At 43.6% G+C, this 71,867-nt stretch overlaps 1 protein-coding gene across 1 annotated transcript; it reads left to right on the forward strand.

Moving 5' to 3' along the window:
* Positions 1–298: 298 nt before the first annotated feature.
* GPR50 (G protein-coupled receptor 50) lies at positions 299–44,103 on the forward strand. Its single transcript, XM_054388558.1, has 2 exons — positions 299–473; positions 43,218–44,103. Exons 1-2 carry the CDS (start codon positions 299–301, stop codon positions 44,081–44,083), a joined length of 1,041 nt encoding a protein of 346 aa, XP_054244533.1. The 3' UTR covers positions 44,084–44,103.
* The last annotated feature ends 27,764 nt before the right edge of the window (positions 44,104–71,867 follow it).

The following is a 71,867-nucleotide window of genomic DNA, read 5'->3' on the forward strand; positions in this document are numbered from 1 at the left end:
CGCCCCGGCACCTGCGCTCCGCCGCTGTCCGCGCCCTGCCCCGTTGCTCCCCGTCACGGCCGCGCGGTGGCGCCATCGGCCCGGCGAGCGCTACGGGTGCCCCGGTACCGGGCAGCCCCCCCTGCCCCGCCCCGGGCAGGGCGGTGGCACGGCGGGGAGGGGGCGGTGTGCCCCTGCCCCCCCACCCCTACACGCCCGGGACGGGTGCCAAGGCGTGCTCCTCCCCGCGGCGCGGCGGCGGCCTGGGGGGTGCCGTCGGGGCGGGAGAAGGAGGGGAGGGGCCCCGGCGGTAGCGCGCATGGAGCGACCGGGGAGCAACGGGAGCTGCCCGGGCTGCCAGCTGGAGGGGGGTCCCTCGGCGCGGGCCGCGACCGCCCTAGCAACCGTGCTCATCTTCACCATCGTGGTGGATGTGCTGGGCAACGCGCTGGTCATCCTCTCGGTGCTGAGGAACAAGAAGCTCCGCAACGCCGGTGAGAGCGGGGCGGGAGCGGGGGGCGGGTGCGGGGGGCGGCGCGGCCTCGCTGCCAACTTGCCGGCGGCGGGCGGAGCGGCCCCGCACCGCGCCCGGGGCACGGCTGTCCCCGGCCCCGCACGGCAGCGCTCCCCGGTCGCGGTGGGGCGGGGGGTCGGCGGGCAGCAGTGGCTGACAGGACCGCAGCCCCCCGCCGTGTCACCGGAGCGGTATCGGGCGTCTCGGGAGCGCCGGGAGCCGCGTTGCCCCGGGTGAAGGGGTGACGAGCTGCCGATGAGCCAGCGGAGCACCTGCTCGTCTCTTCTCTCCGGTGACCCGAGTTACCGCCGGGGTTCCCGCCTTGCTGTTTGTCCCGTACCGCCGCATCTCTTCTCCAACTCCTTGGAACTTCTGTCTCCCAGAGGCAGCTGCAAATCGAGGAGCCAGAACTCACGTCGCGACTCAGGTAAAACCCGCGTTCCTTCAGTCAGGAGCTGGGAAAGCGAGGAAAAGCGAGCGCGGGTAAGGAAAACTTCAAGGGCCGGTCAGGTGCAGAGGAAGACTGCTCATGTGTTTAAGACCAACCTAAAAGAGACGCTGAAAACTTGCTTTTATGTCTCAGTCTTGCATACATTTTCTAATTTTCATCGTAAAGCTTCTGTGCTTTTGATGACTGACTCAAAGCAGAGTGAAGAATTGAAGATTTTCCATGTTTTTATTTGTTTGTTTTGGTTGGTTTGTTTGTTTTTTATGGGTGATTTTAAAGTGTGTTTTGGAGCTTCATGTTTTGCCCTCCCTAAGGAATTGATCTAGGAAGACTGTTAGGTTGATATTGATACTAATAATTTGTTAAGAAGGCTGTATTTCTTCAGGGCATATATTCCCCCCACCCCCCACCCCCCCCAAATCTTGTTATTTTAGCCAAGAAATAGCATTGGATATAAATTTCAGCAATGAGGTAGCACTGGCTATAAATATCTCTGTAAGGAGTTTCAAGTAGTCCAAGTAGTGCTGCTTGAAACACACCATAGAATATGTTTTGCTAAGGACGACACTACTGTCTGCTTTTACAGTGGAAGACATAAAATGATCTTTAGTTTTATAGCTTGTTAAATGGTTTTAATGAAATATCTCCACTGGTTATAATGCGTAGACACAGCTGTAAGCATTTTGGAGGTGCCGGTCTCTGTCTCTCAGTCTTCTGTGAATATGGAGTAACTCATCAGAGTTTGGTAAAAGTAGCAGGTGGGTAAGACTGATGGGACCATTTCCACCCCCCTGGAGTCTTTATTGTTTGATTGATTTATTAATGATAGCATACAAACAGCCATTTGCTTGGGCAGATGCTGGATAACATGATCCCCACCAGAAAGTTGCTCTCTAACTAGTATATTAAATGTGGCCCATTGTATCCACAATCCATGAATGTGCTGCATTGGGCTTATGGGAATTTTAACACAGCTGGGACTGGTGTTTCTCAATCTTTTCAGCTTTGCTTTAAAATGTGAGTGCTGTAAGGCTTGTGATCAGTGCTTCTGGGAATGAAAAATACAGTTGCTCTTCTCTTCTTACCAAGATAACTAGTGGTTTATGTTATCTGACTGGGTTGGGCAGTAAGGAGACTCGAAACTACTTAGCTGCTTTTATCACCATTCAAATTGTTGATCACTTGACCTCATTTCATGTCTTGACTGCCTCTGCTGTGAGGTGAGTTCAAGTTCCTCTGAAAGTCAGAAAGAACAACTTTCCCTTGAAGTGACTGTGAAAGTATTTCCCAAATCGTAATCCCCGTCAGCAGCCCATTTTCTGCTCTACATACAAGCTATTGGGATGTATGAGTAGAATCAACACAAGCGAAATCTTTGTTTAGCTCCCTGATTTGAGGGGAGGTGGCTCTCACTGCACACAGAACTGGAGCATAACTAATGGGGAATTCAGTGTTACATGCTTTAAGGTGGTGGTGAGTGTTGAGAGATCTGCCCTGCTTTGCTGACCTGAGCATCATTCTTCCTTCAGTCAACAGCCTAAACTGAGAATGCCTTAGAGAAGTCACTAGAGAGATTCAGCAGCAGGAAAGCAAAGTAGACTGATGGTGATGGTCTGAAGCTCAACTAGGTTAACCAGCATCTCACTGTTGTCCTCTTAGTTTGCTGAAAAGATCATGTGTTTAGGATGCTTGGACAGTGTCTTGCATCTGTCCATGGGATATAAGCAGACTGTCTGTTTCTGTGGAGAGAGAACAACTCAGGGGTCTCAGCTTGGTTCATGTTCCTGTTAACATGTGAGCAACACTATGACCAAAGGGGCTCAGCTGGAGTGCAGCAGCAGATTGAAGTCCTTTTGACAGAGTTTTTCTGCTCATGTTCAAACCTACACTAATCTAGACCAATACATGGACACCTGTTATGAACGTGTCAGCTCTTGCCAAATCCTGGAAGTGCCAAGCCCTGTGTTTCTGGAGGAAGATCACAGAGATACTAACAAGAGCTGAGCTGGAAGATTGTCCAGCTGGAGCTAAAATTTTATTGCCAAGATTAGCTGAATTCAGGCTGGGAGGTGAAATTGGCACTGCTTCAGTAGCTGTGGTGGGTGATCACTCTTGTGGGGATGGGGCTTCGGTCCGTCCCTCAGCAGTACTTGACAAGTGTTGTTATCAAGCAGGATCTCACAAGGGGTCCTCTCACCAGCGTGGTCAGTTGTCTGGAGAGTATCAACAGTTTCCTGTAGATGAATGATCAGGGGGAGATAGGTGATGTCTGTGGACAGAGGAAGTCTGGATTCACTGACATGTCCATAGTGGATTATTCAGCTAGTCATTCTGGAGAACTGCTAACATTAAGCTTTCCTGCAGTAATGTCCAGCTACCTGGACACTTGGAGCTGCTTGTATGGTCTGAGAGCTTTAAACAAAGCTTTGGACTTTGGTCATATATTCACAGTGCAGGACATTTAGATGGTTGAAGGGGAAAGGTATGAGAAATAACTCTGCTCTAACAGGAGAGATGTCTGTATGTCTATATGGGAGGCAGGTGACAAGTGGTGAATTTTGTGTCAGCTGAAAACCTTCAGAAACCTGGCCACCTGCTGTCCCTGCACTGGTAGAGTTTAAAAGCAAAACACCTGACCTCAAAAACTTTCCCAGATAAATCACTCCACTACTCTTTCCCTCTGGGAAAATGGAATGTGCCTTGGGTGGGTGTTGGGCTGTATCCTGTGTTGTTATTGGAAGGTGCTCTGGGTGCTGAGCACAAATTAGGACCAATGGAGGAAATATGAATGAGCCATGTGCTACATGGCACATGCAGAAGCATGACCAGTTGAAGGGTGTGGGCATGGCTGAGTCTACAGCTTTTTGTTTGTGGTGCCTGCTAGCTTTACAGGTGTGAACATCCATGCTAAACCCAGCAGGTGTTTTTCAATAACCTAGCCTGCTCTTGGGCAGAAGGTCTGGAAATACCCTCCTCTAGCTCTCCTAAAGCTGCTGCAAACCTGGGTGTGCAGCCAAAACATGCATTCCCCGAGAGCCCCTGTCTCACTGGTGCTGCCTGGAGCTTCCCCTGCTGAGAGCAATTTCTACCACCTTGTGGGCCCTTTTTCTTTGTGGGGGAGCTGAAACCTCTGTGGGGGCAGGTGGCATGGGTATAACTCTAATGAGGTCACTGGGCTCAACTGCCTTTTAATCCTCTGGGTATACACTATACAGCGGTGTTTGCGTAGCGCTGGGGATTTTGGTCATAGACTGTCACACTGGCCAAAGGCAAGTGTCACACACCAGTCTGCACACATTATGTCAACACAGTTACCTTTGTCAGCTGAATGTGTACTCTTAGAAGTAAAAGTAGATCAGTTTGACAAGCCCTTGGACCAGAAAAGCGTGTTGACTACCGCTAATTGTGTTTCCAGCTCCGAATATTGGCTGCTCCTCTGCTGGGGACCACAGGCAGGGTTACCAGCCTGCACTTCCCAGGTCAGGCTGTTTGCCCTCTGAAAATATTGGCACAATGCAAAGTTTTTGTTTGCTTGAATGGAGTTTTTTTATTTATTGTTCCAAGACCTTTGGAACTTCCTGGCTGGCCTGAGACAAGTTTCTGTCAATTATTTTTTTTATTTTTTTTTTAAAGTGAATGTTAGGGATTTTCTGAGCTCCTTCATACACTCTGACAGGCAGGTTTTCTAGGTACAGATGCGAAAAATGTTTGGCAGACAGTGTTGGGTACTTCCCAGCTTAATTCCCAGAGGATTCTCTTATAGCTGAGATATGTCATCCTTGTCTGCAAAGATAAAGAGTAATGCTTATAGTTTCTACATCATCTGTGTCAGGCTAATTTCACTGTACTTTATCAAGCCTATTGTATTGATACTGTTGCTTTATTTCCTGGTATGCTTTATTGCTGTTAGTTTTTTTTTTTTAATATATCTATCTCTCTTTTAGCTTTCTTTATAAAATACTGATTTCCAGCTACTAATTTTATAGTGGATTTTCTGTTTGTTACATATTTTATTTATTTTTTAAAAAATGGTTCTTGTCTTAAAATTGTTGTTTTAAACCAAATAAACTTTTTTTTTTAGTATAGTATTGCTTTTTCTAGGAGGTGAAAAGAAGGGCTCTACTAAACCATCTTTAAATATCTCCCGATCAGCATTGTCATATTTGCTTATATTTAGGTGTTTTCTCTCAGTTATTTTTGTGCCTGTTTCTAGTTTTGGGAAACTGACCTTTTAGAGATGTTGTGTTGGATCATTTTCTGATTCCTTATCTCAAATGCAGTTGAGGGCTGAGAGTGGTTTTCTTCCAGCTACTGCAGGATTTCCTCATCCTAGAAAGCTATCTATTATATGTAGGTGTGGTGAGATTATTTATTTTTAATTTTTTTTTTTTAGCACCTCAAAGCCTCCAGCATCTGCCACAAGCCTGAAATTACATCTTTTCTTTCTGTACATTGCGGGTAGATGCTTCAGGAGCTGCTCATCTGTTCTGCTGATTCATTTGTCTGTAGCAAACTCCTACCAGTGCTTCTGATGTACTCAGTCTCTGACCATGTCAGGGACACTGCAACGTGTTTTGGCCTTCTGTGGACTCTGAGGGAAATGTGCAGTTTGCTGATGAAACAGGTTGAAGGTTGCTGGGACTCTAGAGGACCCTAGAGCTGCACGTGCTTCCTCTTTCCCTGGGTCCTCTAATGTGGAAGGGTGACACCTGGCACCACCTTGCTCTTCAACAGAGATGGGTGCCTGTGACACCAAATGGGTGAGCTGCTGACAGGTGATTTCACTGTTCCTTCTCTGCTGTTGGTGGGGAAATAATCCATGGTAGTGTTTGCTTTTAGCTTTATTATTGACTCACTCGGTTGGGTGGTGATGAATTTGCCATATCAAGTTGACTGCCAGTGATGTTCCTTGTGCCATCAGCCATGGGAATGTTAACTGCAGAAACAGGGCTGCTCCAGAGAAGACAGGCTTGGCGTGGTGATTCCATGGGCTGTATGGTTGGTGCAGAGGAGCTGCTGGAAGTAGTCTGTTGTGTGAGCAGCAGGGATGTACCCGAGTGCACACAGAACGCTTCAGGAGCAGTGAAACAAGCATGCTGGTGAAGATGTGTCCTTCTCTCCCTGCATCCCTGTTCTGCAGCTCCTTGCCCCTGCAGCTCTGCAGGTGGGTGCTAAAGGGAAGATGCTGGCTGCAGGAGGTGGGAGAAGTGGGAGGTACAGCAGGATAAAATCTTTGAGAAAATTAACTTGCATAAAGGTAAAGCATGAGCTTTAAGTGTAATAGCAGTGTGAAGAACAGTCTTAACCTGTTTTTACCTGGAAGGTAATTTGCATAGTGACACACAGGACAATGGTGCCTTGCTTGGTCCGTGTCACAGCTGCAGGGCTAAGCTGATTTGCAGAGGTCTCAGAGTGCATCACCTTTGTGTTGGGAGTTCAGGTTGATTTCCCACCCAGACCCTTATGCATCTTTCCTTCCAGCAGTGCTGTGCTGGATGACTCCTGGGCTGTGGAGAGAAGGAGAGAGATGCTGTCCTGCTCGGAGCAGTGTTTGCAGCCCAGTGCTGTGCTGATCCCATGCTGTGCTCCGGGAGCTCCAGAGGAAGCGGCAGCTCACTCAGGCATGAGCAGCTCAGAAGTTTATTTGCAATGCTTTAGAAATATTTCTATATTGGTCCTCTGTACAGCTCCATAGGGCATCCCAAGGGTATTCCATCCCGTCAACTGTGTGAGGTCAAAGCCTCCAATTTTTGGTTTTGTTTTGATTTGGTTTTGCTAAGTTTTTCAGGAAAAGCTCCCTCCTTATGCTTCACGTAGATGGGACTATTTTTAGGAGTGCTGAATCTCAGGAGCCCCTGCATGAAACTTTGCACAACTTCCAGCTGAAATCTCTGCTCCCTGTTGTGGTTAGACCCTATCCAGCAGCTGAGCACCACACAGCCACTTTCTCAGTCTCCCTTGTAGGATGGGAAGGAAGCACTCAGTGAGAAAACTCATGGGTTAAGGCAAAGGACATACACACAAGCAAAACAGAACAAGGAATTAATTTATCACATGACAGCAGACACATTCATCCATTCCCAAGAAAGCAGGGCTCCATCACACATAACAGTGACAAACAACATCACTCTGAACACCCCCTGCTTTCTTCTTCGTCCTCCAGCTTTACATCGCTGACCTAGACATCATGTGGTATGATGGACAGGCTGATGGAGCTGGAGTTGTTCAGCCTGGAGATGAGAAGGCTCCAGGGAGACCTAATAGCAGCCTTCCAGTACCTGAAGTGGTCTACAAGAAGGCTGGAGAGGTACTGTGTGCAATGGCCTGTGGTGATAGGATGAGGGGCAATTGTTTGAAATTAGAGAAGATTTAGATTGGATGTTAGGACCAAGTTCTTTACTATGAAGGTGGTGGAATGCTGGAACAAATTGCCCAGGGAGGTAGTTGAGGCCCCATCCCTGGAGATATTCAAGGTCAGGCTCAACAAGGCTCTGAGGAACCTGATCTGGTGGAGGATGCCCCTGCTCACCACAGGGAGGTTGGACTGGATGACCTTTGGAGGTCCCTTCCAAGCCAAACCATTCTATGATTCTATGGATACCCCTTTGGTCAGTTGGGATCAGCTGTCCCAGATGTGTCCCCTCCCAACTCCTTGTGCACCCCTAGCCTACTCACTGGAGGGTGGAGTGAGGAGTAGAAGGGGCCTTAACTGTGTGTAAGTGCTGCTCAGCAGTTACTGAAACATCCCTGTATTACCAACACTGTTTCCAGCACAAGTCCAAAGCATACCTTCACACCAGCTACTATGGAGAAAATTAACTCTATCCCAATCAAAACCAGCACAGCATCCCTCTCCTACACACTGGTTTTCAGGACAACCCCTGTGTAGAGTAGGACTTGAACACTGCGCTGTAAGCTGTGGATGTCCAGTTAGGGAATGGAGTTAAAGTACTCTCAGTTACTCAGTAAGTCTGGAGTGCTCAGCATGCACTTCAGCTGTACCAGTGGTTTCAGAGGCAGATGGTTTGTGGTCAAGCTGGTGATTATATGATAAATGTATGATTTGAGTGAAATGAGTCAGGTTTCCACTAGGAACAGTAATTCTGGTGATTCTGAACTGAGGAATAATTGTCTTTGCAAAGTGTTTCACAAAAGTTTTGTTATGTGTGGGTGCAGGTTACAGTTACTCTCAAATCAGTTGGAAAAAAAACCTCTCTTTCAGTCAGGAAGATGTCTGTCTTGTATCACACAAAATAACCTCCTGGCTCCCCAGGAGGGCTACCCTATGGACCTCACAACAAAAGTTAGCAAGCTAGGTTCATCCTGGTGCTGAGCTCCTTTTCTCTCTTTGATTCCATCCAACCTCTTTGCCCTTCTTGCCTAGTGAAGGCTTTTGTTTTTTTCCCTTTCAGCCTCAAAGAGCATTACTGCCCTAGGACTTGATGTTCCTGAAAGATTTGGAGAGCCAGGCGCTACCTTGGATAATAGCAAGTAATTAATTGCCTTGCAGACAGTCCTTTGACACATGCTGGAACACATTTTGGGAAGAGGGAAGGTGGGTGCACATGCTCAAAGTAGTTGTTCCCTGTGTGATTTGTGGAGTGGTTAATTAAAAGGCTTACAAAGACAACTATCGTGATGGCCTGTAAATAAAATGGAAGTTAATTCAGAGGGGTTTTGTGTGTGTGTACTCTTTTTTTTTTTTCTTTTCATTGTGTTTTTGTTTGCTTTTCTTTCTCTGTGCAGGATGTTTAATCCCTTCCAAGTCCCTTCCACAGCAGAGAAGAGGGTCAGAAGAGGACAGGACTGTCCTTTGGGCTGGTTGGCAAGGAGAAGGTTGTGCCACAGTTCTGGGACGCTCCTGTTACCAACAGCCCCAGTCTGATGGGACTGATTTTTGTGGAAGATATAGAACGAGACCTGTGGCATAGCTTTCTTATGTTTAACTATCCTCATTCCTGAAAGCTGGAATGAGGACCTGTGAGTCCCTGTCTTCTGAGACCATCCCCTTTATGTCTTCAGACCTTGCTTTGTTTGACAATCCCCAGTGTCTTCCTCAGGTGTGATACTGATAAACACTGCAATAGCTGCTGAGGACTGAGGTCCAGCAGCCCAGGGTCTGACCTGTTCTGAATTCATGCTTGTCCTTGGACATAGATGCAACACTCGTGAACCTGGGATTGTTCCTGGGTGAATTTCAGGCACAAGTGAGTTTGACTCTGGAGCTGCTGGGGAATGAGTGTGTCACAGCTGTGGATCCTGGGCCAGCATGAAAGGATCCAGATGGAGATGGCTTCAGCAAAGCTTGGAGCAGGAGGCTGTGAAGCACAAGGTGAGGGCTGAGGGTAATAAGTAGGAATGCTGATGGAGAGATGAGAATCTGACCACAGGAGGAGTGGTAGCAGGATGTGCCAGCCACAGCCAGAGTGAACAAAAGCAGGCAGTAGGATGCTCAGAATAACTGAGCTATGCCTCTTCCCTATCCTGAGGAGAAAGGTAGTGAGAACTGGCAAATCTCCCTGTTGCAGACATTCTTGTTTGATGGTAAAGGTATATGAGCTCAAGAGACCCTGATGTCTGGCCCCATAGGTGTTGAGCAGGCACAAAGTCTGCAGTTCCCATTGGCTTTACAAGCCGTAGGTTAAATTGAGTCTAACTTATTTCCTCTTAACTCCTGTCCCTGTGTCTGGACTTCACATCTGTTGAACAAGGTGACTAGCTTACTTTCCTACAAGCTGTGAGGTGAGAAGAGCCTATTGATTTAGGTGGCCATGGCAGCTTAAGCCAGCCCTGGGACTTGCATACAAATATAGCATAGGAGGGTTTGTGTAGTGGGTAGTAGGCAGAGAAAAAAAGCACTAAAAGACTGGGGTCCTAGGGCATGGGAATGGGTTTGGTCTCCGGTTTTAGGGTGGAACTGCTGGAGACCAGGAAGTGATGATCTGTATTCAGGGCTGGTCCTTCTGTTCCTACCAAATCCAACTAATTATGCTCCTGCTTGTGACTGCCAGTTTCAATGGCAAGAGTCGTCCAAATCCTGCTGTCCTCCCACTTCTCCACTGGCCATGAGTCCCATCTGCAGGCTGCTGAAATACTCTTTCCTGACCTTTTTAGTGTTGTGCATTTGTCTTCCCCATGTAGTAATTAACAGTCAGCTTTGAGGCTTCCTTTGGCCAGTGGAGAGTCCCTGGCTTGGGAGAAAGCAGCATCACACCAACATTGGCAGGAGGGAGCGAAGCTTGTCCATGCAGTGGGAGAGAGAAGAGCTGATGGGAGCTCTGGTCTGAGGCACACTGATGAGGAGGAAGAGTTTGGGGCCATTAGAAGAGGCATGTGGGGCTCTCATTCATGTCCCTGAGGGAACATTGAGGCAGGGATGGCAGGACAGTGCCACTTCTTCCATGTTGCTGTTGGTTTCCAAGTAAAACCTTGTGTTGTTCTTGGCTGGGTCTTAGGAAAATGGCTTATACCATATTCAAAATACCCTTAGATTTAATAATATTGCAAAAATAACTTCAATGTATTTATTTCAGAACCTTGTGCTACTCCATGGAAATGTTTTATCTGCTAGAGTTGCCAAGCATGTACTCCAATGTTCATGCAAATAATTTCTCTTAAGTAGAAAGGGAGAACAATAGCCTGTGTTGGTAACTCTGGCCCTGTGCTGTCTGAGAACAATGGCTCTGCATTCTACCTTTCACTGTCTGCAGGTTTTCACCAAAGTTTCCTGGGTCCTATCTCTGTGTTGACATTGCTAGAGAGGCACCTTGGGGAGTGGCTGGGTAGACTTCCTCTATGACTAAGCCTTTTTCAAGTCATTCTGTTCTTTGGTCTCTGTGCCTACAAAGACTGTTCTTCAGTCTCTGCATGCCGAGGTCCTCCTGGCTCGTCCTTTACTTTGATATGCTCTAGAATTCTTTGGAAGTTGCCTCAGTTCTGGAGAAGCTGGGAAGGCAGCAGAGGCCTCTTGACGCTGGTGTCAAACCCCAGCCCCTGCAATTGATTCCCCTGACAAATTCTACAGCACAGCCTTGCGATGCCTCCAGGTCGAGCGTGCAGCTTTTCTGTGTGGTTGGCTAAGAGGTCAGAGCTGAAATTCAGGAAGAGTCTGGTCAATGCTGCTGTGAGGACATGCACATAAGGTGTGTTAACTTTATCTCAAGGACAGTAAACACCCTTTCCAGTTCCTGGTATGGAGATGAAAAGGAAGGCATAACAACATAAAATACCCCTGGAACAGGCTTCCAATAAGTAGCATTCAGAGTTGGCAAAATTTATATTCCTACGTTTCCCTCACATTCTCCATTGTCCTCTCCCCTCTTCCACTCTTCTGACTCCCAGTGAAGAACAGGTCACACACTAACAGTTTTGTTAATATCTGACTGAAAATCTGTCTCTTCTGAAATTTGCACCATGTTACAAATGGCTAGGATGATCTCAGCCTCTTGATAAACAGAGCAGTAGTAAAGATGAACATCAGTTAAAAATCTGTCCTCTGCTTTCCATTACCACTTCTGCCTGGTTACTTTCTGCCCTTATATTGGTACCATCTCTGGATGTTTCAGTGCTCTGCTTCGCAGGGAGAAATTAAGCTAGAATGAAGTCTACTGCTCCCTTTCATACAGAAGTAGATGTTGTCAAGTCAGGGAGTTACAAATGAAGACTAGAAATGGAAGAAACCTTTTCTACCATACTTAAGTGTGAGTCAGTGGCAAGTTCTGTCTTTGTCTTAAACAAGTCTTTCTACTAATGAAAACTAATTAGGCAAAACTAATTGTACTAAGCTTAAAGCTTGCTGACAAAAGCCTCAAAGAGTAGGTGTAGTTGATAGGTATCCAATTATCAGCTGTTGCAGCATGAATTGCAAGCTATGCCTCTCCCCTGTTTGTCCATGGGAGTTTCTGTAGGGCAGGCGGAGGTGTGGTGAGAGGGCTTGCAGAAAAAGGCATGTGTGATATGAGAAGGAAGGACTTGCTCAGTGGAAGGGCTGCCAGGCTAATCTCTTCCTACAAGCAGGCATCCTGCCTGTTGAGAGGTGTCATGGACAGCAGTTAGAGCAAAGAGGAGCAGCATGAGCCACAACTGTGTGCTGTTCTAGACAAGACACAAGCCTGTAGCTCCCACAGGTGATCTTGCACTTCCTGCTGCGAAGCATCTGAGTGCCCAGGGTGCAGAGTAGTGCCTTGCTGCACATGCCAGCTCTGCCCTAGCACAGCACCTTGTGTTTTAAGTATTTGACAAGTCCAGCCTGTTGCAAGGTGCCTTCTTTCGGGGCACTTCTCGCCCAGGTTAGGAGTGGGCTGAACATCCAGGCATATGCAGTGGTCTTCTGGTCCTTCAGAGATGCACCAGCTTTACCCTCACAGGGAAACAGAGAACTTATTCATCAAGGTACTCATGTTGCTCCTGACAGGTGCTCACCAGGCAGTTCTTAATGAGCCAGGGACTTCACAGGGCCATGCTTTCAGGAGGACAGCTGCAGTGAGCAAAACATTCCTGACCTGGTCTAGATTAGCTCTGAAAGATTGGGTGATGTTCTCTGCCATCACCTACCTAAGTCATTCTAAAAGGCAAGTCGGGATAGAGGAGCTGGGAACTGACTTGGGTGAAGACCTGGGCGAGAAAACTAAGGTTTCCTATGCAAGGCAATGAGGGAGTAAAACTGACTTTTCCTGCCTAATTAGGACAACTGACTAATTAGCTAACGAGAGAAGCCTTCCCAGCATGGATGTACCATCGGAAGCCATTAATTAAAAGGCTTGCTAAATCCCAGGCTAGACAAAGCCTTTGAGATAAGTATGTGAGCAAGAAATAACCACTTGATGACCATCAGCATTGTGTCCCTTAGCAGACAAACAGCCTTCTCTATGGAGTCTTTAAAGTAATAAATTTGCTTTGGAATAAATTATACAGACGTGGAAGTAGAGCAGTGAGCAAGCATCAAGCAGGGCTCACAAGGAGCTAGACTGTTTCACTGTTCCTGTGGCAGCATCTGTTCCTCCTTACTGGCACTTTGACTGCAGTTTGCTCATTCGTTATTTGTTTGGGTTTGTGGGGTTGGTGTTTTGTTTTTTTTTTTTTTTTTGACAAATTTCTCCCAGGAGAGGCTGGGTTTCTATTGATTGATCATTTGCTTTCCAAAACCAGTTGCTGTTGCTGGGCTGTTCACATTGCTTTGATGAGCCAGTCTTTCACAGTTTTTTCCTTACCTTTCAAAGTGATTGTTTTGCCCATTTGCAAATGGGGAAAGATACCCACTCTTCCTCCCACGTGGAATGAAGACAAATGATCAAACTCTCAAACTTTTTTTCCTGGAATGTGATCCTGGTTTAAAATCAACCCTCCTATTTCCCTCTCCCTGTTTTTAAAAGAATTTCAGTTCCTAGCAATCAACAATACTGTACTATGAAGAGGTGGCTCATGGCAAATTATGATCTCCTTTTCCAGCATCTGTGGGCAGAGGCCTTTCCTGTGAGGGTGCTGTGGTGTGCCACCACTGTCCTGCTTCCCACAGAGGTGGCATGAGTGTGTTAGGCCTCTGCTCTCACTGATTTATGGCAGATGCTACTTTGTAATGGACCCCACCTTGGCTTAATATACACCTGGGACGTGAGCATGCATCCCTGTATATCTGTGCATACATCTCACTGGTGAGGCTTGCTTTTGAGGTTTGAATGGTTTGCATTCACAGAAAATCAAAATTGGCAGAGAGGTGCATGGCATGAAGGTAGTTTTGGTGTTAGGGGGAGAGTGCTAGTGCTGCAGAGCTGCTGTGCACAGTTGTCCTCTACTTGTTTCCATAAGGCTGTAGGGCTTGAGTGATACCCCTATATCTGTATCTTGCTTTCTGCAAAAGTGATAAGTTGTTGGGCCAAGCCCTTTCCCACAAGCTGTCCTTAGTTATGGTAAAATCCTTCCCAAACTGGGGCTGAAGGGTTTTGCATGTCAGTGAAGAGGAACTGTTGAGCAGCCCTTTGTCTGGCTTATTTTTCTGTCATGGGCATCTAAGACAAGTTCATTTTGAAACAGCAAGCTGGCTGGTTATTCAGCACTGTCACCCAGGGAAAGCTCTTCTTTGTTAAAGAAGAGACAGAGAAGCCAATTCCTGCAAGATACTATCTTTATTCATGTCCTTCCACACACCCTTGCTTCTCTAATTCTGCTGAGACTGCTCTTTCACCAGGGGAACAAGGAGGTGAGGGGAAAGGTGCTGTGTCTGGAGCATCTAAATACATTTGGTCGCTGGCTGCAGGATGAGGATGCCAGCATGGAGTGCCTGGCAATGTGTTGCAAATTTATCTTTAGAAACCCTTTTTGTTCTGATGGGACTGTTTGAACTCTTGGACTTTCCTCAAAGCAGGGTTATCAGTGTGTGCTGAATCCTGTTTAAAGTAATTGGGTGGGATTCAAATTGGCAGCCCACTGAACACTGTAAGTAACTGGTGGCACAGCTGTATTTGTTGTGGCATCCTGGCTGCAATGCTGCTAGCAGAGCATAAAATGTGTTCCCTTTGCATTTGAGGAACAGATGGCTTCCTGTGGGTCTTGAGCATTGGCATTTTAATTCTAACAATTCTAATACTAATGCAGTTAGAGTGAGTGCTTGTTGCAGGGTAGGTCTGTCTGTGCTGTATCACTTGCACTGGTCTTGCAGAGAGGAGATGGTCCCAGTCATGTGTGCTGCTAGAGACTGCCCATGGAGGCTGGAGTGCTACCGTGCTGGAGCACTGATCGTGAGCTGTCAAACCAACAGGGACTGCAGAGCTTGGCACAGAGCTGTCAGGAACAAAAGCTGACACATGCAATTTGTGTGATGTCCATGTATAGGGTGTAGAGTGCCTGTCCTGTTCTCCTGCTGCATTGGATATTCCTGGGAGGGTAGGAAAGTTGGGGGAAAACAGAGTAGACTCGGGAGAAAATGGCTCTGTCACTCCTGGGCATCCTGGAGCTCAAAATACTTGAATGTCTCTGCTGTAATGAGAAAACAGGTACTTTGCAATCATGCTAAGAAGATACAACGCAAAAGACTTCTCATTTGTCACTTTTTGTCCTTCTGACTGGTGCTGACTTTAAAGCAGGTAAGGTATCTGCTGGGGTGGCCTTGAAGAGGCACAGAAATAACAACAGGGGAAACTCGAGTGGAAGTTCCATACCAAACTGGTAAAAGGACAACCTGAGGCTGAAATGTCATTCACTTGCAAAACAGACAAAAGTAACTTTTGCTTGAACACAGCCCCTTTTTTATACCTCTGCTTTGATCTTTGTGGCTATGTGACTGTCAAAAATGGTTTTCAGTTTCTTGTTGTGGAGGGTTTGAGTAGTTAGAAAGCTCTCGTGCTGGCTTTCTGGGGAGCTGGGAGTAAATCCCAATCCTATTGATATTCTTGCCACAGAACAGGGCCCAGCAACTGTTATTCTTATCCTTCACACTTGGGAAAGTAAGACAGAAGATGTGATTTCTTCAGCATGGCGATGAGCTGTGGACTGTAACAGGAGCATCCTTTCCCGGGGACTGCTGCTATGTGAATACATTTCAGGACCATTATGAGCTGCTTGCTTTGAGTCAAGAATACTTAGTGCTGTGGTACCTGGAAGAAGCTAAGATGTGTTTGTATCCATGCCATCATCAGGGTTACTTTGTTTCTGTCAGAAATATCTAGTTTGCATTTTAAGAGATGCATCAGGGATAACACTTCTTCCTCTTGAGTACTCTTGGTGGTAGAATGAGAGACCTACAGATCAGCTGCCTGTGGAGTTAGAGTTTCTCCAGCATTTTAGTAGTTTCTCTGTCTTACTTCTTCTCCCACCTTTTAAAATTATTTTAGTTTGAAGTGCTTTTCCAAGCTGTGGAAAGCTACTGACACTCAAACTCTCCACCTCCACTACAAAGAACACAATTTTTCTGCATTCTCTGTCAGCAAGTGTTCTACAGTTTGTTGTTCTAGTAACACTGATAGCTTCAAATATTTATGGATTGCCTAAATACATTAACTCTATGGATTCAGAATGTCCATGTCTGATATTGCACCAGACCTGTTCCTCATGCCTCTTGTATTTCCCCATCTTCCTCACAATCATACTGTATGAATTCCTTCAGTGATTAATCTCTGCCTAGAATTATGTTTGGAGTGTCTTGATAAGTAAGAAGATAGCTAAAAGTCAAAGCAGAACAAGATGATCTCATGGAATTTGAAAGTTCTGCAAAATGGTACCTAATGAGATCAAGCACCTCTGTTTCAAAAGCTGTTCCATCCCTTTCCCTTCTCTCAGTAAATGATCTGCATTCAAACAGTTTAGGTGAGCAACAAACACCTATATATAAGCAGCAAAGAGACAGAAATAGAGCAAGATGAGTTAAAAATGATTTTGTGAAGCAGCTTGGAGCCTTCTAACTTAAGATCTGTGTTCTGAATCATTGTGCAGAAAATAACCCTTTGTCCATGTGAATGGATTCAGATAGGCTTTAAAAGGAGAGAGTGACATGGAATCTGGTGCTTGGGTTTGCCTTGTGATGAGGATGCTGTCTTTGGGGTCATCTCTACTGCCATCTTCATAGTCCCCCCTGTTCCCACGATGATCACTTGGAAGTGGGCCAAGACAGTTTCACATGATGTAAAGCAACTGAGCAGGATTTCATGGCATGGAAAATATTTACTCTCTTCTGTCAGTCTTCTCCTTCCTTCTCCTTAATCTCTGAATATCTCTGTGCATAATCTTGCCTATAATTATAACCACATTGGAACCAAGAATATGGTGCCTAGTAATTACTTAATTACTATTTATTTGTTCATGTTCATATGTCTTTCATTCACTTTATGTTAAAAAATAGGAGTCTTATTTGCCATTGTTTGAAATCAAGAATTCAGTGGGCCCTCAAAAAACACATACAAACCCAACCCTTTATCTCTCGAGGGGGGGAAAGCAATCCCAATCACAACCCATGTCTAAGGCTTCCCAAGTACTCAAGCAAAGTAGTCATTGTCTTTAAGGAATGAAGCTCACAGCTTTTTTTACTGAGAACTACACAACCTTTTCAGGTAGTTGTGGAAAGGAGAGATCTGGGGGTGACAGGGGTGGGCTGGGGGTGTCCAATTTGCAGCCCAGCTCTGGGACATCTCCTTTGTGAAACTGCACCTGGGGAGATTTAAGTGGCTGGAAAGATGTAGCATGAGAGACTTGCACTGTGTCTTTCCCCTTCTCCTTTTGCTCACCCCATGTGCTCAGGCTGTGGGCAGGGGGCTGTCTCTGGCCTGCCAGAAAGCAGCCTGTATGCTGAGCTCCTGTGTTGCTGGGCCTGGACACTGATTTACCAGCACAAGTGACTCGCATACTTCACCATCTTACCCGAAGTTGCAACTTTCATTTAAAAAGCAAATTATTTATCAGTGACTCTGCCAGCCTGAGGAAGTTGAAGTTGTATGAGCAGCTTCTTTAAAGGCTAAAAGGGCTTAAGAGGGATGCATGGTTTACATTGACATCTGAGTGAGTGGAGCCTTCGAAGTCAGCTTGTGCTGGCAAAGCCAATGAAGAGGTTTGAGCTGAACAATAGGCTTTTTGCATGCTAATTGATATCCAGATGTTTTCTTGAAGTATGCTGGTTAAAGAAAAAAAAAAATCAAACTCATTGAATCACAGAATGGTTTAGCTTGGAAGGGACCTTAAAGATCATCTAGTTCCAAAGCCCCTGCTGTGGGCTGGAGCACCTTTCATTTAGACCAAGTTGCTCAAATCCTCATCCAGCCTGGCTCTGAACACTTCCAGGGGCAGGGCATCTAAAATTTCTCTAGGCAACAAGTTCCAGTGCCTCAACACCTTCACAGTATAAAAGTTCCTTACATCTGATCTACTCTCATTCAATTAATTACCCATAGCCCTGTCACTTTTGGTAAGGTCCCACCAGAGTGGAGCAGAGGGGCAGAACCACCTTCCTCAACCTACTGGCTAGGCTGCTTTTGATGCAGCCCAGGATGCAGTTAGCCTTTTGGGCTGCAAATGCACACTGCTAGATTGTGCTGATCTCATCAATCAAAATGTCTGCTTCTATAGGGTACCTATATACCATCCCATCTCACAGCAATTTACAATTCAATTTTTGATTTAGATTCTAGTTTTTCACACCATTCAGAAAACTTCCCTGAACAAGGAGCAGCAAAGACTGTGGAAAGCTGAGCACTTGTTGACTTTAGTGGCCCAGACCTCTACAATCTTATTCCTCATCAAATTTGCAAAGTAAGATAAATTGAGGGTAGCATTTTGTGTAAACACATTGATGCAAACCATTGTCTTCAGGGCTGCACAGAGCAGACTGTAAATCAGGCAGTGTCTTTTAACTTACAAGTAGCTTAATCCCCTTCTCCAAGTAGATAAAAGGAGTATAATAAGGAGCAGGTATTACTCATGCCAACTTTGCATGTACTTGGCTTTTAGGAATGTTTCCTTTTCCAAAGAGCCAAATAAGAACTGCCATCCTGAAGGTGTTGACTGATTAAGAAACAGCAATATGGAAATATTAGAAGGAACAGCATGTGGTCCTTCATAAAGGGCTGTAGCAACTGTGGAGAAGAAAACAAACGGACTTGGTTCCTGGGGATATCTTTTAAAACTGAGACATGAAGTAACCTGAGAGGAACTGGTTTTCCAGCTGGATGCATCATCAGTCTGGTTTTGCTCAGCATCTAACACCTTCAAACCAAAGCTTTGGAAGAATTTAAATAAGAAAAGTATGCTGTAATTACACGGTGGTTGAAAAAGTGTATCATTTCTTGTTAGAAGTGTATCTGGGTGAATTGTAAAGGGTTTTTTTCTCCTTTTCTATGACTAGCTTTCTTTAAGACCTGCTTTGCAACATAGCCAAGCCTTTTTTTACTTTGGAAAGTGGAGGAAGTACAGGAGGTTAATTGGCAAGGCTGGAGGTACTTTATTAACCACCACCACAGGGGAAGCCTGATTCTGATTGATTTGCAGAAATGTCACAATTTGGCAGTGCTGACTGGCAGATTTCAAACAACTGGATATTAGGATGGGTCTAACTGCAAAGCTTTGTTCAAGTGTGAACTTCAGCTGTGACCTCTCTTGGGATCCTGATGCACACATGTAAATGCTAAGAGTTTAGAAGAAACTCATAGCTACCGATCACTGTAGGTAATATTTTAATTCATATATCTGTTCTAAACAGAACATTTCCAAAAGCTTCTGCCTAAATTTAAATGGACTGTTTATAGCAACCAGCCAGTAATACAATATGCTGAGTAAAATGTGCTGAGCATATGAAACAAGCAGGGCTATTAAGCCATGAATAAATCATTGGTTCAAATCAACTTGCACTAACGATAGTGCTCATTTAAAGAAAATGCACCATGCAATTCAAACTATTTCAGAATTAATAATAATAATTACAGTCTTAATCACCAGGAGGCAATGTTTCTTTCCCTTACAGCTGAAGAAACCTTAGTAATGCAGGATTGATAATTCTCTGGATGTAAGCCTCTAATTTCTCCACAGCAATCACATCTGACACATGCTGTTATATGGGATTGTTCCCCTCTGCTGAATGGGGAAAGGCAAAGAAAGATTACAAATTTGGCCTTGTGTATTGTTTCAGGAAATGAATGGCTTTGACTCTTAGTTTCCCTTCTGTGGGGAACTGCCATGTCCAGATTTGAGGGCTGTTGTTTGGTACTGGAAAAAAATAAGTCAAAACTAGCTACGGACTGAAGAAGGTTGATTTCAGCTTGTCAACACACTTTGTTACTGCTGAAACATGACAACATGTAAATGTGAATATAAAGTAAAATGGAAGGTTTGCATACAGTTAAACGAAGATGAAGTAAGCTGAAGCACATTTACGTATCAAGCCAATTCATTAGTTATTTGCTACTGAAAACTGTCTAAATATCGACACATTTCCCATGCAGATTTTGGATTTTGGTACAGCCGCATTTTCTTTACTTGACAGAGAACACTGCTTTTGAATATGTGTGTTCCTAACAGCTCTGCACACTTGGGAAGAGGACCTGAGCCTTTGGGTATTCAGCCCCAACCTCTGCCTGGAGGGTTGCAGCTCCTCCAGCCTTTAGGCAGTGGTGCTTTGGAGATGTAAAGCTCATGTGTGGAGGAGCAACTGGCTAGGTTTTGGCAGGAAACACAGAAGTGGCCTTTTTACTCATATAATGTCTTGTGCAATGAATCATTCTATGAATTGTGGAGGCTCTACTTTGGACAGAAAGTACATCTCACCTGGGTGACCAGGTTGTCCTCAAGTACAGGTGCCTTCTTCCACCACGTGTGCTATTTGTCACCTGTGGGAGCCCCATGCCTGGTCACCCAGACAGCATGGTTATGGTTTTCTTAGAGATTGCTCAACTAGCAGGGAAGTTAGGCTTAAATGATGCAGGCTTACCTTGGAGGAGAATTGTAAATATCTGTCAGATTTGCATGCATGCATTTTCTGTAAATACATCCTGAATCTGCCTACTGCTCAGGCATGGGCTCCTGTAGCATCAGCTTGTGCCAGGTACATCATCTTCCCTCCTCACCTAGCCTCAGGCACTGTTTTCTGGAATATTTTCTTCTAGAGTTAGGTAGTGTAAGTGAAAGCTTTCTGTGCCAACTGTCTTGTAAGACTTATAGATTCACTGTAGTAGTGTTTAAAAATGAACTTTCTTATTTAAAAAGCTGCTATGTCTTATTAATGTTATATATAGCTGTGGTGTGCTTGGCTGTGTGTCAGGAAAGAGCTCTCTCTTAAAGCACATTATTTCCCTGCTGCCCAATTGTGCATTTTCTTGAACTTTTCTGTAAGGCACTTTTTGGCAGCTGTTGGCAATGGGGCATGGCACACTTGGTTTTCCTTGTCTTTTACAGAAAAATACAAGAAATCACCAAGGGAGTGGGATAGGACTGGCAAGGGCACGAATCCCTAGGCTGTTGGGATGTAGATTTGTGGGTCTCATAATGGGTCTCATGTTTACAAACATTTTTCTACTTTTCCTGGTGAGAAGCAGGAGTCCAATTCTGTTCTCTGTAAGATAAGGACCATTTTTGCTCTCAACATGGATGATATTTCAAAATTTCCACATCCTTTCAGTGCCTCAACAATCTCTCACGAAGATAAAAGTGTTTATTGCTAGTTTTTTTCCTGATGAGGTTGTGTAGTGTCCTCCATTAAGGCCGCTGTGACTGTATCTCAGGGAAATGAGTGTAAATAGGTAATCATTTGCATGGTTTCGTGTGCCAGTTGAAATTGCATATCTTGTGAGATACGGAGCTGTAGACATTTGTGGCCTCTAACCTGGACTTTGTCTAATATCGGTAAACTCTCGATTCTATTTTCCCCTCTGCTAGAGTTTGGAAGTATTCTTGGATGATTTGTGATGAACATTAATCATAATTATAGGCATGTCATTTTCTAATCTTTTGAATTTGTGTCCTCTCAATGTTTGTATGACTGTTGCAGCAGCTGCAGATATTGATGTAAGCACAAGACCACATCCATGGAAAGAAATCTGTAAATGATCAGAAGACTGATGCACAGTGAAGTAGGGATTTCTTCTCCATCACTTTAACTAATATCAACAGAGCTGGTACCTTCCCAATGCATTTTCGGTTTTCTTCATAATACAGAGAAGAGCCAGCTTTAGCTTCCTTTTAAACAAAACTCTGTACATGGATAATAATCTCATTAAACCCCAACATCATCCTTTCAAACCATTTGCACGTTGCAGGAGAATACGAAAGTGAGGGAGGGCAAATATTTAGAGAAGGAAAAAGGTAGTCTCATAGCCTGAAGCTATGGTACAGACACATCACCCATGAATGTGTCATAGGATGCACTGTGATGAGGTAAGGCACAAAAAATCTTTCTCATCGTGTGCCCAAAGGCACTGGACCTGACGCTTCCAAGAAGCAGCAAACTTGGGTTTGTTCTCCAAGGGCTGGTTCCCACGCCACAGCCAGCACGCTCCCCTGGCTCAAGGCTGCTTGTTGTCAACAGAGCATTTTTGTTTCCAGCTTTGCCTATGGGGAAATAGAGTAACATGTTGTAAGACCTGCTACTTCTCCTTCTAGAGGTCACACTGCTTCAGTGAGAACTGGCTTTGGCTTCCTATAACACAGAGGTCTGAGGGAAAAACCATCTGTGAGTCCTAGCTTAAATGGATAATGACAAGCACAGATGTGCCTTGCCCTAATGTTTGTGGGGCAGAGCTGAGCCTTCTGCTGCTGCTGCCACGAGTCTTGCATTGTTCCTTGAAAGTGGAACGCAAGCTGCACTTTTTGGGTCCCTAGAGGGACCATGCAGTGCCCTGACTCCTCTGACTTCCCCAACATTCCATCTGCCTTTATTCTCTTCTTCACTCACAACCTGTCTCCTGCTTCTGCTCTTCCTTCAGCCCATTCCTATCTGAAAACAACAGGGAGAGAAATGAGAGGGGGTATTGTTTTCCTTCTTCCACTCTGCAGTCTGCAGCTATCCCAGAAGGCTGGGAGCACCATGCTCCTGCTGCTGCATCCATCACAGAATGAATGTGAGGGTAGCTTCTGAATTTTAAATGAACTAGCAGCATTTCTAAGCATCGTTCTGCACGTCTTACTCTCACTTCTGATTTTTCTCTATTCATTGGATGCCGCCTCGTGTAAGAGAGGGAATTGTCCTACTGGCTGTACAGCAGGAAGGCAGTACAGGAGGGGGCACATTACTCATCAGTTCCAATTGCTTTAATCTGTGATACCAGCCTTTGCAACCACATCTGTGAGTACTGCATGAAAGTAGGAAATCTACTCAGTTGTTTTGCTGCAGGTGCACAGCGCATCCTAGCAGTAGTATTTTCCTCAGGCCTTTTCTCACTTAAAACCATTATGTCATCTTCTTGTTATTTTTGAACACATTTCTTCCTGCCCTACTTCATCTCCCCAAAATGAAAAAGTTAAAAAACAGCATTAAATGTTTTACAGATAGTTGCTTATTTTTATGGTTTCCTGCAGGCAGAGCTCAAAGGTTCAGAGGAAGGATGCACCAAACTGCAGTTTTGCCTGAGAGGGCTTCCTTCTTGATGGAGCATTCTGGCTCCAGCCAATTCTTTAGCCAAATTTTCTTTCCCAGCCTTCCTTTCAGAATATGATCAGTTAATATTGGAAGAAAACATAGCCTTCTAGTTCTGTTCTTAGTCTTAGATTTCTCCTTTGTTGGCTTTCCAACCCATGAGACTTTGGAAATGTTGAGATGCGAGTGTTGATGTGTTTCCTTTCAGAGAGTGGACAGTGGCAGGACTGCACATCCTCAAATGAGTGCAAATGGTAATGGTTTAGAGTAGAAACCCTTGTTGGTGAAAAAATGAAGCCATCCATTTCCAAGATCAGTTTTGCAATATCCAATTCTTTTGTGTTATGATGAATAAAAGAGTGCTTTTGACATCTTCAGAAAAGAAAGTTTCCATGTAGAACTCTCTTGCAAAAAAAGCTCCGCTTCACTTTAGCAAGACAATAAAAGAGCTTGAAATCACAGTGAAAACTTCTGCTCCTGTTTTGTTGATTCAGAATTTCTTCTTGGCTGATGCACTGGAAGCAACACTTTCTGAAGTACTGAAGAACACATTGTGTAGTAGCAGGAGCCAAAAGCCCTTGTTCCAGACAAAAGGTTGTTTGTACAACCTGTGTGCCAGAGTGTGCTGAGCAGCTAGAAAGTGTGTGACAAAAGAGCAGTGAGAATCTGGGTGTGATGCTGTGCCAGGCCTCCCATTTTCAGGATTTCAAAATCACAAAGTTAATCTCTCTCTTTTTTTTTTTTCCTTCCCTTTTTTTTTTTTTCCCCTTTCCTTTTCATCCTGGATGGAATAACACAGATCCAGATCCAGCAAGCAGTCTGCCTTCAGTGACCTGATAAATTGTTCTTAATTTTCTGGAATAGGTTAATCTCATTTAGGTAAGGGAAGGCAAAAAGAGCAGGCTTTTCAGGGCACTGCCTGGTATGAAGATTAAGTCAGCATCAAATGCATTAGTGAACCCATTTATCTATGTTGACTAACACCATTTCAGCATCTTTGTCTTTCATCTTTTTTCCTTGGGTGGCAATTTAGCTGCTGTATTGCAACATTACATGGTGGTTGCTCTGCTTAAAACTAGGTTGAATGCCCTTGTAATGGTTTTTAAGCAGATTTAGTTTAATTTTATTTCTTTCATGGCAAGTTTTTCTTCTTCTCTGGGCCATTTCTTTGAAAACTCATGGGGTTTCATTTCTGGGAATATGTGATCCTAATCATTGTAGGTTACTGCAGAACATGCCTGCAACAAAGAAATTGCCTCTCTTAATTGCACTTTTATATGTACCCATTATTATTCAGTGTTAAGTTGAACTTCCTTTCAGGAGATCCATTTCTGGTCTCTGTGGTGGGCGTGCTTGTAGTTGTCTCACTAGTCTTTGTTTTCCTTGTTTTAGTTTCCTACTGGTTGGAACCTCTTTGGTGTTAGTTGAAGTCTAACCCCTAACAGAGACTTTTTTTTTTTCACCTTTGGGATATTTATAGCATGTCTGTCTTCTGTGGATTCTTTAATTCCTTGGTCTTGGATTTTGCAAGTTCTAGCAAGAAACACATATGCCAACTATTATCCCTGCTTTTGTTAGTCTTGCTGAAGTGGTTGGGATTTCAGGGAAAAGTCTTAGTTTAGAGGAGCCTTCTGCTAGTAACTCCTTGCTCACAACAAAATACTCAGTTTTCCTCTTCTAGGCTGAGATGAGTTAGTTTAACTTGAAGCCAGCAGCAACGTCTCAAAAGTGTTGTGATGTTACCCTCATATTTTCTTTAGCATGGTTTGTACAGAAGATGAATTAAACATTGAGCAACAAAATGAAGCCTTTTTTTCCCCGTAGGTTGGTTCTGTGTTATGTGAGTTATGAACTTGACTGAAGCTCACCCCAGTCTATGGTTTTGTAATACCAGAATTACCTGGTTTCCTGGAAAATTTGAGGCCACCCTGTATGTTTTTTAATAAGTGTGATCACTCACAATGCCCCTGCTCTGCTGAGGGCCAGTTGCCCTTTTGTTGAAGATTTTTTTTTCAAGTGAATCATCCAATCTTCTACAAAATGTGAATGAAATAATCCTTCAGGGACAAAAATTGCTGAGGAAAGGCAAGCAGTATGATCAGACAGACTTAATTTCTCCAGGAAACTGGGGTCAAAACCAGAGATGAGCAGGACTGATATTCTGAGGTTTATACAGAAGAGGGAAGCAGGTATTCACCTTCAGCTGTTGTTGGTAGGTGGCTTTACTGTGAAAGCCATCTTCATATGTTGGGAATATTTGTGATTTATCATTTATGTAGTAATGATACAGCAGCAGCTTCATGTCTACCTCAAAATATGGCCTTTTGGGACACAGTTAGGGTTGGTTGTGTGAAGATTCAGGATGGTTTAGCTCCTTGAGCCCATGAGAACAGCTGTTGGTGTCTGCAGTCTCCAAGGCACACATTTTTGTTCTGGATGTTTTACTGTCTCCCAGGAGGAAGGGTGACAGCTCTCTTTGATGCAATTCTATAATTACTGGAACTGACTTGCTGGAAGCTGACATTGTTCTAAATGCTGCCATTATCCTAAAGCAGCCTCTGCATATGCTTCAGCCCATGCCTGTCTTTCAGGCAGCCTGAGAGACATGTAGCATTAACCATACCAATGATTTGCTGTACCTTGTCTTCCACAATTACCAGACCATCTGAGGATTGTGCAGAAAGTGCAGACAAAGAAACCCAAATCATAAAGTGTATGAGGACACATTTTGTTCTTTTGATGAAAATGTCATTGTTTGCTCTTAGTACTTCTATATCCTTCACATGCTCCCTTCCTGAGTACATGTTGCAGTCATAGAGCAACATGCAGCACAGCTGCTGCTAGTTTTAGCTGCTTCAGTCTTCTTGGCTATTATGTAGTGCTATTATTATAGCCAGGATTACACAGGCCATGCTGTTGTATACAGACAACAAAGTTGTTTTTTTTTTTTTTCCTGGCACATAAGCAGTGTTCAGTTCTGGAAGCCAAGAGGTATGTGTGAGCATTTTGTTAAGTGAGACTCACTAGAGATGACCTTAGCTCCTGAGGCCATCATCTCTGGGAACAAGGAGTTGGTTTTATGCTCCAGTTACAAAGAGAGAATTCTCTGCAGGCTGTGTGTGACCACTTCTGTTCCAAACCAGGCATAAATTAAACAAACAACACTCATAGTTTACCCATGAGCCACATCACTGCTTTCTCAGATGTTGACCTGCAAGGCCACAGGCAGCTTCTGCCTTGTGCCAGAAGGACAACAGTGTGTTTGTTCTCATGCAGTGTGATTTACAACAGACCCTTCCAATTATCCCCTGGAAATCAACTGGTGAGGTTTCTCTGGAAGAGACCTTCAGGTGCTTTGCAAACTGGCACAGGCTGCCAAGCATGGAAGCCCTGATGATCCAGGAATGGACCATGACTGTATTCAATTGCATCCAGCTTGGAGCATGACAGATTTCCAAGTCAAGCAGAAGCTGCAGAAAAACTGCTGGATGGAACAGTCCAAGTTAGGAGTCAGTCAAGGGCTCTTCTGATTCTGACTGCTACTGTTGTAAATCCCCAATGACTGTTGACCCATCTAGCTCTGTCACAGCACCTCTAGCAGCAAAATGTGCTTCTGGACCGTGGTGGGACAAAGACTCCATCTGGTTGTGTGAGAAGAGTGCTGCCTACTGAGTTTACAGTTGCATGTGCTGCAGTTCAGCATTTGTCATCTAAACTCCTCCCAGTCTGGGGAACTGAGGGGAATTCCAGGACAGGTAAATAGGACTGTGATTGTGGCTGGTTTTATCCTACTTTGCTTGTTACTGCGTTTTGCAGGCTCCTTAGCCTGCTCTGCACTGGGCTGTTCAGAATGAAGTGTTTGATTTGGGAGAACAGACCAAGAGCCCGGGGGTTAGCATGGCAGAAATATTTTGATTTCTGTTTATATTCTGCTTTCCACTGAACAACAGCCTTGTACTTTTAAGCATCAGGCAATGTAAGGAAGGCAGGTCTTCTGCTGGCAGAGCAGGAGGCTGAAACCTGCAGAAGCAGCAGTTTGCTCAAGGCTACACAGCAATTAACTGGGAAAGTTCTTGCTTGAAACAAGAATGGGTCTCTTGTTTGTCCTTACAGTCAGTGCTCCAATGTAAGACTAACTCTGACTGAATGCAGAATTATGGAGGGCAGTCACCTCCTGCCCTCTAAAGAAATACAGAACAAACCCCATCAGCCCTGCACTGTCACACTGTGGGATAATCCGGGGCTGGCTGGCTGGCTGGTTCTATACTTGATTTGTTTGGTTTTTCAGTGCTTATTATGGGCTTGGATGAAGCAGAATCATCCCATCCCCTCTGGAAATTGGCATCTTTCAGGCAAAATGTATAGCTTGGCTTGCAGAATACTTTTCAGTCCTGAGAATTTCACAGTGCCTGCTGTGGTACCTCTAAAAAGTAAAATTCAAGTGTGACTCCTGTTCTGTCCCAGTAATTCCCATAGTTCCCACAATTCTTCATGAGTGAAACCAGTGGCTGGTGGTATAGAAAACTTGGGAGTACTAATGCTTGGGGTTGGGGACAGGCATGGCCTCGACCTGTCTGTCAGCATTGGTGTTGGTGCTGTGGACCCATCTATGTTGAATGCTTGCATATTTTTAAGGAATATTGTAACAGCAATTTAATTCAGTCTGGTCAGGTTTATTACTTCAATGCTGGAAGGTTCCAGCTGACATCAGATTAACGTTTTCATAGGGTTTAAGGAACTGCTTGGGTATTAAAATTTGCCTTTTAAGCTGAAATCTTTGCAAGGGTCTCGTGTCACTTCTGTGCTAATGACTCAGCCTGTCTTTATAAGAAGTTGAATTTCTTTACATGGGGTTTTGAAGCTAAATATGAAAGAGGCAAAATGGCCCTTAATTTTAACAAGTCCTCATTTGGTTTAACAGCTGCTGTGCATACTGCCTTGTCTTTTGGGCTGTGTTTGCCACTTTGGCAGTGTGTTTCTGGCTGTCAGAGTCTTACAGAGTTCTAATGAAATGCGACACTTTTTTTTCTTCTCCCCACAGCTGTTATTTGTCATTTGATAAAAATCTGCCTTGTTAGAGTTTTATTCCTGACTACATGTGTAAAAGACACTATCAGAAGCCAGTGCTGGCATGAGAGTTTCTGCTTTGTTGCTAACGCTGAAGCAGCCATCACTCTCCTTTTAAAGGATGTTATGTAGCTGAATTTGGGAAAGGCTTTGAACTCCTGAGGGAACCAAAGCTGACCCCTTCCCCTGTTCTGCCCTTTACTACTGTTCGATCCTAATTAGCAGTTGAACTCCATGCTGGTGCACTCCTGGTGCTGAGATGCTGGTTTCTGGCAGTTGCTCCTAGTTTGTTTTTCATTGTGGTGCAGTCAACACTGTGTGTTTCTCCACTGTGCTCCTAAATGAAAGCTGTTACATCTGCTGACTTAGTAGATGTGGGCCCATGCTCCTTGGGGTGCATCTTCCCCACAGTGGAGCCAGGGAGATGTGACAGCCAGAGCTGGGTGACGTGCTAGTCTGGGCTTGCTGTGCCCCTGGGAATGTTCTTGGGTGGTTCAGAACGAAAAGTTTGCTGCAAGGGCTGGTCTTTGTTATTTTGCGCCAATCTGTTACTGAAGCTGCAAATCCTGATGCCTTCTAGCTCTGATGTTACAAATAACTCCCTGGGTTCCTTAGAATGTGTACAGATACTTGACTGAGCTATTTCAGCCTGTTAGAAACTTCACGTGGCTGTGCAGGGGTGGTCCTGCCAGACTGAAGGTGACCTCCTCGTTCTCAGAGGTGTTTTTTTGAGCTGCCCAGAACGGAAGCCCAACCTATGTTAGTGCATTCACATGCCTGACAGGGAAATGCACACCATACCACACCATGCTGCCAGCTCTGCTCGGAAAGCAGAGTGTTTGCTGGACTCCACTCAGTTTCTCATTAATGTGCAAAGCTCTCATCCATTTCCAGCAATGTACCAAACAAATTTTTTTTGACAGAATTTCTGCAAAGCTCTTTGTAGTGCATGCTAAGCTCACCTTAGATCTTACTATCCTGTCTGTGTTACTAACAGCTTGCTTTTGAGGCTCTCTATGAAGGAGAAGTTGGACAGCATGCTGTGAGTTTTTGTTGCCTGTGTTGATATGCCTGTGTTACACTCCTGCTGAGGACAAGAAATCCTTGTCCTTTCTAACCCTGTCAAATATTTGGAGAATAAATCTTATGAGGAGTGATTGAGGGAGCTGGGGCTGTTTAGTTTGCAAAAGAGGAGGCTGAGGGGAGACCTCATTGCTCTCTACAACTACCTGAAAGGATGTTGTGGAGAGGTTGCTGCTGGTCTCTTCTCACAGGTAATTAGTGATTGAACAAGAGGGAATGGCCTCAGGCTATGACTGGGTAGGTTTAGACTGGATGTTAGGAAAAAAATTTTCATAGCAAGAGTAGTCAGGCATTGGACTGGGGCTGCCCAGGGAGGTGGTTGAGTCACCAACCCTGGCTGTGTTTAAAGGTTATTTGGATGTGGTGCTTGGGGATATGGTTTAGGAATGAACCTTGTAGAGTAGGGTTATCAGTTGGACTTGATGATCCTGAGGGTCTTTTCCAACCTGAATGTTTCTGTGATTCTGTGAAATCAATCCCCTCGTCAAGAAAGTATTTTTAATGGTATGTGATACTCCAACTACCTTTAACATTTCATGATGATTGTATGACATTAGGGTTTGCACTTGGACACAATGGCTTCTCACTAGAAGACTGTATTAAGCCCATGCTTCATTTCATCCTTAAATATTCTGTTAGTTTGGAACTTCTTGATTAGCAAAAATACTTCATTGAGTACAGATAACAACATGGGATTTCAGCAATTGCATGAAAAATATCAGTGAATCCTGCTAAGGAGAGAAAACGGAGTGTCAAGCAGTTCTAAAGAAACTGGGAGGAAGGAAGCAATATCTTGTGTTTAATGCAGGACAACTTTCAAAATGCTCTTGTTACATGAGGAAAGCTAGGAGTGAAAGAGAGGGCTTTTCAGAAATTGTATAGAATGAGTGAGCTTTTTCTTTTAGAAATTTAAGAATCTTGACCATTTCTTTTGCCTTTGGAGAGGACAGCAAGTGAGTGTCCTTTAAAACTGGTAGGAATTCCAACGCTTCAGGAGCAAAACACAATCTGAAAAGCCTCCTGGAAGGGAGGTCTCACACTGATTTAAGATGATTATACAACTCTAAGAGTAGACCAGCCACCACAGATGAGAAAGGAGGATTTGGGGATATTTCAGGATTATGCAATTGAGCTAAGTACTGCAGAGTTTCTTTGGCTTCCATGGATGCTCTTCTTTTTTCAGTATCTGTTCTTCTCTCTGGTGTTTTTTTCTTAAGGGCAAAACATCTGTGCAAAAGCAGAATCCAGTGATGCTCTTGTATTGGAGGCTGTCAATGGCAGAGCTGTTTGCCAGCCTCTCCAGTTATGATCCACAAGTGCAAGAACTCCCTTTTAATGTGTGTAATGCTGCCTACAAGTATAGCTACTTACTTCCAGAGGTTCTTCCAGTAATTTAAGTGTCATAGTCCCATGAAATCTTATTGGCCTTTCAAGCAAGTTGGCTATTAGCCATCGCTAGACTCCCTGTTCAAACTGGTGTTATAGCACACCTTTTTGCATGGGCTCATGTTGGAACATGTCCACAATTTGGATTTTACTCAAAAAATGTCTTTTCTCTTTAAATATATCTACCCATTGCACCTCAAGGATGGTTATGTTTCATAAGTCACTAGGATAACAAAAGAAGCAGATGCTTTCCAGCAATACATTTGGGACTCCCAAGTACAAGCTTCTCTTGTCAACTGTTTCATGTTGCCCATCCTGTACTCAGCCTTGACATGAGTTCTGCAAACCCTGTGGAATATTTAGGGTGAAGCTTTTGCAGATATTCTGGGAAACACTGGGTTTTGATCTCATTTCAGGAAAATGAAAAAGCTCCGCTAGGGCATGTGTTGTTTATTTGCAGTAATTTTTTTTTCTGGTATAAATATTATTCTCTTTGAATCAGCTTTAACTGTTTGCACTGGACTTTCACTGATGCAATTGTGTTGGAGTCCCTAAAGTGTTCCCAAGTGACAATAACTCCCCAATAGGATTAGTAAATAGTTGTGAGTGAACCAGGAGGTCCAGAATAGATTTTTTTTTTTTTTTTTTTTTTTTACCTTCTAGATTTTTAGTTACATGCACTGTTTCTCTCACAGTTCACATAGTCTTAATGAAGCCATTAAGACTCTCTCTCTGGCTCTCTTTTTCCCTACATCTGTAATGTAAGGAATATTACTCTTCTTGATATCAGATTGTGAAGGCTGGATGAACAGTGATTCAGGTGGCTCAGCTGTTACCATGGGGCTGGTTATGCTGGGTTTGGAGGACTTGACTATATGCTTTCCTGTCCCCTCATGGCACCATTTCTTGTCTTATGGCAGTAGTGTGGCACTACCTGCTTCATCGCGAGGTCCAGCGTGAGGCCACAGGAGAAAAAATATGCCCTAGAAGGTATTCTGTGGACTAATCTACCCCATGGAGTTTTTTTGTATAACCTGCTTTTATAACATTGGCCATCAAAGGATTGAAAAAATATATTGAGGTCATCAGAAGAAAAGCCAATCAATGGCAGTGCACTGCAGGGCATACCAGGACCATGCTGTACCCTACAATAAGGCTATTGCCCTGGAGATAAATGGGATCTCATTTATGCTTCTTTTTCCTAACTCTAGTGGCAACTGCTGTGCTGGCAGAATAAATATCCTACCCTGATTATCACCCTGCTAGCACTCAAACACTCAAGCTTTCCTTTAGGTAACCTCTATTCAGTCCAGTACTTTACTAGCAGACCCTCTGTTTTCAGTGCTGAAAAGACAATCAGAAGGGAGCTCGCTTGCCACAGCAATTGGTGAAAAGACCACTTATGAGAAACCTGCTATGTGCTTAGCACATCTCCACTGACACCAGGGTCATGGTCAGCGAGGTCAGTCGTTGGCCAATAAATTCCTCAACCCAAGCCCAAACTGAGGAGGGATGTTAGAAGGCCAGCTTTAGTTTAGGAAGACATCCAGCCTTTAACTGACCAGATCATGGAATGTCAAGATGCAAGCTTGGTGTGTAGGTTAGGTTTGGTGAATATCTAAGAGCACCACTGAGTGAACATATAATCAAGCCTGCTCTCCCTCCATCTCCTGCCAGCCATGTTCTCAGCATGTTTCCTCAACACATAGCTTATAGTAAGAGGAGGGGAATGCTTGGTCATCACAGTGAGGGCGAATTTAACAGCTAAGGCAAGTCAAATGTAGCTCTGGTATGCAGAGCTAATTTGCCTGTGAGCAAATCTGCTTTCTCCTGCAAATTCTGCATCTTGATACTCTCTGCATGGGGACTCTCTTCGCATCCCTGAACTCCTCTTTCTCTGGGCTTTGACACCTGCTTGCAGGATAGTATTTTTTAATTAAGAAACATAAGGCTTGTCCTGTAATACTGTAAGAAAAGTGCAGGCCAGTAAAACTTCCATTTAGTGCTTTTCAAGGCAGTAGATTGACAAGCCCACTTGTACTCAATTTACCCTACCATTGTGAGATCAGATTCTGGTTCAAGGAATGACATTTATTTACTCTCTTCAGAACAGAGGAGAAAGCAATTTAAGCTAAATAGTCTGTATGGCACAGACTAATCTATCTTGGCAGTGGAGAACAGGAAGTCATGAAGTTTCTGAGAAGTCAAGATTTACTGGGACGGGAAACAGCCCTCATTAGACCAACCCAGAGTGGTAAAAGTAGATAAGCTTCCTCTGGGCACCCAAATCCATCTCAGCATCCCTGAGCTGAGGGATGCTCAGAGCACAGCTTCTCTGTCTCAGTGTGTGTACTCAGCAGAACTCTGTTCCCTTGACTCAAGCTATTCTGACTCCTCTAATTATTTATTTATTATTAGGTGTAGTTAGTTCATACATTGATGACCTTTTTTTGTCTAAAAAATATTTTTATATGGAAACTGACTTATTTTTATGTATGTAAGTCTCCTGTTCTCGTTGGACAGAGCGCTAGGATCAGAATGTGTTGGAGCTCTGTCCTGAGCTTCTATTAGAAAGTGAGGTTGAGGTTGTATTTGGAGCATCTTGTGTTGTGCTGCTCTGTATCCAAATAGAGCTTTTTCTTTATGATCTAAGCTCAACTTGCTCTCTTCTGAAGTTGGGTACTGTACAAAACTACTTGGTTTCAAATCTGAATCTTTAAAAAAGATACTGTGTATTTTGAAAAGGGCATCTGAATTTGGCATTACTGCATCTAACCCAGCCTAAAAGTGAACTTGTGTGTAGTCACAAGCAACCCTTATGAAAAAGCACCTTTAAGTCTTCATAGGCTGGCTGCTTGAGTCTCTGTCTTTTTCCTTTAGACAGTCCTCACCTCACACAACTTCTTCAGTCTGTTCCAAGATTTAATCAGCAGACCAACCACAGCTTGAAAGAGTGTTACCTGTAACAGACTTGGACAAGATTTGGTGCAGAATGAGTTAAAGGCTTAATGTCCTTCACTGACAGAAATGTTTTTGTGCAGTGAATTTTTGTTTTTTATAGATTCTTAATTTCCATGTTCAACTGAAAAGAGTTAGAAGGGGGAAAAAAATGCCTCTTATTCTCACCAACTAACCAGAAAGAGACTGGAGAGAGACTCATCCCTGGGACTGAAAGACTGGGAGGCTAAACCAAGTTATTAGTTGTGGCAGGGTAACATCTGCCTCTTGCAGTGGAGGTCCATGTGTGACTGGTGCTGTCACTAAGGTTTAGTTAACAAACCACACTGGTGAAGCACAAGGAAGAGAAGGAACCATCTCCTGGGCTCAGCAGGGCTCACAAGGGCAGTCAAACATGATTTTTATCACTAAAATAATCAGTGTCTTCATATCTGACTATATGCTCTGCCTGACAGCTGCCTAGGAATCAGTTGCTTGCACATTGCTCCTTTGCAGGCCAGAAACACACATTGACCAGCACTAATAACAAAAGAGCATTATTAAGTCTATTAAGCTGCTCACAGATTTTATTTTAGAATAGTAGCAGATGGCAAATGGTGGTGGTACAGCTGCCAGGACCGGGAGGGGATGGATGCTGGTTTGTCATTTCAATGGCTGCTGGCAATAATTCACAGTGATGTTTATACAGGGCCTTTCCTGTTTCAGAGTGCTTTACAAATGAGTTGATAAATAATAGGCTTGAAGTTAACGTGGGCTGGTAGAACTCATCTCTGTGCTCCTGTGGCCAATGCATGAGGGCAAGTGTAAGGGCATAAGCCTGTACTCCCTACACAGCCTGGATTGGGAACTGGGTAGCTGCTTAAAATCACAGAGTACCACTTCAGCAGGGGTTTCAGGCACAAAACGGAGGGTAAACAGCTGAAATTTAGAGGGTAGCACTGGCAGCCAGGGTGCCAAGTGTGTGTTTGGGTACCTAGATTCACTTTCCTACAGCTGCAAGAGGCTTTGTTTTGATTCTTCCCAAAGACCTGCCACATCCCACAGAAAGCTGCCCTATGGAATAGATAACCATCATCCACGTGGTCCTGGCAGAGTCAGATACTGCACCAGTGCCACACAGGTTGTCTGGCACTGACAGAGGTACTGAGGCTTCCTCTTGTTTGGTGCAAATGATAGAATCACAGAATGGTTTGGGTTGGAAGGGGCCTTAAAGATCATCTAGTTCCAATCTCCTCTGCCATGAACAGGGGAACCTTCCACTAGATCAGGTTGCTTAAGGTCCCATCCAATCTGGCCTCAAACACCTCCAGGCAGTAGGCATACACAGCTTCTCTGGGCAGCCTGTTCTGGTCTTCATTACATGTAATCTAATCTACCCTCTTTCAGTTTATCACAGTATCACAGTATATCAGAGGTTGGAAGGGACCTCAAGAGATCATCAGGTCCAGCCCCCCTTCCAGAGCAGGATCACTTAGGGTAGTCTGCACAGGAATCCATCCAAGTGGGTTTTGAAAGTCTCCAGAGAAGGAGACTCCACAAACCCCCTGGGGACCTTGTCCCAGTGCTCCCTCACCCTCACTGTAAAGAAGTTTCTCTTCATGTTGAGCTGAAATCTTCTATGTTCTAATTTGAACCCACTGTTCCTTGTCTTATCACTGTGAACCACTGAAAAGAGCCTGGCCCCCTCCACTTGACACCTACCCTTCTCAGTCTTCTCCAGACTAAACAGCCCCAGGGATCTCAGTCTCTCTTCACAGGGGAGATGCTCAAGTCCCCTAAACATCCTCCTGGCTCTCTGTTGGATTCTCTCCAGCAGGTCTCTGTCTCTCTTGAACTGGGGAGTCCAAAACTGGACACAGTATTCCAGGTATGGTCTCACCAGGGCAGAGTAGAGAAGTAGAAGAACTTCCCTCGACCTGCTGGACACACCTTTCTTGATACATCCCAGGATCCCATTGGCTCTCTTGGCCACAAGAGCACATTGTTGTTCCTTGGAGAACTTGCAGTCCACCAGCACTCCAAGGTCTTTCTCTGTGCAGCTGCTTTCCAGCAGGGCAGCCTCTAACCTGTCCTGGTGCCTGTTGTTATTTCTCCCCAGATGTAGGACCCTGCACTTGTCCTTATTAAACTTCATGAGGTTTGCCTGCAGCCAGCTCTCAGCCTGTCCAGGTCACGTTGGATGGCTGCACAGCCTGAGGGGTGTCACCAACCCCCCCAGTTTTGTATCACCAGGAGCTTGCTGAGGGTACTCTCAATCCCCCCATCCAGGTCTTTGATAAAGATATTGAACAAAACTGGACCCAGTACTGATCCCTGGGAGACACCACTTACCACAAGTTGACTCCATGCCATTGATGACCACCCTCTGAACTCTGTTGTGGAGCCAGTTTGCAATCCACCTCACTGACAGCCATCTGTGCCACATCTCCTGAGCTTTTCTATGAGGATATTATGGGAGACTGTATCAAAAGCTTTACTGAAGTCAAGATACATGACATCCACTGCTCTGCCCTCATCCACCCACTTGGTCATAACTTCATAGAAGGCTATCAGGTTAGTTAGACAAGATTTCCCTTTGGTACATCCATGTTGGCTACTCCTGATAACCTTCTTGTCTTCCATGTGGTTAGAGATGCCCTCCAGGATGAGCTGCTCCATCATCTTTCCAGGGATGGAGGTGAGGCTGACTGGTCTGTAGTTGCCTGGGTCCTCCTTCTTACCTTTTTTGAAGACTGGAGTGACAGTTTAAAGCAATTACCCCTTGTCTTATGACCACACTCCCTGATAAAGAGTTCATCCCTGCCTTTCCTGTAGGCCCACTTTAAACACTGAAAGGCCACTGTAAGGTCTCAGCCTGTACTCACAGCAGAGGTGCTCCAGCACCCTGATCATTTTTGTGACCCTTCGCTGCACCCACTCCAACAGGTCTGTGTCTCTGCTTTTCTGATAATCACAAAGCTGGACCCAGCACTGAAGGTGGGGTCACAGCAGAGCAGAGCAAAGGGTCAGAATTCTTTCCTTTTACCTGCTGCCCATGCTGCTGGGGATGCAGCCCAGGACACAGTTGGGTTTCTGGGCTGCAAGTGCACATTGTGAGCTCATGTCAAGTTTTTACCTGCCAACACCCCCAAGTCCTTCTTTGCCTACATGATTCAAATACATTTTTGACAGCAGTGTAACTAGAAGGTCATGAACTTAAAGTGAGTCTAAAATCCAGTAATCCAGTTCTCTCCCTGGCAGTGTAAGTAATTACATTCTTTAACCATCAGCTAATATAATATATGGCACGTAACGATGTCATGTAATTGAGGTACTGGAGAGCTGGGCCTTTCTGCTTCAGTAAATGCTGCGAGAGTTTTCTCCTCCTCCTGGCAGCAAGTGTTTCTCAGAGGTCCAGAGAGAAGGCAGCTTTCCAGCAGCTGTGGCAATATACTGATGAGGTGACTAATGAAGCTTGCAGTCATGATGCCAAAGTGAGGCTGAAATGTCTGGTCATGGAAGGGTACAGGAGGAGGTTGAGAATTCGCTTTACAGACTGCCTCCTGCTCTGCTTTGGCTTTGCTCCTGCATAGACATAGGGCTGGCACAAGGCAGGGAGCAGCAGCAAGAGTCCACAGTTCTTCTGTAGGGAATGATAACAGTAAACCAGGTAGGAGTTGGTAGCACAGAGCATACTGCTTCACAGCTGTGGTGAGACATCAAAGGGCTTTTGCCCAGAGAAAGTTCCAGTGTTCTGGAGTGTTATGCTTTTGTCTAGAACCTTCCTGGTGTCCTTACTTTGAATATTTCCATGTTCTCTAACCTTACACCCTAAGGATTCTCTGAGTTGGCAATATCTCCTGTCTTGCCTGTTCATTACCCTCTGTATCATTTTATGCAGCACAGTCAGAACTTGAGACCAGCTGGCAGCCCAACTGCCTTGTCTGTTTATCTGCAGGAAACCATGCTTTATCCTCTCTGAATCCTGATGGAGTAATGACAACAAATAAGTGATGGAATGCATTCTCCTTTCTTTTGTTTATTCCTCTCTTTGAACACACTCCCTACTACATACACAAATGAAATTCTCAATTAAAATGTATGGATTAATGAATTGAACAAATTCACAGTACCCTGGAAGCCAGGAGTTTGCAGAGAGCAGTGACATGAGTTGTAATCCCCTACAGAATGATGGTTCTTAATGATCTTTGATGGGGTAAACACTCTCTTCCCAGGAGTGATCCTTTAAAATCTGTGAGGTAAGAAGTGCTTGTCAGAGTGAGGTCTGCAGGATCCCCCAACGCCACAGTACTATTATTCACCTAAATTACAGCAGAATATGATCAATGTGATTACACACACTGCATGGTAGCTTCATAAAAAGAACAAAATTAGTCTGAAAGTGCTTTCTATGAACTGCTGCTTAGGCTGCAGCACCAAGCACACACCTCACATCTGCAGACTGGAGGTTAGTGAAATAAAAGCCAAAGAACAGTGAATGGCAGGTAAAAACAAACAAGAAAAGGAGGTTATCAAAGCTAATAAAGAGTCTCATTGCATGCTGAATAAAGCTTTTATGAGTTTATCTTTCTCCTTGGGGCAAACAGTACATTTTGTTTCTGTTTTGCAGTGAGCGTAAGCATTGGAAGCTTAAATAGAGAACATTAGGTTATGGTAAGTGGTCATCAGAGGATTGATTTACAGTCATGGCCTGTTAAATTGTCTACTGAAACTTATGTATATCTCTCTGAGGTTGATGTGAGTCTTAATTCCAGTTCATCTCCTTGTAGACATGAGTCTGAGTGTTTCATAAAATCTGAAAGGACAAACATAAAAGACACCTTTTATTGTAAGCCACAAATAGAAAGGTGTCACCACAAACATAAGTCACCCCAATAAATTTTAGCATTAAGTTACTATGTATCTTATTGTGTGTCTTAACATGTTTTTTCCAACACAGGCTTTTATACCTGCTGTTCTACAGCTGTCAGTTATTCTGGCTACATCTGGAGGGATGCCAGGATCTCCTCTCATTGCTGGGAAGAGGTTGGAACAGTGTGGGTAACAGTCATGCAGCGAGCTCCTATGGCACTTATGCCTATCATGCTCATGGGTCAGCTTCTCACCTACTGGCCTTGAGGCTCTTTGAAGCAAAAAAACCCCACATAAAAATGCTGTGTTGGGCACCAGCTGTTTGGGAGCACCTCAGATGCCTGTGAGGTGGCTGGCAGAAAAGGGCAACCTAGACAGAAAAGCTTTCTGTTCTCTTCAGCTGGAGCTGGACTCTGCCAGTTGAGCCTAAGCTGATCTGCAGAACTCTCTGCTTTGACGCAGCTCTGTTGCTCAGGACACTTCAATCCAGCGCTGCGTTTGCAGATAACTGTGTTAACTTCAGGCTGCAATGAGCATCTGTAGCTTTGATAACCTGAAGCAAGCAGTTTTGCAGTATTTCAGCAAGGCATGTGAGTGTAAGAGAGCTTTATGTGGATAATAGGGAACATGTGTTTTTGGGTGCTTACTTTGGACATTTCGAGATGTAGGAAAAAAAGGCAATTTTCAGAAAAATATTTTACCTCTTTCCCCTTTCCTCTTTAACTCTGCTTCTAGGTTTAGGATACCTAAAACGCAGTCCATGTGTACTAAAGAACAGTCCACAGCTGCTGCGTGGGAACAGCAGGGAGAGGCTGGATCTCTGCAACTAGAGCTTATGCAGTGAGGGATTTCCAGCAGCCTCTTGAGGCAGGCAGGGCCAATGACCCTTGTATTGGTACAGTGATACTCAGTTAATCTCTGTAGAAGAATGATATCCTTCTGTATGAAAGTCAGGTGGTGTTTGGGCAGCCTGCCATTGAAAAATCTTTATGTATGTGGTTTATTGATTTGCAGAACTCATTGCGGTATTTCCACACTTCCTAGCTCTGGGACTTTACAGTAAGTCCTCAGATAACTTATGCTGTTGGATAATCCAGGCAAAAGAAGAGGCAGGGTCAGGGAACTGCTGGAATACTGCAGCAGGCTGTTGGAGTAAGCAGAAGCAGGTTTATAGGAATATGAGAGGGAGGAGAGGAGCTCAAAGATAGGAGTACCAGTGGCAACAAGTGTTCCAGGCTTCGGGTTGCTTTGTGGTGTTTTTTTTCCCAGCAGTTTGTGGGTTACACTGTGAACAGTGTATCACACCTCTATAATCTATAGCTTCATGTTGGACCTCTGTAATGTAAAAAGATTTAGAGTTTCTTTGAAAAGGTGGCCAAGTCTGTGTAACCAGTATGCTTATGACAGCCTTGCCTTTCTCCACCATTTATGCTTCTTCATGTATGACTCCCTAACGGGGGAACAGAGCACAGTGGCACACAAACTAATTTAGACTAAGTAGAAGTTAACAGGATGGAAAATGTGAAAGCTAATAAGGAAGTACAGTCACGTGCCAACAAAGAGATACAGACACATGAAAGTAGTGTCACAGAAGCAGATCATTTTAAACTCGAGATGAAGTCATGCTGCTATTATTCATAGGCAGGACTCCTTTGTTATATAGTGGAAACATGTAAAAAAATACAGAGTGAAGAACATTGGTAGGAAACTGCTCTTTACCTTCCCTAAAAGCCACACATTAGATGACTTTCCATTCTGCAATATTTTTGGGATCGAGGGTCCAATCTCTTCCTAGAGAGGACAAGGACACAAGTGTGGCCGCAGGGCCCGTCATATGGTGGTCTTATAGCAAACCAGGGGTTGGAAACCTGAAGCAATGTTTAACTCAAGTTACTCTTATTTTAATAATTAGCCAGCAGCCAGTTCCCATACTTTGAAGGGCATGTTCTGCTTTCGAGGCATGCAATATTCCCCCTCTTTTCAGTACTTGGGCATTAAAAAGGTGCTGATTGTCAGGACTGGCTGGCAAGTGGCTGTTCTATGGGTCTGACCTTCATGTTTGTCTCACCAGAAGACAAATATGAAGTTGACTACACCGTCAAATGAAATGGAAGATGAGTTTGTTTCTGTGAAGTAGTACTGAGTAAACCTTTCTGACCTTATTTTCAGGGACCAAACACTCTGCCAGGGTGATAGGTCTTGGAGCTGATAGGAGAGCCAAGCCTGCAAGGTGCAAGCACAGAGCAGAGGATGACAGGGTTGCTCTCCATGTAAAGGAGAAGATTATGGTTGTGTTGATAAAATTCTCATTTTCTCCTTGCTGGAGCAACATGCAGTGAAGTGATGTCAAAGCAATACACACAATACTGTTCTCTTGGATTGAATCCAAACTACTGTTGCCATCCTGTCAGTGTTATTTTTACAGAACTTCTTCCCCCTATATTTTTACTTCCTCCCAACTATTCAAGTTAGTGAATAAAGACTGACAGGGACTGCTCATTTCTCCCAGCAGCTGGCAGTGATGTGAGGCTAATAATTTTCCCGATGATTTTGCTAAGCTTTGGATTAAATCCACTGATGTGGTGTTTTAAATATGGAATATGCAGCTTTGTTCTGCTTTGCCTGATTCAGAGCTGGATGCTGAATGTGGTTGGCTTTCATACCCAGCAAATGCAGTGGCTTGCTCTCTGACTGCCTGTGTATACAAATGTGTATCAGGTCTGGCAAAGCGAGAGGGTTGTGGTCCCATCAGTGGAGTTTGTCTTCAGCATCTTCTGGAAGTCTCTGAGACTGTGTTGCTGAGACCTCTCTGTTTCTGTTTTGCTGTCTTGAAAACTGGTTTGGAAAACCTCTCCAAAAGGGCATTCTGGTGCTGGGGGCACATTTTGCTTTTTTGTTGAAGCGCATGTTTTTGATTAAATGGATATAAATTTTGCTGCAGAAGAGCATTCCCTCTCTAGGGTGCCTGCATGAGCACTAAGCCTGACCACAGGTGTTTCTGCCCTTGACAGTGGGCATAAACAGAGTTAATTATAGGGAACCAGGTTCAGCAACTGCATTTTAAAAAGCTCTAAGTAAGATATTAAATCAGAAAGAAAGCTGCACTGAGGCACAGCAGCCACAAAATTTGTGTGCTGTGGTAAACCTATGTATGTGAAATCTCTCTCTAAAAAGATTTCAGCACTTCACATGACCTCCACTAATACTTATTTTTAAGTGATGTTTTGTGTCAGCTGTCTCAGCTCCACACTGCCCTGGGCTATTCTCAAGCCTGGACTGTTTTCCAGTCAGCCTGAAGTGGGTTCTGTGGCCTGATACGAGCTATTGACTTGGTAACTTTTGCTGGCAACAAATGGCTGCAACGGCAATGAGACTGTGACTTCTGCCAGCCTTGGGTTTGTTTTCCCAATAGTGAAGACTCTTGTCTAGCTGAGCTGAGATCTCAGAGCCCTTTAATGGATACTCCAGAAAAAGACCTCTTTTTACTGGTGGTGGTTTGGGTTTTTTACCCCCACATGATCTGGTAGACAGCAGGATATGAAGGTTTGAAGAGAAGGTACAGGTGTGATCAGCTGGCTAGGGTGTTGCCTGTAACACATAGGGGCATAGATGTTAACACCTTAAATGTACTAAGGATAGCATTTTCCTTCCTGCTGCTGCAGATATACCTGAAAGCAGTAGAACTTAAAAGAAGAACTACTTTCTCTAGTGTGCTCTCCTATTGAGCTCCTCCTGAAATGACAATTTGCCTTGTCCTCAAAAAGCTGAATGTTGAGCCATGTCCTTTTCAACGTTGTAGCTGGTCCTGTACTTATACGAGTTCCCAAAAGACTTCAAGGTCTTAGTGCACTCCTCTACTCTGACTGGCAAACTGAAGAGAAAGGCTCTTTGCCTGCCTGAAAATACACCAGATTCATAAAATGAGCAGTAACTGGTGTTAGGTAGTCACTGGTTGCCTGGGTCATTTGGGCCTGCTCCATGTGGTGGAGCTGACAGTGTGGTCCCATGCATTGTGCCATTTTCAGTACACCAAGGCTTGAGTTATTTTTTATTTGCAGAGACTCTCGGTTCTCTTTGCCCTAGAATCTAAATAACCTGCAGCATATACTCTGCAGAGATGGCTGACAGCAGCTTATTAATCATATTTCCTGTCCAAGCCCAGATAGTGTAGGAGTGACTCACCTTCCATATTGCATTGGACAACCATAGTACTAAAAAAAAATACCAGAAAAACCTACCAAATAAAATAAACACATAAAAACTGGCTGCACCATAACTCCTGGAAGAACACATGCTCCTTAGAGTCATCACTGCTGAACTTATGTGAATATGTGTCTGTTCCCATGCAAAAGACTGAAAAAGACCTTTGCCTTGCAACTGTTTTCACTGCAATGAATAAAACACAGAAAGCTTAACCTGCCCGCTCCAGGTCTTTGGACCTTCATAGACAGAGCTTATGTAAAGTGTCACTGTGTGATTGCTTTAGAAGGTATTGTGTCCTATATAGTATTTAAAGGATTGGAGTTCTCAGCAGGACAGTGAGTGCTAGGTGGCTAGGTGACTACAATCTGGCTGGCTGATTAACGAGGAATGCAAAATCCTTTTCTCCTACACAACTCAAAGGAATGCAGGAACCTGACCCACAGCTATAGCTGAGTTCAGGGTAATGCTTCTAGTTTAGAATTTTCTTAGGAAGGAGCACACAGGTTAATCCTGCCTAGTTATTCTCCATTATTATCACCAGTAAAGCAAAGTTGAATTTTCTAGAGTTTCAAATTTCAGATGGAGGGTGAAGCCTGTGAGAAGAGTTAGGCCTAAAGAGTAGTTCTGAGTTGCAAATTGTCTGCCTAAACTCACACTAACCTCTCACGGTCTCTTCTCCTTTTTCATAGGCAACATCTTTGTCGTCAGCTTGTCTGTAGCAGACCTTGTAGTTGCAGTGTATCCATACCCTCTGATCTTGAGTGCTATTTTCCATAATGGATGGACCATGGGAAATATTCACTGCCAGATAAGTGGGTTCCTGATGGGCTTAAGTGTCATCGGGTCCATTTTCAACATCACAGCGATCGCGATCAACCGCTACTGCTACATCTGCCACAGCCTGCGGTACGATAAGCTCTTCAACCTGAAGAACACCTGCTGCTATCTCTGCCTCACCTGGATACTCACCGTGGTGGCAATTGTGCCAAACTTCTTTGTTGGGTCCTTGCAGTATGACCCCCGGATTTACTCCTGCACCTTTGCCCAGACGGTGAGCACATCGTACACCATCACGGTGGTGGTGGTTCACTTCATTGTCCCTCTGTCCATCGTGACGTTTTGCTACCTGCGGATCTGGATTTTGGTGATTCAAGTCAAGCACCGGGTGAGACAAGACTGCAAGCAGAAGCTCAGAGCGGCTGACATCCGGAACTTCTTGACTATGTTTGTGGTTTTTGTCCTTTTCGCTGTGTGCTGGGGACCATTAAACTTTATTGGCCTTGCTGTTTCAATTAATCCTTCAAAAGTGCAGCCACACATTCCAGAATGGCTTTTTGTCCTGAGCTACTTTATGGCCTACTTTAACAGCTGCCTCAATGCTGTGATCTATGGGCTTCTTAACCAGAACTTCCGGAAGGAGTACAAAAGGATACTGCTGACTCTCCGGACTCCCAGGCTACTGTTTGTTGATGTATCCAAGGGTGGGACAGAAGGGATGAAAAGCAAGCCATCTCCAGCTGTAACAAACAACAACCATGCTGAAATACACCTATGAGTCAGAACAGTAGTATTTATTCTGGATTACAATTGTAGATATAATATATAAGAACCTTTCCATGTCTGCATTTCACAGCTGGCATTGCTGGGGCCCCTCATGCAAAGGAGGAGTCTGCTACCTGTCATGCTTAGCTTGTTGCTGTGACATCAATGTTTTAAGTAAGGATTTTCAGAATGGAAATGACCAGAGCTTTTTAATTATTTATTTTCTGTCTTGTCATATGCCCTCTTCCACTATGTGCCTAATCAATAGGTTGGGTTGCTTTCGCCACAAGCATGCCAAAACCCTGGAAAAGGGAAGTGTTCAGAGTGCATGGAAAAACACAGTTATGCTTGAAATGCAGCCTTTGAGAACCAGCAAAATCCCCATGTATTACAAAGACACTTTTCTCCCCTCCCTCAGAATTCAATTTTTTTAGCATTAATATAACCCAAATTTTAGCAAACAAAGTGTAAACTGCATGACTTTTTTACCTTGCCAGTTGGGTAGAGTATTGGACATACATATTGGACATGATGACTCCCACTGCCTGTGTATTCATTCTCTTTTTCTCTTAAGGTTTAAAAGCTAGCCTTGGCTAGACATGTGCCAGGCAAAACCAAGACTTAGTGAATGTCTGATACACTTTTTTAAATTGAATATCTACAGATATTAAGCACCCTTGCACTCTCCTTCCCAGGCCATGAGTAAGAGTATAATATATGACATAATCTAATTGCAGGAAGATACTTGGAGCCTGATTCTAATTTAGGCAGTATCCTGCCATGGCTGGCATTCAGTCCAAATGTCTTTCAGAAGTCCCTGCTACATGAACTAGATGAATATAGTAGAGTCCCATCTGTTCAATGCAGATGTTGGCTTTTAAGTTTTAGTAATATTTACTTTTTCAGACAAAGGGAGAAGTGGAAGGAAGTGTTTGTTCCAAACATCTCTCCTTTTGCCCACAACATAACATGAAGTTGATAGGTGAGGAAAGTAGAGAATCTGTTTCCTTTTTGTTCATGTATGAAGCTGTAATTAATTCATGGAGCTGGAAGAGGAAAGCTACTTAAGGATATTCTTGCATTAGTTCTCAGCTTGAACTCTGGAAAAAAATATCCTGAGGTGCTGGGAAGGCAAATCTTGCAAAGCACATGGCAAAGATATGTCTGTTTCTTTAATGGAATGTGGGGGTATAATGTCTGTAAATATGACTTATTCTTTTTTATCCTTAACTTCATTGTGAATTCATCTCCTTATGTATATGTGTGGATCCTCTTGCTTTGGGACAATGCCATAAAATTAACAGGTAAAACTCCCCTGGTGCAAGTGTGCCTTCAAGATAGCACACCTGGCTTGGTGCTGGTGTACCGAGAGGCACGGTGAGAGATGTGTGATGGAGAGGAGCAGATCTGAGCCTTGTGGATCTAATGAGGACAGCAGTCAGCCTTGCCTCTGATCAAAAAGTACAGTCTTCTTTCTTTTGTCATGGTCCAAAACAGGACTAGTTCCCAGGGCTGAACCCTGAAACAGCGAGACTCAGACTTTGCAATAGTGTGTAGGTGCTTAGAGATGGAGGTATGCAGGATTTAGAAAAAACCCTGAGCAGGCTGAGTGCCTAATCCTTAGTGAAACTGACCACCCATTTGTGCATTGCTTGCTGAAAGCAATTTGGTGCTGAATGTCCCTTCTGCTGATTACTGGGGGGAAGAGGCATTGGGAGAAATGAATCCCCTTTAGGAAGCGGTCCAAGAAAGAGTGCATTGCTTCAGTGAGGACTGCAGTGTGTGGGCTGCCACATGGTGACAGTTGCTGCAATGCAAGGAGGTGTCTGCATTTATAGGACACCCTGGCCCTTCATGAAATTTTAGACTTGAACATCTCAGCCACTTCAGATGGTTATTGTTTTAAAATGCACCCAGCCAGCCTCCCATAATAGGAGTGAAACTGAGCTCTGTTTTGGCCTCTTAATCTGCCTAAGCATGGCCAAATAAAGGTATCTTGACCCTCGGAAATAACGTGGTCCATTTGCCTTCCAGCAAAACCAATCTGGATGAATTCACACCATTCCATACAAACAAAATCATTTTGAGTCAAACTTGGATAAGAAAAGCACCGAGGAATCCATAACTGCAGGGAGTGTTTGTCCTGTTGTGCCAGGGAGATGTCCCATGTTTTAGTCTTCAAAGTTGTTTGCAATTAGCCACAACAGTGTTAGTTGGAATCACATTAGCAAATCATTTAAAGTATTTAGCACCAAGCCAAATATACTCCTTTCAGACAATCTTGAAGAATCTTGTGCAGGTTTGCCAAATATCTCAAATACCCCACAACTGAGGTTTCATCTTGTGGATCCTTGTCTTTTTTAACTGAATGTCCTGTCAAGACAATGCTGTGTTTTGTTTTGTTTTGTTTTTCCTTTAAGCTTGTATTTGCACTATTTCTTAATCTCCAAAGTAACAGTCAGCGAGCATTTGAACCAAACCAAGCAAGCCAAAGAGGTCCTGAACAGGCAAACTGTGGGAGTCTCTGTTAGCATCTGGTAGGAAGAGGAGAGGCAGGAACATGAGAGGGCATCTTCCCAGGGCTTGCAGAGAGTCACTGCTGAAACAAACTATGCAAAACGATAGGGGAATCTGCTGTAGGGTCAGAGCCAAACTCCTGCCTAGATCTTTGCAGAGGACAGGCTAAGTAGCTTTTACTCTGAGGTGGGTCCTGAGAAGCTCCCTGTATGTGCAGATGCTGCCACCACCCTGCAGGGTGAAGATGAGCCTGCAGCAGGCACCATCCATCTAACAGCACAGAGCGTTTTCCCTGGTATTACCTGTTCAGAAGTGCTTTGGGTGTCCCAGTACAAGTGAGAGCTACCCAAGAGTGAGCTTGGAGCTGGGCTGATTCAGCCACTGCTGTTGGAGTCCTGAGCTCAGTCCTGCTGGAGCTGAGGTTCGCAGTATGAAACATGAAAAGCAGGGAACATGGCTTCAGACAGAAAACACTGTGCCATTTGCTAGCACTTTGATACAGAGACAGGGCTTGGGATAGGATAGATTTTTATACTGACTTATTTTAGAACTACCCAAGCAGCTCTTTATTTTTATGTTAAGAAATGCTTAATAGGGTACAGAGAGTTTATTTTGTTAACATTTGTTTACAGAAAAAGGGAATTATGTCTTAAATTGGGAATCCTGAGTGGTGTCAGAGTTTCCCTATGGGAATCTAGCTTTAATCCAAATTTGAGATTTCAAGGAGATCCCATAGTTTAAACTATAAAGCATAGTTTAAATTGCTTTGCCAATTTAATCTGTTGCATACCTGGCCTCAAGCCTGAGAAATAACACTGAGGTCTCCTATAAACCAGGTTTAAACCACTGTCTGGATTTGACCTGGTGGTGTTGAATACCTATTGTAGCCCTAAACTCTAAAATATCATAGCAGACATCAGCTTATGGAGAGGCAGTATTGCCATGAAGGAATATGAATCTCTTGCCATGGGGGGGATACTTTGGGTGTTGCTAATGAATGTTGTTTAATCTATTTAAGAAGAATGTAATCAATATATTTATATATAAATATATATTGCATATGCTGTTTCCATTTTATCATTTGATTTAAGAATCCTTCAGTACACTTTCCTATTGGTATTTATGTTCATAAAGTAGATTCATTCCTTTTGCCTGTTAAAACTGTAATAAATCTGCCATTGGGACTGCTTATTGGTTTTTTAATTTTTGTTGTTATTGTGGGTGTTTTTCCCTCTTGAAGATTTTTTTTTTTTAATAAACATTTGAAACAACAGCTTGGGTTTTGTTGACTCCCAGAAAGCAGATTGAATTAACTAATGTAATTGAGTTCAGGCATACCTCAGCTGCCCAGCTCAGAGCTGGAAGAGGATGACAGAGTGCATCTGGGACATCTTCTTGTCTCACATGTTTTTCTTCCACCTGCCTGTGAGCCATCTGCTCGGTGCACAATGGCCTTCTCCATGCTGCTTTTAGTCTCATTGCTGCCTGTCCCCACCAAGGCCCTTTGCCTTTCTCATGTGTGTGGCTGACCATTGGGTGCCCTGGAAGCAAAGACTGTGCCACATCCCTTTCCTTGCTCTACTAGCTGTGTTGCAGCTGGGAAGGAAAGCACAGACAAACTCTGAATAGGAGGGTGTGGGAGCTGGAAGGGTTGCGAGTTCGGAGCACAAGGTGGCATTTGGGCTGTAGAGGAGGACTGGGGATACAGAGAGAGTCCCTCTGGGCTTGTAATAACAACATTGAAGTAGTAGAGGCTGAGATTATCCATTAAAACAAAAAATTCCTGAACAATCTCGGAGCAGATGTGTTGAATTCACAAACACTGTTCATTCAATGACATCTCAGGGCAGCACTGCTACTTTTTTTTAAAATTATTATTGCTAATTTATTGCTACTTTTTTTGCCCCTAACCTTTTTTAACAGGCACTGGATTTCATCTGCTGCTTCCACAACTTGCAATGCTCAGTGCAGTGACATGCTGAAAGCAGTGTTTATGGTATTTGCAGATCTCAAAATGCCTGTGTGGAGCTGCAAGAAAACCCTTGCACAAACTCATACTTGCTATTTCTGCCATGTGGAGCTGAATTAATTGGACTGTCAGAAATGAGGTGGTGTTATTTATTTACTTGCAATGAAGTATAGTAGCTGGGAGATAAGACACAGCTATAAAAGACAAGAGGTGTGATAATTCGACACCAGGAGAAAATCTCACTCATGGTAACTATTCAAAAATCGATATTTGTCCTAATGTATTTGCTCCCAAGCTTATAATTTATAACATGAAGGAGCTGCTGCATCTGTATTTATTGAGAAAATGTAAATCACTGGGCCTAATGCAATATTTCTTACCATAAAAGCCCTGAAATAAGAAATGCAGAATGGATTCTTGCAAGAACTCTGTGATGGGATATGCAAATTTTTTTCACTGGTGATAAGAGACATCAAATTTGTATCACTCATGAAATACATTTGTGAATGGAAGCTTCGTAATAGTGTTAGCTGAATTTTCACTTGGGAATGCTTGTTTATAATATCCATTATTCATATGCTACAAGCAAGGCACTGTACAGCAGAGATAGAATTTACAGTATGAGGTCAGTTTCCAGAGCAAACAAGGTGGATCTGAACCATTAACTGAAATATCTTTCTATGTTTTCTCCCAAGCATCATCTCCTGATAAAGTTTTTAATTCAAATAATAGCTTCTAAGAGGCCAGGGAAACTTTAATGTCTTTTAGATGAGTGGCAATAGCAGTGCAGTCATGCCTTGCTTAGATTGCCTTTTAAGTAAACTGCACCATCAAACCATTTTATAAATCTGTTCAGTTGAAGCACCTGGTTTATTTTGTATGTAGAATATTTTATAGGTGACAGGTTTAATAGATTGTAATGTCTTTACTTATGCATTGCCTTTCTCCTGTAAACAAAACTGAATTTCCCTGGAAGTAGGATGCAAAATTGTTTTCTTGACTCTACCAGCAGGTTTGCTTTGCCTCAAGGTAGGTTTCCAGTGGTTTTGATGAGCGTGGGATAGAGGTGTTAAGGTGACATCAAAATGCAGGCATCTCCTGAGTGAGAAGAGACAGTTGTTTGGCAATTAAAAACAACAGCAACAACAACAAAAAAGGTAAAAAGTGTGAAACAATTTGCAGGAAAGAAATTGAAAAAGACGTTTATGCTTGAAAGGAGAGGAATATTTGGAGGGATTGTACTTACTCAGATTGGCAGCTGGCCAGGACAATGAAGTTAATGAACCCTTTCATATAAAATATGACCCAGGGATTTTTATGGTGCTGGGGCATGCGTCCAGCACAGAGCCAGGTGTCTGGCTGTGGGAGCCCCCATGGCACAAGCAGGGGAAAGGGCAGTACAGAAAGTAAAAATAAAGAAGCCTGGAGAAAATGTACTTCTGAAAAATCGTAGAATCATAGAATCAAGAAGGTTGGAAGAGACCTCAAAGATCATCGAGTCCAATCTGTCACCCTACACCTCATGACTATCTAAACCATGGCACCAAGTGCCACGTCCAATGCCCCCTTGAACACTTCCAGGGATGGTGACTCCACCACCTCCCTGGGCAGCACATTCCAATGGCCAACCACTCTCTCTGTGAAGAACTTTCTCCTCACCTCCAGCCTAAACCTCCCCTGGCGCAGCTTGAGACTGTGTCCTCTTGTTCTGGTGCTGGTTGCCTGGGAGAAGAGACCAACCCCCTCCTGGCTACAACCTCCCTTCAGGTAGCTGTAGATAGCAATGAGGTCTCCCCTGAGCCTCCTCTTCTCCAGGCTAAACAGTCCCAGCTCCCTCAGCCTCTCCTCATAGGGCTTGCACTGAATGCACAAACGTACTGGTAGCTAATATAAAAACTTGGTAAGATTTAGCTTCCTGTTGTTCTGGGGGTTTTGTGGTTGTTTTGGGTTTCTTTGTTTAAACAAACCCTAACATTTCCCTTTCTGATGCTCTTGAAATATTGCAAAGCACTGTCAGTCAATTTGGACACTTGTTTTTTTTACAGGTGTTTGTCCTGCTGTGGTTGCAGCACCCCAGCTCCCCGGGCTGGCGTGGCACAGCTGGGGACAAGTAATTTCTTCCAAGCTTCTCCTGCAAAAAGGAAATGGGTCCTAAAAAGGTATTTCAGGAGACTGGGGTAAGTGCAGCACCAGATCAGCTTGTGCTGGAGGCCATGCTCATGCTGCATCTAGTCCAGGATTGCCACAGCAGGATTGCCTAGAGCAAGTCACACAGCAACACATCCTCTCTGGGCAGCCTCTTCCAGGGCTCTGTCACCCTCACAGTGAAAGGGTTTTTCCTTATGTTCATGTGGAACCTCCTCTGCTCCAGCTTGCACCCGTTGTCCTTTGTCCTATCATTGGACATCACTGAGGAGAGCCTGGCTCCATCCTCCCAACACTGCCGTTCACGTGTTTATAAACATGAATGAGATCACCCCTCAGTCTCCTCCAAGCTTAAGAGCCCCAGCTCCGTCAGCCTTTCCTCATACAAGAGATGTTTCAGTCCCTTAATCATCTTTGTGGCTCTGTGACAAACTCTTTCAAGCAGTTCCCTGTTCTTGAACTGAAGGTCTCAGAACTGAACACAATATTCCAGATGTGTCCAGGGCAGAACAGAGGGGAAGAAGAACCTGTCTCGACCTACTAACCACACCCTTCCAATATACACCCCCATGGCCCTGGCTCTGGCCAAAAGGGTATAAAAGGACTATGACTACTAGGGTCCACATGTTGCATCCACCACTGAAGACTCTGCTGGGATGTACACCTTCCACTGAAGGACCTGGACTCTGGATCCAAGGAGTGGTGATATCTTTCTTGCTTTCTGACTTCTTATCTCTCATTCTCTCTTTCTCTCTCTTTCCCTGTTCTCTTTCTCCCCGTTTTCCCTCTGCTCCAGCCCATTACCAAGAGTTTTCTCTGGCTCTAACAAACCCAACTCATCAGCCATTTCAAGTTGATTTGCTTTAATTTACATCAAGGGAATTTCTGAATCTTGGCACAACCTTACTCACTGCCCAGGGCTGCCTCAGGGTACTGGGTCAGGACAATCCCCAGGTCCCTTTCCTACACTCCTTGGGGTTGTTCTTTTCCAGATGCAAGACTCTGCACTTGCCCTTGTTCTATTTTGTTAGATTTCTCCCTGCCCATTCTCCAACCTAAGTCTTGCTGGATGGCAGCACAGCCTTCATGTGTGTCAGCACTCCTCCCAGTTTTGTGTCATCAGCAAACTTGGTTCCAGTGCACTCTGTTCCCTCATCCAGGTTGTTGATGAATATATTGAACAGCACTGATCCCAGTACTGACCCCTGAGGGCCCCCACGGGACACAGGCCTCCAACTAGACTCTGTCCCATCAACCACAACTCCCTGACTTCTTTCCTTCAACCAGTTCTCAATCTACCTCACTATGTGGTCATCCAGACCACATTTCCTCAGTTTAGCTGAGAGGGTGCTGTGGGAGATGGTGTCAAATGCTGTGCTACCATCATCCATCCACCTCTTTATGTCCTCAGAAAAGACAGGTTGGTTAAACTTGACTTCTCTTTAGTAAAAGCATGTTATCTGCTCTTAATGACATTCTTTTCCTTGATATGCCTAGAGATGGCACCAAGGATAAGTTGTTTCACCTTTCCAGGGATGGAGGTGATGCTGACCAGTCTGTAGTTACCCAGATCCTCCTTCTTGCCCATTTTGAAGACTGGACTGACATTTGCCTTGCTCTAGTGTTTTAGAAAGCAGGTGTCTCCTGTGGAGAAACAGAGCTGCTCTGTTCTGGTAGCTTATGGCTTTCTTGCCTTGCTGGTGCCGATGCAGGAATTGAGGCTAGAAAAAAAAGCAGCTTTTTTTCACTAGGAAAAAAATGTTGTCCTGGGCTGGCAGTACCCACTCCACAGTCCACCTCCACCCCACAGGTATCTGGCCCTGCAGAGCTACTGTGTATGTGTTACTGACATTGAGTCCTAGCTCTGCCTGGAATGTGTGAGAAACAGTAAGTATTTAAATATGAGCCAGGTCAATCCCAGTTTGAGTCAACCATCATGAAGCCATGCACAAGAGTGGTTGTAGGTCCAGCAGCAGCTCTTATCTGCAAACCACAAGGGCAGTTTTTCCCATCAGAAATTAACTTCTACCTCCATTGCTACTTATCTGATTTACAAGGAATACTGAGAACTCATCCACAGGAGTCCTGCTCAGCAGGCTATTGCCTTTAGGCCAATGCTGAAACAGAGGAACAGACAGGTGAAGGAAAAATTTCTGCACCATGGCCTGAAGCTGTTTGAATTCCAGAATAGGTCTTATTTATACTGCTCTCCTTGTTGTACAGAAGTATCTATATCTATATATTTATATCTATATCTAATCTATATCTATATATATCTGTATCTATATCATCTACATCTATGTCTATGCATAGATTGGGTTTTCCTAAAGGACTCAAAATCAATTGTAACTTACAAGGCATTTACTATATAAAAGTTCCAAATTTTCTGCTGTATACTTCCAGAGCAGATGGAAAACACAGCAGGTGCTGATCATGTTTTTCTGCCCTTGGGAAAACTTGTCAGAGCTACCTGTTTATCTTGTTTATTTTGACATTTTGCTGCCTGAAACAGCTCTGTAACATAAAAAACAGCATGCAGGGTGGTTAGAGGTGAAGTCTTACAGATTCACTTATTCTTGAACAACTGAAAATCAATAAGCTACATGCAACAAAGAAAAAAGCATCTTTTTTTGTGCATGTGGAGGAAGGATGATATTTATTTTTACTGAGGAAGTATCAGGGAATGCAGGGGTTTGCACTCGGTGTATTAAAGCCTGGAGTATAAAGTCAGCTTTGCTTTAACTACCATCCACTTGCTTCTCCTTTGCTTTTTTTCAATAGGTGATAGAAACATCAGTTTATTTTTGGAATGTTCTTAAGGCTGCACAGAAAAAGAATTTGAGGATTGGCAGTACGGAGATCGAAGGGTTCCTAGGCTCAGCATGTTTAAAAGATCAAGTTTGTAGAAGATGAAAAACAAGACAAATCCTGCTGGGTGGTTTGCAGGAGTCCTGCTCTACAGCAGAAATAGGCACTGGTTCAGTAAGGGCTCAGAAGTGGGCATCCTTCTTCCCTGCTGATCCTCTCCATAAATTGGAGAGATCTGGGCAGGCTTTATTCCAACAAGGAAACAAAGTGTTTGTAACTGAGGGTCCTCAGGCTGACAGAATGTCATGTTCCAAATAACAGACTTTTCCTGGGATTTGTTCTCTGAAATTTTGGGAAGCAAAGAACAATTTTTACTGCTCCTGCCCTAAGAAGTGTTATCTTGAAGTGCTTGTAGCTGGTTGCTTGCCTTGGAGCATGTTCATGGATATTGCTTGAGGAATTACTGTTATACAGAAGTGACCTCTTTGAAGGGCCAGTGAGCTGGGTTGGAACAGCATAGCTGGTGATAATTGCTGGGATGGTAACTGTGCAATCTCTCAATCTTCATGCTTTGTGGAATATGGTAATCAGGCTTTTGGGTAAGGAAGGAATTGCAGCCCTCTGAAATTGCACTGTCAGATGGAGCTGCAGCACAGAGTACTTATTAGAGACCAGGATGGACATAAGGAAGTCTTGTAGCAATTTCTATAGGTCTTCAGTTGTAAATGTTTGTCTCTTGATTTAGTCTTCAGCTATATCTGAAATCCACCATTTTTTGAGCCTTTAAAGTAAAAATGAATCCCAAACAACTGCCTGAATTCTGAGCTTTCAGCTCAGAGGCATGGCTGTTTAACAGAAATTAATATTAGCCATTAAACCTCTTAGCCACTAATTACATGGACTGTTTCTATGTCAGGTGTAAAACCATCCATATTTTCACTAAGGCACTTTGGTAGCTGTAAGGGATAGCAGCAGTTAGCATTTTGGGGTATTTTGGGTTTAGTGAATTATATTGATATCTTGTGCTGATTACTAAATACTTTAATGGTATGTCTAGTAAAATTTATTTTTGTTTGGCAGGGATATGAGGATGATAAATAGCTTGGCAAAAAAGAGTCAATTACAGTTGAGCTCAGAGGTGGTGCTTGAATCTTTAAGTCCATAGCTGCTGCAATTATTTTAAGGCTATGTAAAAGAACTAAGTAGCTTTGTATATAACTCTATTTGTCAAGCTTATTGCATATCAAAGACTGATTTAAACTGCAGTGCCTTTATGTGGAAAGGCTCCCTTTTCCAAGCCTCTGTTCTCACAGGTTTCATGGTTAGTTGCTGGCATTGACTTTGGTGTTCTGTGTTTTGTGTCATCTTGAAGCATGGATGCTTCCCAATGCTTGAAGCAGGGACTGGGCAGAGGTGAGAAGTCAGGAGATCTTGCCTCTGCTCTTGTTTCTTTCTCAGTTGTTCTGTGACCTTGCAATGAAGCGTGCTACCACTTTTACCTTTGGTCTAGAGGCATAGTTAATTACACTGCAAAGCACCGAGGATGGGACAATTAACATTTATCTAAGGAAATTGCACAATGATTAAGCCTTAATTTGCTGTATGATTTATTTCTTTCTCATTAACCCTGCTAAAGCGAGACCTTTGAAATGAAAATCAAAGGTGAACTTCATTCTTAGAAGTGTAGGACAGCTGCAACAAAGCTTTACAGACCCCTTTGGTTTGTATTGGCCTGGGACAAACCCCAGGTCTTTGGCTCCTGGGTAACAAGATGTTACACTGCTGTGGTCTCCTGATTTTGGTAGGGTTTTTTGTTTGTGGTGTGGTTGTTTGTGTGTTTGGGGTTTTTGTTTGTTTGGGGTTTTTGTTTGTTTGGGGTTTTTGTTTGTTTGGAGTTTTTGTTTCTTTGGGGTTTTGTTTGGGTTTTTGATTGGTTTCATTTTGTTTGTTTGGGTTTTGTTTGTTGTGGGGTTTTGGGTTTCTTTTGTTGTTGTTGGGGTTTGTTTGTTTGTTTTACTGATGGGTCTCTTTATGTGTGGGAAGGGAGTGGAGAGAGGAAACACAATACCAAAACAAAACCAAAATGCAAACACCACGTGGCAGAAAAGCAGTGACAACAAACAAAGCTAGCACACTTTTGATCTTGTCTTCTAGGTCATGATTTCCCCAAACATGGTGAAGGAAAGGCGGGAAGATGGGCGCTTTGCTTCACAGGTAGGATGGATATGGGTTTGCTTAAGAGGGTAACAACATCTCTGTGACAGCAGGAGGAAGTTATCATAGCAAACACTGGCCAGAAGCATCCTCAAGTACTCACATGGAGTTGTGATCTCCTCTGCCCTGAAAGGGATAGGCTTCCTTTGTCTGTAACAGAGAAAGCGTTCTGGGAACAGTCAAAAGCAGTGGGGGAAAGACAGAGTATGTTTGATTTGATTAAGTGTGTTATTATCAGTAACACATTAGAATCCAGTCAAGCTACCTCATAATTTCCCTTGTGATATTTGTTGATCTGTTTTAATGAAGACATAGGGCTGGTTTTAATTTGGTGCATTGGGTGTTCATACCAATGTGTACAATTAGACAATGGTGGTGTATGCAGGTGGTGTGGTATATTAAAAAAGCCAGTTTTCTTGATGAAAATAATTAGTAGTAATGAAACATATCAGATTTGCTGCAATACTGTTTGGCTGTGTTGAGTAATTCTCCCTCCAGAGCTCTGGTCATGTGTATGTATTTGTGAGTGAAACTCCTACTGTATGTGTAGTAGGGAGAAAACAGTAGAACTGATCTTTTTTGTTTCCCACTCACTGCAAACTGTGGATATGCTAATGTAACACTAGTGCATAGTGCAGAAGGAGAGCTGAGCCCAAACCTGTATGATTTTATTTTTTTCCTGTTAGAAATGAGGACTTTTCTAAATTACATTTATGGCCAAAAAAAAAAAAAAAGAAAAGAGGAGTGATTTAATGATACAAGTATAAAGAGATTTAAAAAAATCACAGTCTTGGATCAGTTGATGTCAGTTGATGTATAGGCAAAATTACCCACATCTATGGCATTTGGAGGAAAGAAGGAACATGTTCAGCTGGCATGGGGCTAGGGATTTAGCTGGAGTTTGCATGCAGAAGCAGCAGCCTTTTTAAGAAAGCAATGCAGAAGTTGTCTATGTGAGGCTGGAGGTCAATGTGTCTCACTATAACGACTTCTTCTGGTATTAAATATTCATTTCTGTACTCTATGAAACTATATCATGTCTGAATTGAATATCCTTACATCTAATCATGACTGTATTGGAGAGAGAAATCAGACATACTGCATTAATATCTATGTACAAACACACAGATAATACTGCTACTGCTGGAGTCTTTCAATGTGAAGAAATGCAGTGAGTTGTGTGAAATAGTGAGTTATACCTTCATGTAAAAAATGTGTATTCTAAGCTAGAGAGAAAGCTTACCAGAAGTCAGATGTAACTTGTGTTCTTAACAAGAATATTTTATCACTTAGAATTGCTTAGGTTGGAAAAGACCTTTAAGATCACTAACTTAGCACTGCCATTGATCCAATTTATCTGGATCCCTCTGTAGAGCCTTCCTACCCTCAAGCAGATCAACCCTCTCATCCAACTTGAGGCTGTCTGCAAACTTACTGAGGGTGCACTCAAACCCTTCCTCCAGATCAGTGATAAAATATTAAATGGAACTGGCTCCAACAGAACTTGTCACAATTAGTTGTAAAACAGCATCTTCTGCTTCAGTTTACCAGCTAATATATCTACTGCTTGTAAATTGCTTGTGATGGATTTTGTGTAGATGGGACAGGGCACTAGGGGATAAATGTTTTGCAGACAAGTTTACAGCTATTGTGAAATTAAATATTGAGTTATTACCTGCTGGGTTTTGTTATTTAGAAAGAGCATCTGAAACCGTCCTTTCCTAAATGATGTAATTTCTTCTAACACTGTAGTCAGCTGTGTGAAATTCCATCTAAATCCCTGTGCCTAATCTTTATTAGTGCCAGGTTCAGGCAAGCAGCTTGTGCTTTTTCATGTGCCTTGGGTATCTGCTCCTCTCACTTGCTGTATCACTGTGGCATGGGTGATTTCAGTCTTCAAATATGAGTCCAAAAGGATGTATTCCAATGGAGGTAGGCAAGAATACTTGAGAAACTTGGGCCTGAGTTGAGACCACCTCAGCACTGGATTAAGCTGGGTGTGGGGATCTAGGAGCACCTGCTTGGCTCCCACTGGACTGCCTTAACTCTAGCTGGGAAATCAGGATACTATCTTTATGCCAGTAATGAATAATTAATGTGATACTTCTTTCTGCAAAGAGAAGTGCAATAACTTTTTCATTTGACTTATTTCTAACGACAACCTAGTTAGATCAGCTGTTATCTGGGGTGTGTGCAATGAAGATATCCCATTTTATACCCTCTATTCTCTTAATAGTAGAGGTTATAAGTCAAAAGGGAAAAGTAAAGCTAATAAAGCCTGCAAAGCTGAAGATGCTCTGAGGGGTCACTGTCTGTGAGATCTATGTGCTTGGTCAGTTCAGAGCTGTGCCATCTCTTGTACCATGAGCACCATCATGTAGACTTGGGACTGGGGGCTTGGCCTGTGGAATTCACTTCAGCCACAGAGCCCTTTGCAGTGCACAGCACTTCTTGGGAAAGTCTGTGGAAGAGGCCTTGGTAGCCAGCCAAACCCTATTCAGTGATCACCCAATGTTTATTTTTAGGTCTTTTCTTGTCACGGAAAACATGCTTGGGAGACTGGTGATAGGAAATGGGGACTGAGCAGTCTGGAGGAAAGACTCAATCGTGCCAGGATTACTGCTCTGGTCTTTCCTTGTCTCCATTTCTATTCCATTGGCTGCATCTGGCCAGTTCCAGATTGAGGGGGTGCCTGGAACATGAGTGACCCAGTGGTTTGCTGTCATGGGACTCTAGCAAAGCTGAGTGCAAGCGAAGTTAAGAAGCACCAAATGGATATTTGCAGTGAGGAGCTGAAAATTGCATTTGTTAATTACTTTTCAGGGGGGAATTCGTCTTAAAAAGAAGAGCCAAAAAGACTCTCTTTCTTATAACATTATTAAGACTTAACTTGGGCAAAGTGCCATTGTAGCAATTACTGTGCTTTGGTGTTCTTAAGGCTGCCTATTAGACAGGGTTAAGAGGTGAAACCATTTGTATTGCCCCTGTTATCCAAAATAATATAAATTATATGTCCTGTAACATTCAGTAAGGCTAGACTCTTCAAAGAGATTGGAAGCTCAATTTTTCATGCTCTATATTAGCATCACTATTTCATGGCAAAGAAGCAGCATTTATATGAGCCTGGTGAGATTTTTAAAGTCTCTTTCATTTTGTGTTGATTTAGGAAAAGAATTTAACTCTGGAAACAGACCTGCAAATTGATATCATGGCCTTGATTCATGTGAAGTTGTTCTGCACAGTTAGAGAAAACTTTCAAGCAAGATGATGGGACCATGCTGTGCTTGATCCTCATCATGGTGCAGATTCCTCTTGTAAATTTGACATGAGACATGGGGCATGTGAAATATGATAGGAAGTCTTGCTGCTAACTTAGCAGGAAACTGGAGCAGATCCCATTCTGGCTGATGTTCAGCTCAACACCTGAGTTCAGAGGTATTTGTGCACACAACTATAAACAGTGTAGGTGTCCAGAGGGAACCTTCACTAAAATACAGGTCATGGAGCCCAGCAGTGTTATTCTGAGGCTTTGCCTTGTTAATCTTTGTGGTCTGATCTTGGAAGGTTGCATGATCTGCTCTGACCATGTGCAATAGAAGCTTAATGGTCTCCATCTTGGCTTTACTGTGTTCAAACCTATAAGTTTATATGTGAATTTGAGTAGTTTATTCTAGCTCTGTGGAAGAGAGATTTAGATTCATGGAATAGCCTGAATTCCTGTATGGGTGAGCACCCTGATTAACTCTAGATAGATGGGAAACAGTATTTTGGAAAAAAGGCAGGAGACATAAACCCTGGAAATTTCTACAGGAGCCAAATCCACTGAGTTAGACAGAGAGCTTTCACTGAAGGAACTGTGATGTTTTATTCCTGCAATGTCATTGACTACAGTTTCCCACTAACAGTGGGATGTTGAAAGGAGAGGTTGGGCAGAAGAGGAAGATGCACCAAACACTCTCTCTTCCACTGCAATACTCTAGCCTTTCTATTAACTCAAACGTCTTGGATTTTTATGAGTTACCTTTCTTGTCTGCATTCTTCTCTCTGTTATAGTAAGGAAAAAAGAAGTAAATAAATTGCTTTTTGGCTAATCTGATCTGATTAGGTCACAGATAATCAAAAAACCACAAAACCCAAACCAAAGAAATTTCCTTTTTGAAGTCTTGTCAAGGCACGGTTCAGCCTTGATTTTGGTGATTTATTAGAGCAGCAGTGTTCATGCTGCTGTAATCAGAAGCCAGTTGGTACTTCAATACAAATCCTGATTCCCAGGAGTCTTGTAACTTGTCTATAAAACAAGTAAATAGCTGTTGTCCTCTTAAACTAAGGAACTGTCTCTAAAATATTAATGTCTTCTCCATCTTCCTTTCTCTTTTCCCCAAGCCCTACCCAACAGTCCTTCCAAAATTTATGCGTACTGCAAGCAAGCAAACAGTTGATGTTGGCAGGAGGAATGTACCAAAAGACCATGCTGGTCAGGGAGGATCCCAACTGTGACCCCACCACTCATACTTGCAACCAGCTATGTCACACAAACTATCACACACACAGCAAACTGCCTTAAAATCAGAAAGCATATTGTTCTCATTCCAGCTCTTAGAAGGCCATTCTAGTGCCTCTCTTAGTCTCCAGTCAAAACAGAAACCTGCCTGTGTATGTCAATTGTTTTATTGCACTGTTCTTCATCTAGGTACCTTTCCCCCCATCTTCAATGTGTTTATTGCATATTTGTATTTCAATGAAGTTGCTGTCTCCTTATTTATGCCCTGGTTAATGCTGTCAGGTTCTGTTTCTAGGCCAGGTAATGCCAGGAGTATAAAATAGGAGAAATTAATCTGGTGCTGTATGCAGTTCTGTCTCCCTGGAGCTGTGGGAAGCCTTGCTTGGAGCAGCATCTCTTCTTGCCTTTGGGAAGAGGTGAGAGAGCAAAGAGGAACACACAGTGCTGGGAATGTGGTCTGATTCTCTTGTGCAGAGCTGTCTGTGCAGATTTCATCCAGTTTTAAGAGCACTGGTGACGTCTAAACAAACTATGGTCAGTGGGAAAACTATCCACACCCAAGTACAACCTTGAATAATCCCTCAGGACTGAAGATGGCTCCTACCTTTGTTTGGGTCCTCTTCTGTAAGAGCTGAGAGGCTTGTGAAAGGGTTGGGGAAGTCCTGTGAAGAACCTCCAAGTGTACTTTTAACAGTGACTTTTCCAGTGACGCTTCTCAATGTTCTGCATCATTCTTGCTTCCAGCCAATGCTCCACAGTGTCAGAAGTGGCACTGAACATTAAACAAAAAAATGGCACTTGCTTACATGTTTGCCCTGACTGCACATTTCACCTCTAAGTTTAGTCAAGTTAGATGCTTCAAAAACCAACCAAACAAAAAACCCAAACCAAACCAAAACAAAAAAGGGAAAATCCAGTGCCAGCTTGCTTCAGAGTCAATTGAAATGTCTAAAAAGTCTAACAAGCTTTAAAAATGAAGCTTGTTCCTACTGGTATTCCTGGGGGTATATCTGTATGTAATACTGACTCACTACAGCAAGAGACACGAACCAAATATGCTCTGGAGAATCTGTACTTTTGTATCAGTTTTCTATTCGTTAGTTCTTGCTGCTAATGCTTTCTTTGCATATTTGAGTGGCTACATTGTTATTTGAAAGAGGGCTTTATTCTTGCTATGTTCTTGCAACAATACCTAGTTATTAGGCTTGACCTTAAGTTCATGTCCTGGGCTCTATTCCACTGTTGGTTCTAATTTATGTCAGTTTTTGTTTGGTGAGTCCCTGTCTATTTGGATGTGTTTGTATATATACAAATGTACAGAATGCCTGTCCAAAGCATTATGTCACTGGTGTCTGTGGGAAGTGCTGGGATCTCCTGTGAAGCATCTTAATTAGTTCTGCCTTTCATGTTGACATCCTAAATTTTAGGCTTGAGTTATGCACAAGAAATTTTTCTCCTTGTTTGTCAAAACAGAACAACTTATTCAGAGGAGAACACAATGCAAATGCTAATTAAAACTGACAAGTTAAATCGATGTCACCTATTTCAGCTGGGAAAAAAATTGCTAAGAAAAATTCATTCTGCTCTTGTTGAAGTTGACTGAAACTTGATTACTGAAATCTGTGGGCACAGAGTGAAGACCTTTGTTCTGCTTTTGCTGTTTCTTGAGACCTGAGACAGCTAACCCATGACTTCAAAGAGCAAAGCTGTTTTCCATGGGGAAAGAACAACAATCCCACCTTCCTAGCTTGCTTTCAAAGCTGTTGTGCTGCACTTGGCAAGAGATGGTTTGGAGGTGTCTTTGACCAGATGTGATCCCCCACAAGCTGATCTCTAGAGAATGAACTATGTAAGTGTTTGGTAGCCATCACCTCTGCCTCTCCAAAGCGATGCAGGGATTGCTCAGAAGGAGATCCTTGATTTGAGTGCCACGGTTTGTAATCTGCATGAGTGTTGCCCATGTCAGTACAGGCAGCCTGGTGAAAGCAGCCTCTTTCAGCTGATGTGTGGCAGGGGAATAAAACAGGTGCTGCCCACAGAGTACTGGCTGTTGTCATGGCTGACAGGAGCGTGGGAGCCCTCTTTGTGTAGCAGGGAGTTTGGATAGTAATTACTTCTGTCCTTCCCTCCCTGAGAGGCAGAAAGTGGTGCAGTCACCTAATTACCATAATAACCTAAGGAGTTTTTTCAGTTTTGATCTGGTTTTTTTCCATCACCACATCGTTTCCAGTGCATCTTTGTATTGTGCCGATGGTGTCCTCCTGCTGAATGGACCAATAAGAAATAAATACCTACACATATTTGATGAGATGCATTTACCTGATGGTGAGACACACAGATGCTAAGATGAAAATTATTTTCTATGTTCAGTGCAACCCTGGCATGCATCTCCCTTTAGAAACCTGAGGATATGTTAAATATACTCTGATCATGTCCTAAGAGAACATTTGTAGTATGATTATTAGTGCCTTGAATTCCCTTTTAGTCTGTATGCACTGCTAATGACAGCTACTATTTACTTTTTTTTTTTTTTTAAATCCCATGTCTTGGGAAGACTCTTCCACTGCTCTGCAGTGCTGCTGACTTACTCTTGTTGCCACCACCTAAGCTACATGCGTGGGATGCTATGAAAGCAGTGTAAAAGCAGAACCAAAGTACCTGAAATAAGAAAGCATGAATCCACACCTTGCCTCTTGAGATGCAGCAGTGAAATTCAGAAAGAGGTAGCTAGGTGCTTCATAAAATGTCCCTTAGAACACAGCCATGGGGCTACAACTGAGCCTAATGGGGTAAGATGTTTTGGTAAGAGGCACCAGGGAGCAGGAGGAAGAGCAAATGGCTCTGAGCTTTGGAATGCTGGCTCTGAGCAGATCAATAACTCTATAAGAACCTTCACAACAGCCAGATTCATATCAGACAAAAGAAGATGAGACTGTTGAATACAGAGTTGAAGAAAATCCTGCTAAAAATGTAGTCTTTGCAATCCTTAGGGAGATGATTGAGCCCTAAGTGAAGCCACCTGTGACTTGAACCCATTTACAGGCAGTCACAGTAGAACAACAATTGTGCTAGACCTTGTGCCACTGATCAGCAAGAGGCTGGTGACATTGATCTGTTCCTTGCTAAGTAGAAAAGATTTTTCTGGTGACAGTGCAGCCTTGCTCTTCACCTTTTTTTTTGTTGTTGTTTGGGTTTTTTTGTTGTTTTGTTTTTTGTTGTTGTTGTGGTGGTGGTTGAAACAGGTGAGCACAGAGCTGAGGAAGTTATCTGGGTACTCCACCTTTCCATCCATAATTTCCCAATTTCAGCAATGGGAAATAAAAGCTTTTCACCCTGTGGCAGCAGTTAGGAGTGTAATGTGGGCTTACACCACTGGTATAACAATTATACCACATTAAAACCAACTGGCAAGAAACCAGGTTTGAGTAAGAACGAAATCTCTAGTGAAAGTTATGACAAAATTCTGTCCTTGGAGCTGGAGTAAGGGACAGAGTAGGGATTGGTTTCCCACATTTGACACAAGGTTGGATACTGTCTGACCCGAGCAAGCAAAGGATGGGTGGAGATGTTGGCAAGGACAGTTGGTGGGGTTGGAGGGAGATGTGGCTGTGTGAGAGGCAGAAAGGCTGGGATCAGAATGCTGTAGGGTCTGGGTCATTTTGCCACAAGCTGCTTGTGCCTGCTGACTGCCTCCAGCCCGGCTGTGACCTGTGAGGAGCTGAATGCTCCTGCACCAGAATCAGTAATGTGACATCCAGGCATTTAATCATAGTAATGGCTCTTTAGCTGCAGGTCGCTGCCAGCATGCAGCTGTCCCTAGGACTGCAGCACAGTTCTGGAGAGTACAGCTCAGGAGTGAGAGGGCAGCTTTAATGCAAAGAGGGCTTCACAGCTGAGGACAGCATAGGCTGACAAGGGTCCCAGTGGCCTTTAAGCCCCCTGAGTACTGGAGCTAGTGTTTGGGTTTTGTGGAGCCACTGTTTTGTCCTAAGACAAGTTTTTTCTGCAGCCTCTTACCCTTTTGTGGCAGGGCAATCCAGCTGACAAATCATGCTAGGATGTAGACAGAGGTGCCCAAAGCTGCATTTGCTGACTGCTTTGTTCTGAATGAGTACTGGCAAGCATCCCATGGGCTGCAGTGTTGACTCAATGTGTATCTCAGCTTGCTGGTTTAAGCAGCCTTAGTAAAAGTAACTGAAAGACATACATAGGACTAACTGTCCTTGCATGGAATTGCAGATAAGAGATTATTCCTTGGCTCAATTTCCTAATCTATGACATTTTGAATTATTGTTGTTCCTGAAAATTGCATACAATTCCTAAAGATCTACTTTCTGTCAAGAAAACCTTGGCCCATCTACTATCAGTCTTCTTTTTTGCCAAAGAAGATTTTTTGCTACCTTGGTTAAGACCTTGGTTCATGACTTGATGAAGCAGGGAATCCATCTACCAGATGCAGAAAAGATCTGTTCTAGCATCTGTCCAGCATGCCAGACATGAAGCAGATGGAAATCACATAGCTTATTTAACTGCACTGAGTGAAGTACAGTTAAATTGCCAAAACACATGCCCTGTTTTGCACTTCCTGCAATTTTCAAGGTTAATATTTCTGCTGGTGTTGCATTTGATTACTGGAGCAGTGAAGCAAAGACTGGCAGATTGCAGAAACAGAAAATGTTGCAAGTTTAGATAATTTGCAAGTAATACTGGAGATCTGAGACTACCAAAATGTTGCTGGTTTAAATCATTGTTTTCCAAACAGCTTTGTAAATGTAACCCTGCTGATAGCCAAGATAGTAAAAATGTTGTTGTAGCAATGTCTTCCAGAGGTGTGTGGGGGTGTAGTTGTAATGTGCTGTTCTAGCTACTGTTCTACAAATGTTCTCTCTTAACATTAGCTGTTGCTTTTCTTGCTCTCTGGTGTTTTTCCTCACAGATATCTAAAGCTTTCGTTCCATAACAGCTCAAATCACGTTCAAAGTAGAGTATTGTTAATAAACACACCAGAGGTGTGTCTTTCTGAAGGCAGATATTGAAAGTTCAATACCAGAAGACACAAGCAGAGCCTACCAATATTTGAACCTAATATCTGGCATCAGTTTATATGAGGGCTTTAGTGCTGATAATCTCTCACAAATGTCAAATGGGGAGTCCCTGAGGGTAATTTTTCTCCCAGTTTAAATGAAGAAAAGGACAAAATTATATGGAAATTGAAACCCTTAAACCTTTAAAGGTGGCTCATAGATAGGTTCTTGAAGAGAGAGGCATTTAAAATCTTATTTTTGCTTATCTTTACATGTGCTACATAAGTGAAATCCCACTGAGAAAACTTCAGCAATCGGTACTTGCTGAGGCCCTATAGTACTGCAGCAGAAGCTGTTGCAGTCTGAGAAGCAGTCTCTCCTCGACTGTTCAGCATGTGGGTGTTCCTTCCACACAGTCCCCTGGCCTTAAGAAGCCTTAAGAGCTTGACCTCAGTTTGGATTTTTAAAGACCTCTGGATCGAGATCAAGGGTGGGTTTTGTTTTGCCCTCCAAAAGCTTGAATTACGTCAATGGCTTGAATTTAGATGAAAACTTAGGAAGGAAATGGAGCAGTAGCAAAGGGGAAGGCAGTTGAAAAATAAAGATATGGCTGAGGGTCAGTGAGACACAGAAATAGTCAACATAATATTTTTGAGAAATGCTGTTAATGCCAGAAAGCTGTCTCTAAATGAAAGCTACATTGACCTGACGTACTTAACCCGTGAATCACTCAGTAAAGGAGGACACTTCGTGTTCACTTGCATGCTGCACATGCAGTTCATGGATATTTGCTTTAAAGGCTGCCTTGTGCTCAAGTTGGGCTCAGCAGGGAAGGATCATGCCCTAGTGATTCAAAAAATGAGGTTACTGTGAAAGGACAGTGGCATATTTTGTTGTTCTGTTATTTTTTTCCCTTGGGTCTTCTACAGGGAATTTAAATATCAGGAAGTGGCTTGGGTTTTGTATTGAGTTTTTCAGCACAGACAGACGTTTTGGCTGTGGGAGAGAGAAATGTTATTTCAGCCAGCTCTGTATCTGAAATGTCACAAACATGCCATACCTTTTTCATTGCCTGGAATTTTGTAGGATCTCTTTCTGCAGAGTTTATGTGATCTGAGTGGCAGAGAGTGTGTATAGATGGAACAACTCTTATGGCAATAACAGGAGCAGAACTTGTAATGTGAATGCCTTGTAGAGTACGTTCATTGCGAGTCTGCATCCTGACCACGTCAGGCATAGGCTTGAATTGGTTTATATGAAGACAGTAGTGTCAAAATTCTTTCCTCTGGGACGATGGAGGAGGCTGAAAAACTTGCACAAGGTGACCTACAAACTGTTGAGGGCTCTGACCTGACCTATACAATGGGATTGCCTATCAAGTGTCTGAGCTGATTAACTCTGGCTCAGGAGATCTGCATGAGGTTTTTCCCCAAATCCCTGTGAACCCTTGTTCAGAAACCTGTGGGTTTCTTGGTGCAGTCAAGGAGCATGACTGAGTTCATGAGTGAGAGAAGTCTTTTCTCCCTTTCTTCTCTTCAGTGATAGTTATGCAAGGTTTAATCCTCAGGGAAGACTTGAAGAGATCCTTTTCTGGGTGCTCTGAGGCAGTTGAATGCCTTTCCTCCCAGGTATGGACCTGTCTTTAATGGTGGTGGAGGGACCCAGGTGAGAAAGAAGGGAAAGGCAACACTGACTGTATATATGGAAGGAGGGTCAGGTGTTGTGCTGGTTTTCCCCTGAGCAAGTTCTCCATGGAATTTGCCCTGGTGTCAGCCCAGAATAGCCAGGAACAAGCGTAGGAGCAGATACAGATCCCCTACTGAAAATGCTTTTAATTGCTTCTAGTGGCACTCTATATAATGATACCAGTATGGCTGTGCTTGTTGTTGGCCAATAGTATCCATGACCTCAGCAAATCCTGTCTAGGTCTTGGACAAAGATCCTGGTGCTCTTTTGAAGACCTGGAATCTGAATCCCCACCTCGTTTGCAGGTAAACTTGGCCGCAGGAGGAAAAAAAAATAATGAATGTGTGAATGGAAGAGTGTAAAGGAAATCCTCTGAGCCTGACACTTGGGGAATACATAAGACTTGTTTTCTGAAATGTCCAGGCTGATTTGTTTTGAGACTAATTAAATAACAGATCCTTGTGTTCCACTGAGATGTGGTTAAGGGTCAGACTTGGTAGGTTGGCTGGGTTAATGAGACTATCATCATCTTCTTTTAATCATGGTTCAAAATTCTGGACAAATTTCCTGCAAATTAATTCTCTGCAGCTTCTCAACCACAAAGGATTGGAAGGTCAGAGAGTGGCCTGGTCTCCCAGCCTGTTCCTTAAAAATTATCTAAAAAATACAGTGAAAACTTGATTTAATTTTCTCCCATTTGGCTCTACTGGTTCTTTCCCTGGGCTCAACCAGAGACCAGCAATGACAGAGATTAGTGGTGATCAATCTAATTTAGTGGCTGGTACATCTCCAGTGAACTTGAATGGACTATAGCTAATCTAGTTTTCAACTGTGCTTGTGTTGTGAGAGCAAGTTGAAATTCACTTTATATCCCTCTCACCAGATGGCCCTACAGCTAGAAGTATCTGAGTGGGAGGAAGGAAATTTGGCATTAGGTTGTAGCTTTGCTACACCTTATGTATCACATATTGGCACAACTCTGTGAGGAATTCTCCCCAGTACAGTGACTTAAAAGCCTAATCTTGACACATTTCTTTTGGAGTAAGAGGAGCATATGTAACTACCATAGATCAGCTTGTGTGGAGTAACTTAGCTCTGGACTAAATCAAAGCACGGAACTGATGCAGCACAATCACAAAGCAGCTGGTGGGCCCCTTCAAAAGCCTTCCTTGGTTAAGTTGTACTTAGCAATAAGGGAGAGCAGAGAATGTGTGTGTGTACACCCAGTCCTGTGAGCACAGCTGTGGTGGTTGCACAGTGCCTCTGTGCTCTAACCTACAAAAGTGTCCCTTTTCTAGCTGAGCTTCTCAATGTTAATTGCTTGCTGCACAATATATGGGCTTCTAGGATGAAGAACCATGGTCCTAAAATAAAAATACTGCTTCTCTGGAGAAGGCTGTGCTGGGAATACAAACCCCTGTATCTCTCTGCGTTGTAAGAGAAGAGAACATTTCTCAGCTTTCATAGGTGCCTGCACACCAGGGAAACGGCTGCATCACAGACCTGACTGCAAGGAAGTTTTGTAAATGTGGTGGTGGTGGTGTTTTGCAGTGCTTTCAAGGCTTCTAATGAACCTGGACTCCTCTCTCTGCTTACCCCACAGTAATTACAGGAGCTGTGTATTGTGACAGGCTGGGTGATGCTTTTCTTTCTCATGTTTTTTCAGCCCCTGAAACAACCAAATGGCAGAGCTTTATTAAACCTGTCAAAGGCAAATGCACTTTGGTCACTGAATGGTTTAGGTGCTGTTCCATCTGGTTTCCTGTCAAGTCAGCTATTTGGGAAGTTTCAGTACACGTGACCTGTAGCAGCAACAAATCAAGCCAAGGGCTGCTCCCCAGCACTGCTTCCTGCCAGACTAAGCAGCGGCTTGTACCTGCTCCTCCTGTTCTCTGCTTCCTGCAAGGCTACAGCAGCACCCCCAAACACAATGCCATGGGCTCCTTCAGGACTGTTTGCTGTTGGGTGTGTGCTCAGCTCCCTCCACCAGCCTGCCCTGCAACAGCAAGCTTGAGCTGAGGGACTGGGGTGTCCCTGAGCAACCTGGTGCTGCTTTACCCCTTGATTGTAGGACGTGCTTTGGGGAGTGAACCAGTAACTTGGGGAAAAGTTGGGAAAACTCAGATTCAGTTGGATTCTGGAGCAGAGGGAAAGGGTTTGGAGGGAGGTTGGATGGAAAAGCAATAACATTTTTCTGTACCAGCTTTCAAGTTTGAGCTAATGAACAGTGCCCTGATGGGAGGTTACAAGCAGGCTTGGATATAGGAGCAGACTTTTGCTCAGGCTGAGGGAACTTCCTAGGGTCTGTGGCTTTTGTAGCCTAGATACTTTTTGGCATGACTCCACTGTACTTAAGACTACTTAAAGCTCAAAGTGCAGATGGCAGTGACAGCTACATACTTCTGACAGGAAAGTGTTCTGGAGGAATATTTGTTCTGTCCAAAAATCTGCCACTTGGAGGGGTGGGGACAGAGGCAGAGTTGAGATCCACAGCTGGAATGTGGGTAAGCTCCGTGTGTGCTGTAGTAAGGAAGGGAACCCCTTTGGGGGTATGTGAGTGGCCTGGGGTCACCTTGTGAGGGGAATCTGCAGCTTCAAAAGGGGAACAGAAGTGCAGAAACCATTTCACAACAGCAGATAGTCCTTGATTTGAAGTTTGTGGCATCTTAAATACTGGGCCAGCTGGCACAGAAGCAGTGGGAAGGCAGGGAGGCTGGGGGTTGGTGCCACAGAGTGACTTACAGCAGATACATCTCATTAAGAAGGAATGACCATTCAATGCCAAGAGATAGAACGTGTGGGACTGCACACTGCACAACTCTCTAGTTGTAAAGGAGTTGGATCCTCTGTGCTTGATTCTGCACCAGGTAAAGCCTCTGTGCAGGTTTTATTGCAGTGCTAGGAGATGAATTTATTTTTTGGTACGTATGTTGTCAGATAAACCTGGGGTTAACATTCAGATGATTAGGGTGCTGTGGAGTTCTGTGCCTCACTGACTGTGCAATTAACCACCCAAAATTAATTAAAATGCAAATAGTGAAGGCCACTCAGGTGAGGAAATGCTGATGTGTGCCACAAGTAAGAGTGGACATATGAAGATTTCCTTGCTCTTCTTTCCTCTTTACTCTCTGTATTTCCAAGAGCAATCAGCCAGAAATGTGGTGTTGAAAGGATGTTTCACTTAGATTTTAATATTTTTCTTTTCAGCCTTTGTGTGCAAGTCTCTGGAATTATTGGTTTGCAGCACTGCAGGTGACAGATTAAGTCTCTAGAATGTATAAACTGCACTTAGAAAATTTTATCTTCCCTGAGGAAATGAGGCTAATTCAGATTCTTTGAGTTTTAAGACTCAACTGAATGCACAAGCCCAGGTGTATTCATTATTTTTTAAAAACCCTTTTAATCTTCAGAAGGCAATGTGTTCAGTAATTGCTGTTTGATGCAAAAATATTCCTGCTTCTCCCTCATTAGAGCTTACCTCACCCCATTTGCAAGAACCCAGGGCTGTAAACCAAGCTCTCACTAGGACATGTTAGTTGTGGAATGAATGGAAGAGCAGAGAAGGGAGAGGAGTGACCTGGGGCAGACCCTCACCTTGGTGGGCACACATAGGTGCAAGCTGGTGTGTGGTGCTGCAGTCTGGGTGGGTGGGCTCAAGGAATGGCAAAAATGTCTGAAATTGGCTGAAATTAGGCAAGGTAGTAGGAGGCTGCCCAGGCACCTCCTGTGCACGTTTGGTGGCTCAGGCTGAAAGCCCATCTTGTGGATGCTGTGATGCTTCATTGGTGAATTAGCCTAGTGGAGAGAGGGCTAACTCCTGGAGACTTCCACCAAGGTCAGCTTTGAAGCCTGCTCTTCCTGAGACCTTGCAAAACTTGATCTTTGTGTCTGAATTTGGAGAACTGCTAAAAGAGGACAAGAACAAGGTGAGGCTGTTCCCCTTGTTTAGCAAGCCTTTGTTAAGGTCCTGGATGCTTCCATGCACTAATAAAGGTGCTGAAATGGCACAGGGCTTCTCTTCATCTGGGTTAAAGTGTTGGCCTGCCTATGTACCAATCCTGTGTAAAGAATACCCTCCTTATAATGCTGCAAAGGGGATGTTATTGCAATGAACAGTTGTTGGGAAACTTACTCTTCTTCACTGCAGCTTCACTCATTCCTCTGCTGCGTGTCTGAAGAGGTGAGTGACTGGAGCTTCCCATGTAGTTTAAGTGGGACAGCCTATATAAAGACATTCAATTTTTTAATTTTCCTTTTTTTTTTCCCTGATGGTTTTCAGTAGACAAAACGAAAGGTTTAGTTTTGATGTGGGAAAGCTGTGTCAGGCACTGGCCAAGGGGACTTGTTTGCCCTCTAACATTTGTCACTGCCTAGCAAATGCTGTCATTTTCTGGGAGATGGTTTGTACCATCTGGTTTTTCACGAGAATCACTCCAGCTCCATAGAAGAATTGTCTTGAGCAGTTTCCATTTAGAAGGAAACTTGATCAGGCAGGAGAAACATGGGTTTCTGAACTTCCTTGGAGTGTAATTATATCCAGGACCAGTTGTGCTTAGTCCAGTAGCAGTGCGTAAGTTTTTGTGTTAAAATTCAGCTGAACCCTTATTTTGCCCTACAACAAGGCACATAAACAATGAGGTGCAACAAAAGATTGGTTTCTCCTTTCCCATAAAAATACCCCTGACAACTATTGATGCCAATGTATTGTGTAATCCCCAGTTACCCTAGTCCAGTTGTATTCTTTAAGCAGTTTGTTGCAATTTATGGTAGACCTTGGTATTAAATACAGTATCTTGGTGTAAAGCAGGCCTAGTTTGCTTTAGCTTATATGGATGAGGTTGCAGCAAGCCACTTTTCAAGGCTTTCCAGCCCTATCTTTCAGGGCAGTGGGTTTCCAGCAGCTGGGCAGGAGGACAGAGGCTGCAGAGTGAGA

The sequence above is a fragment of the Indicator indicator genome, chromosome 17, assembly GCF_027791375.1.
Source record: "Indicator indicator isolate 239-I01 chromosome 17, UM_Iind_1.1, whole genome shotgun sequence".
In the NCBI taxonomy this organism is placed as follows: Eukaryota; Metazoa; Chordata; class Aves; order Piciformes; family Indicatoridae; genus Indicator; species Indicator indicator.

Bases quoted from the DNA above. Each gene is read 5' to 3' on its own strand.
- GPR50 (XM_054388558.1), top strand. From the start codon at position 299: ATGGAGCGACCGGGGAGCAACGGGAGCTGCCCGGGCTGCCAGCTGGAG. The intron at 474-43,217 runs GTGAGAGCGGGG...CCTTTTTCATAG, and splicing joins CAAGAAGCTCCGCAACGCCG to GCAACATCTTTGTCGTCAGC.